Source organism: Aquarana catesbeiana, linkage group LG05, assembly GCF_042186555.1.
Source record: "Aquarana catesbeiana isolate 2022-GZ linkage group LG05, ASM4218655v1, whole genome shotgun sequence".
NCBI classification, from domain to species: Eukaryota; Metazoa; Chordata; class Amphibia; order Anura; family Ranidae; genus Aquarana; species Aquarana catesbeiana.
Window position 1 is genome coordinate 9,942,449 of NC_133328.1, and position 72,089 is coordinate 10,014,537.

At 44.3% G+C, this 72,089-nt stretch overlaps 1 protein-coding gene across 1 annotated transcript; it reads right to left on the reverse strand.

Annotated features, from left to right (window-relative positions):
* Window positions 1-5,848: 5,848 nt before the first annotated feature.
* LOC141144071 (lymphocyte antigen 6E-like) lies at window positions 5,849-32,943 on the reverse strand. The gene is made up of 3 exons (XM_073629430.1): window positions 32,862-32,943; window positions 12,748-12,867; window positions 5,849-6,115 (listed from the first exon to the last, which is right to left on the reverse strand). The coding sequence occupies exons 1-3, from the start codon at window positions 32,911-32,913 to the stop codon at window positions 5,907-5,909; spliced, it is 381 nt and encodes a 126-aa protein (XP_073485531.1). The 5' UTR covers window positions 32,914-32,943; the 3' UTR covers window positions 5,849-5,906.
* Window positions 32,944-72,089: the final 39,146 nt, after the last annotated feature.

Consider the following 72,089-nt stretch of genomic DNA (forward strand, 5'->3'; position numbering starts at 1 on the left):
GGACAGGTAGTTGTCAAATTGGGTGGAACTCTGCTTTAACACTTTCAAAGTAAAAAAATACACACAGCAGAGTTATAAAATGAGGGTCAGAGACTGCTAGCACTGTACATAAAAGGATCTAGAACCACATACCTTCTTTTGGGCAAACAGATGCTCACAGCAAAGAAGTTCTCTACGCAGGGCACCGTCAAATCTTTTGGATCGCACTAGCCTTGAAACCAGTGGCGTCACTAGGGGGGGCTAGAGGGGGCCATGGCCCCCCCCCCAACATTATACTGTGCCCCCCTATGTGCCCCCCCAATTAAAAAAAATGGACACTGGGAATGCAGGGGACAGGTATAGACTGAGCCGCTGTATTGCTGGTTCCGGCTCCTCCTCCACTGAGTCTACTCCCAGCCACTGGTTACTAGAGCCGCCTCGCATCTAGCAACCAGTGACGTCAGAGTCGGCATTGACAGTTCTCTCTCCCCTCCTTCCTCTCTCGCACGGAATAATGAGAGAGGAGACACACAGCCGATCTGCTCCTTCTCCCCTCTCCTGTATGTGCTTCCAGGGAAGTCAAGTGTGAAGCCAATGAGCTCACACTTCCCACGGTACACACACAGGAGAGGGGAGAAGGAGCAGATCAGCTGTGTCTCCTCTCTCATTATTCCGTGTGAGAGAGGAAGGAGGGGAGAGAGAACTGTCAATGCCGGCTCCGGGGGCTCTGAGCTGTTGGGAACACTGATACAGGGGTGGTGCCAGGTGGGTGCTTTAACTCCCCCATAATTTCACATATAGCACCCCCATCAGCAGCTGCCTCGGGAAGAGATTTACTGTAGCCTGGGTGTGCTGCTACCAGTGACACTCCCCGCCCCTCAGCCCGCCCCTCAGCCCGCCCCTGTGTGTATGGAGATGGCAAACAGCATGTTAGTTGCAGGGCTAAAGTATCTCATTCCTGTGCCCTGTGCAGCATAAGGAGGGAGGGATCGTTTTAAGCACATGATCAGTATTATCCAATCAGGCTGTGCCTGTGCTACAACCCCTCCCACTTCCCCTGCCGCCGTGTTTTGATTTCAGGCAGCTCCAGAGGAAGCCACACCCCTCAGTTCTGTACCTCCCATGTGAGCCTCTTTTTATGTATTCTTCATGGAGGGGAGAAGGATGTGCAGCAACTTGCAGAGTGATAGGTGTGAGGTTTAGTGCAGGCAGTGTTCTCCATAGAGGGACATGACAAGGGGAAAACATACTCTTATAAATTATATATGTTGTAATTATCAGGCTGTTAGATCCTCAGCGTCAGAAGACACAACACACAGACCTCATACATTGATTTATATCAGCAAAAATAATGTTTATTACAGAGACTTCTGTGACAGGGAGAAAGGAATCCATGAGGTCTGTGTGTTCTGTCCCTTTCCTGTCTCTGCTAGCTCCATCTTTAACCCTTTTGGCTCATGCACACTAGTTTTGCCCTCTGAAGAGCAATCAACATTTAGCAATCAACAAAACGCACACTGTTAGACAGGATCATTTGATTGGTTGCAGGCTGGTCTGTAAGTTGATCTGGGAATGTCTTTGGTTTTGTTTTGCATGCGTTGCCCTTCCATGTGCTCCTTGCTACAAAGGCCAGTTATAGGTGAGGGCAATGGCCATTTGTTTGTACTGAAATTTGAAAGTGCAATACTTGCACTTTCAAATAAATAATCTTTGAAAGGGTTTATTGCACTATGGTAGATTTTATTTTTCATGCATATATTATGACTGCAGCTACCATGTGATGATGTCAGTTGGCAAGCCTTTGAAAATTGCAATGCAGGTTATTCATTTGGAGCCGGTCAGAGTGGGATTGTGCTGCCGGATTACAATGAAGTGTGTTTGGGCCTATGTATTGTGGCTGGAGCCTCTGGTAGCGCCCTGTATGCTCACAGTAGTGGCGGTGGCGCTGCACCAAAGTGGGTGTAAAGATCTCAAATATCCAGATGAACTTTTGTTTTATTGCACATCACTTTATGTTTGGTGGAAGAACAATGAAATGGTGGCTAATAGCCATCAGGAGATCCGCTTTTGTTCGTAATGCATAAATGAATTTAATCTGATGGCTTCAACTTTATTCACTTATTCTAGTTACAGTATGTATCACTTGGTTTGCACTCAGCACTTTAATTCATTTTGCACGGCATGAAATCGGCATGAATTAGCACATCTATTTAATATTTAGGTATTTCTCTAAGTGTTTGTTTATTCACACTGCAGTGTGCTGTTTTCTCCATGTTATAGTTTTTTAAAATATTTTAGTGAATTACCACTAAGCACTTTAGTTTCTATGCACATTTATCAGATTCTATTTAACCTATTTCTCTTAGGCCACTCCCAGTGTTGGGTGTTCTCTGCATGCCCTAATGGGCACTGATAGGAGGCACTAATGGGCACTGATAGGAGGCACTAATGGGCACTGATAGGAGGCACTAATGGGCACTGATAGGAGGCAATAGAGGGAATCTGATAGGAGGCACTGATAGGTGGGATTGATGAGCACTGATAGGCAGCACTGATGAGGAGGCACTGATAGGTGGCATTGATAAGCACTGATATGCTGCACTAATAGGCACTGATAGGCTGCTTTGATGAGCACAGATAGGTGGCACTGATGAGCACTGATCACTAATAGGCAGCATCAATGGGCACTGATAAGCTGCACTGGTAGGCGGCATTGATGAGCATGTATGTTAGCCCAACATTAAAAGAACAATTACACACTTTAAATCTTTAAAAGTGGCCGCCTGCAGCTGCAATCTTCGGCTAACGTCTCTCTTTCTAACAAGACCTCTGAAGTGCATTCTATTCTTGGGGAAAAAATAAAATATATATTGCGTTTTATAGTTGGCCCCCCTACTTTTGTCCCTGTCCCCCCATGTGCCCCCCCTAAATATGAAAGCTGGAGACGCCACTGGGTGGGATTAGTCTAATTTATTTATTGAATTATGCAGTAAGTACTATTAGAAGTGTATCTTATTTTATTTTATTTTTTACTGCTACCGTTTCTGTGGAAATTTTATGAGAATATTAGAAGCATATATATTTTTTTATCCTTTACTTATATGGGAATATGAAGATAATATTAGCGCAACTGACCATTTTTATTATTTATTAGCCATCAGGATTACCCACCATTGATTGGGAAGAGGAAGTGAGAGCAAAGAGTTTGTGGGGAGATCCGCATATGAGTTTTGACTCCTCTGGGAGATGAGCGCGCATTTTTACTGGTGGTGGTGTGCACTCCTATTGAGGACGAAGAATCACTGTGGTGGAATTGTGTGGATACACTGATCACAAGAAGAAATTTTCACGTTTTATTTCTTCATTTTTTCATTTTATGGACTATTCATTTATATGTAGGATTTATTTATTTTAGAGATTTGCACTTTACATTTATAATTTTACACACAGCGCTACATTTATTTATTTACTATCCATTTTGAAATTAGTGTGGTGTACCACTTGGAATGTTTAGCAGCTTTGCACGTTTATTATTAGGTTATCTTATTTAAACATCACAATGTTTTTTACTTGTGGCGCTGATTGTTTCATCTTATAATTTACATACTGTACATGATTCAGGGCAGTGGGACCACCTGGTCGCAGTAGAAAGGCTGTGGGTGATCCTTAAAGTGGTTGTAAACCCATTTTAAAAAATCCTAAAAAAAAACCTGCAAGACAAAGGCATAATGAGCTAGTATGCATAGCATACTAGCTCGTTATGAATTACTTACCTGAGATCAAAGCCCCCGCAGCGGTCCTCGTTCACCTCTCCGGCGGCCGAAATTCCCCCGAAATTCTGGGTATAGCGGCTCCAGGGCTGTGATTGTCAGGAGCTGTGATGACGTCACTCCCAAGCATGCGTGCCTGCCGTTGCTTCAGTTTGCTTAAATGCGCATGTGCCCATGACGTCGGCACATGCAAATACAGGGGATATCTCCTAAGCCGTGCAGGTTTAGGAGATATCCAGTGTAGCTACAGGTAAGCCTTATTATAGGCTTGCCTGTAGTGCAAAGTGGTTGTAAAGGTTTTAGAACAACTTTAAGTGGTTATAGAGCTCCAGCCATAATGACTCTTCACCATCACAACTCACTTTCAGATCACTCTACATTTACTTATGTACCCCTCCACCTCTTCTGCCAATCCTGTCCCTCCGAAATACAGTGTAACCCTTCATGTTTGCAGTTGTGTGAGCTGTCCAATCAGGTTATTCACACAAAGTCAAAGTGCTCCTGGAATAACTGACCTTCTAGTTCAGGGGTCTCTAAACTTTCTAAACAAAGGGTCAGTTTACGGTCCTTCAAAATTTAGGGGGCCACGCTGTGGCCAGTAGGAAAAAAGAATGTCCTGGCATCAGTTGGAGTAAACAAAGCTCCGTGATTGGTATTAGGTGGAGGAATAGTGCCCCATCATTGGTGTCAATGGGAAGATTAGTGCGCCATCATTGGTGTCAATGGGAAGATTAGTGCGCCATCATTGGTGTTAGTGGGAGGAAAAGTGCCCCATCATTGGTGTCAATGGGAGGATTAGTGCCCCATCATTGGTGTCAGTGAGATTAATCCTGCCTCATCATTGGTATCAGTGAGAGGAATAATGCCCCCATCATTGGTATCAGTGGGAGGAATAGTGCCCCATCATTGGTATCATTGGTATCAGTGGGAGGAATAGTGCCCCATCATTGGTATCAGTGGGAGGAATAGTGCCCCATCATTGGTATCAGTGGGAGGAATAGTGCCCCATCATTGGTATCAGTGGGAGGAATAGCGCCCCATCATTGGTATCAGTGGGAGGAATAGTGTCCCATTGTTGGTGTCTGTGGCAGAAATTACCAGCAACATTGGGGGGGAATAATGCCTCAAGGGCCAGATAAAAGCAAGCAAAGGGCCGCATCCGGCCCCCGGGCCACAGTTTGGAGATATCACTGTTCTAGTTCATTGATTTTGTTTGCTAGGCTTTCTGCATTAGTGAACATACCTTTTCAATTTTGAAATAAGTTTTAATATTCTATCATTACTTATTTTTCGAGGAATACCTTGATGCCACTACTCTTTCTGCATTGGATTTTGGTGATGTCATTTTCACCTAGTTTGAGCCCCGCTCCCCCCATTATTTTGGTGTAAAAGATCTCTTAAACTCCAAATATGTTTATTAATCAGAATGCCCAAAACAGTCTAGTGCATTGGGTATTCAAAAGGACCCCCTTCATCGGGGTTTAAAATGTTATCCCACTGGGTTCCACTTACTGTATGTATCACTTTTGGGTGGACTGACCATGTTGTGTTACACTATGTGATTTATTATTGTTCTGTGTCTTTAAGATTTGTTCCCTCTGTCTATCTGAACTCTCTCTCTCACCGTAGTTCTGTATATTCCCCTCCCCTTCCTCTCTCTGGTTCATTGCTCAGTATACCATCATTGCTGTAACATCTTTACATGTGGCTTACAACACCAATGTTTCTCTACCTATGAAAATCCATCATTAAACAGAACATTCGAAAGGATCATCGTCTGTCTCCATACAGTGAGTTTATTCATTGAGTTAAGCTGTCTGAATTGATGCAAGGGATAAATAGATTACCAGGTCGTGTAAGCTCTATGTGAAGCTAAAGATAAAGTTATTGCCTTGTAGTTGAGTCAGAGCAGACCATTTAAGTATAATGCTTCTTGTTGGATTTCAGATAATAGTATTAAAAAAGTCATTGGAAGGAAGAAATGGACCCATGGGTATTTTTGCATAAGGCATCATGTAATATCAGATGGGCTCCATATGGAGATGTTCTGATATCCAATATTGTAGACACGGCAAGATACAGACACACAACGCCAAAAGTTTTGTTACAACATTTTTATTGATGTGGGTTGGACAATCTGTTACCTCACATCATATATTAGAGAAGGGAGTCACTGAAGAACATCAGGATGATTCCCATCACCAGGACAATGGCGGCATAGCTGGACTTGATGCTGATGGCTCCGCTGACGTTGCACAGGTCAGTGGTGCAGCAGGACACGGTGCCTACAGCCCCACTAACGGTGACAGTGGCAGGTGAGCAGCTGGTTTCACACGTCTTGGTAATCACAGTTGCAGTTATTCCACCTACAGAGAGAAAACATATGGAACATTCTTTAAACTCTAATATAATATTTTCCCTGGATGAAACCTGGAACCAGGACTATGTAACCTCTTATCACTGAGAGACTTTGTACCTCTTAAAGTGTGCATGTCACAAACCAGGCCAATCCAATCTAAGCATATGATGAGGAAACCTTTGGTGAAATCCATATGTTCCAATCATCAATAGATCCAGCACCTGAATGTATGTTCAATCTTGACTTTTACTGTGTAAGTCCAGCTAGCCCCCCTACCATCTAAGACTCGCTATAGGTTCCTGAACTGTGTCAAAGAGCTTCCATGGGTAAATGTAGGACGCTTTCGACATCAGTTTGAGATGCTTCTGAGATCATTTAGAATTCACTGACATGTGCATTAGACCTGCAGTTAAGAAGGAGGAGCTACGTCCTGACGACACCGCCACACATCTAGTCCCGGAAGTTACGGGCTGTTCTGGAGCCGGCCGGCTTTTCCTTTTGCTGATTTATATCTGCCGATTTGTAAGTGTACATTTGGCTTTCTTTTATTCAATAAATGTTAAAGGTTTTATGCTATGTGGAGCATCTTGTGTTTTTTACTGTAATATACCATCCTGCTGTGGCCTATGGAGAGGGTTCCTTTGGACGTGACGCCATCCAGTGCCTGTCTCTAAGATCCCTGGCTGAGGTTACAGCCGTCCGCTCAGTGAGGTCCCCTATAACAAGGGACCAACATCCTCTGGTAAGTAGCAGAATTTTTTGAAGGTGGAGGTTTCATCTACGCACCCCATTCACTTCAACAAGATTTTTTTCACCTGTCACTTGGGGATAATTTTTCTTGGTTTTGCTTAATACACTTTTCAATATATGGACTATTTTTTGGGAATATTACGTTTATATTTTTCCTTTTATACTGTGCACTGATTGTATGGACATTTCTTTGCGCTCACAAATTTGGTTTATGGTTATTTATTATCACTCTTTTGCTTTGAGTTTTATTTTTAATAAGATTTATTTGAGGCATTCATTTTGCTGCTCTTATCACATTACTAGCGCGACTTTTTTACTATTTTATCTGATTGTGCTGTATAACACTGTAGTCGCTGCTTTTGTACACTTTGATTGTTAGCGCAGTATTTTATTTTTCATTTATCACCTGCAGTTAACCTTCTGATTTGCTTCAGCTGCATTTGCATTTTCATAGGCTTGTATAGGGCAGCATTGGTGTATAGGGCGGTACATAGACATGTGCACTGACAAAAAAAAATTTCATTTTCGTTTTTTTGCTTTTTTTCGGAAATTCGTTAAAACGAAAATTCCGATTTTCAAATCTCTGAATTTTGAATTTTAATGATTTTCAAAAATTTGAAAATCAGAAAAAAGAAGTACAATTCGAAATAATAACTAACTATTAAATGATAGGTATTGGAATTTCCTTTCAAATTTGGCTGTTCGGCATTCGTTAATTTCAGATAATTCGTAACTTCAGATAAATTCGTACTCGTTACGTTTACTAACAGCCAAATTTGAAAGGAAATTCCAATACCTATCATTTAATATTTATTATTATTATTTCAGATTTTTGAGTTTTCAAATTTTCAGATTTTCATTCTTTTGAATTTTCAGATTTTCATTCTTATTCTTGGATTTTCAAAATGTCCAAATTTTTGAATTTTAAAATTTATGAAATTTCGAATATTCGAATTTCCAAATTCAGAAATTTCGGAAAATTGAAAAATTAAAAAAAAAATAGCGGTACAGCAGGTGCTGTGGTGTACCTAACAAATCACCTCTAATGTAATGTCCCGTACACACGGTCGGACTTTCCGACGGAATATGTGCGATCAGAGCTTGTTGTCGGAAATTCCGACCGTGTGTGGGCTCCATCAGACTTTTTCCATCGGAATTTCCGACACACAAAGTTTAAGAGCAGGCTATAAAATTTTCCGACAACAAAATCTGATCCTTTAAATTCCGATCGTGTGTAGACAAATCCGACGGACAAAGTGCCACGCATGCTCAGAATAAATTAAGAGACGAAAGCTATTGGCTATTGCCCCTTCTATAGTCCCGACGTACATGTTTTACGTCACCGCGTTCAGGAACAATCGGATTTTCCGACAACTTTGTGTGACCGTGTGTATGCAAGACAAGTTTGAGCCAACATCCGTCGGAGAAAATCCTAGGATTTTGTTGTCAGAATGTTCGATCAATGTCCGACCGTGTGTACGGGGCATTAGGTGTCCTATATGTGTAGATGCTGCTACTTAAAACTATTAGTTACATTTTTTTTTACAATGGGGTGCCTTCAGAGTGTGCAGAATTTTAAGGCCCCGTTCACACTAAAAAGTGCTACAGGATGCCCACATTTCTTTTCCTGCACCACGTTCAAAATGCACAGCAGTTGCCATCTGCAGCAATGTTAAGTCAACGACACCCCAGATGTAGGTCACAAGCGCAGTGTGTTTGCCTCCACCGGATCACAAATTACAGAAGTACCAGCCAATCCAATGGCAGTGCGTTTCCAAAAGTAGCTCAAGTAGTGCAGTAGTGTGTGGTCCAGTGCGATTTGAGCCTATTCGAAATGAAGGGGCTCAAATTGCACCACATTGAGCCACAAGTGAATCGCGCAGGAACACGCAGGCCATTCCTGTGTGATTCCTAGTGTGAACTGGCCCTCAAAGAGGAAGTAAACCCCAATGGGTTTTACTTCCTCTTTTGCTCCCCGCAAAGCCTGCAAATTAAAAGCATAATGGGCTAGTATGCATTGCATACTAGCCCATTATATCACACTTACCTGCAAACGAAGCCCTTGCTGTCCCCTGTACTGGCTGTGTCCATCTTTGCCCCTCTTCCTTCCGGGGCCGCGGACTCTTTGACTGGCCGGAGTCACATGACGTCACTCCTGCGCATGCACGCGGGAGCCGTCAGTCACGGCACACGCTGGGGGAAGAGAAGGCACAGTGGTCCGTTTCTTCACAGCTCATGCGCCAATGAGGACATCGGCGCACTACAAGTGAAAGGCTTACCTATAGGTAGAGGAAATATCTCCTAAACGTGCGCCGTTTAGGAGATGTTCCTCTACCTATAAGTAAGCCTTATTCTTGGCTTACCTATAGGTAAAAGTCACTTAAAAGGGTTTATAACCACTTTAAGGGACTGACTTGATTTGACCTCAAGGTCAGCTCTATGCAATACATTGCTACGAGGGGAGCCCAATAAGTTCTTGTTTTTGTAGGTCGTGGTGAATTATAGTTAGAGTCAAGAGAAATGGAGTAGGTGTCATGAAAGAGAAATTGAATACCGAGCCGTGATTAATGGATGAATGTTGCACCTTAGCCTTTTTGGTAGGGGTGATGAAGCATGTGTAGCGGGTGCTGCAGCCCAAGACTTACATTACCACAAATAAGCTGACCAGAAAAAGTTCAGAGTGTCTGCAGCTATGAGGAGTTTCTTTCCCCCCTCCCTCTCCTCGCTGACTCACACAGAGCTGTTCACTCTGCAGCCTCCCCTGTGTCCCTATTGGCAGGAAAAGGAGAGTTAATTGTAGGAGAAATGACAGGAGCCAATCAGAGGGACTTTAACAAGTTGCAGGAAGCAGCTGGAAAGGACTCTGGAATATGAAGTTCCAGCACAGAGCCTTGTATAGTGACAGGAACTACCGAGACCAGCATTCTCTGTGGGAAGGAAAGTAAAGACTCCATTTTAATTCCTGAGGAAGTTCTCAGTCAGCACGAGGCAGGGAAAGAGATCAGACCTGAAGGAGAGTAGCTGTCTCTCAGGTGATCTCCCCGCATGATTCAGACCTCCGCCACCTGTTGGGACATCCAGCCTGAGAGAGGGGGATCACAGGTGCATATCCAGGCACACCTGCACCGACGGTGAAGCGTTCCAGCATACCTCCCAAAATTTTGAGATGAGAATGAGGGACACCTACTAACAAATGTATGAAGGCATAGGACACGCCCTCTGCCACACCCCCTTAGAGGAAAATTAACCAAAAAATGGTTCATTAAATCCAGAAGGACTTTTTTTTTTTTACTACTACTATTCCTTTATATTGGCTCTTAAAATGTACAAATGCAGCAATTTAGAAATTGGATGAAAGGTTTAGTACTGGGAAACACTTTTTGAAAGATAAAAAGTACATTCTATATACAACTATGAGGATCAGACCAAAATGAGGGACAAATGAGGAGGAAAGAGGGACAAAGGGACATTGCTCCAAATCAGGGACAGTCCCTCGAAATCAGTGACAGTTGGTAGCTATGGTTCCAGTCTGAGGTGACCAGTCGGGTCGCCAGGAGGAGCCTGCCTGTTTCAGAGCGTTCGTATGGGCCTTGATCGCAGAATGTGGTGAGAGGGCTTTTTGCCCATTTGCAGAAAACAGGGACACTGCGCCACAGAAGGAGTTAAATGGACACTGTATATAGACATCATTGCTGGTCGTCATCTTGCTGGCACTTGTAGTGCCACAGGGATAAAGGATAAGGCTATCCATTTCTGGGACACTGTATACAGACATAATTGTCCTCTCACCTTGCTGAGAAAGATCCTGCCTGCTTCACTTAATCCGGGCAAGTTATGTTGTTTGGCCCTGCTATCCAGGAGTTTAAGTGCACCAACGAAACTGGCTAGCTGAAGACAAAGTTTTATCTTTGATATGCATTGGGTGTGTGGGACAGTTTATCTAGGAAGTTAAGTCGTTACTTGTTGATTTGAATAAAGTGTTTAAAGTTGGGCCTGTGGTGTCAGGAGACAGAAGAGAGAGACCTGACACAAAGAAAGTCATTCTTCTGCTCTCCTCCTGCCTGGACTCGTAGAGCCAACCTGAGTAAAGGTAAGCGATCTGATTTTAAAGTGTTATATTGTGCTTCATTTGCCATTTAAGTGTGCCTCTGCTCTCTGGGACATTCTCAGGTTTGGAATCCCCTGAGAGCAGCTTGAATATAGGATTGGGAGCTATATTGCTCTTAATCTCAGTTATTGCTCTCCAGTTGATGACTTGAATATATACTGTTATTGTCTGTTATTCTTTCACAGAAATATTGCAGTAAAGAAAATTTCTGTGTTTTATTATAACGTGTGTTTCTCATTGGTCATTGCACTTACACTATTGCCAAGTGTGCCAGAGGGGGCTGAGGCTGTTATTGGGGTTGTGAGACAGAGTAAGGGACTGAACATACAAAAAGCAGCTGCTTCAGGGGTATTGCTACACATTAGACATGTGCACTGCCGAAAAAGTCTTTCGTTTTAGTTTTTTTGCTTTTTTCGGAAAACCGAAAATTCTGATTTTCGAATTTCCGAATATCGAATTTTCGGATTTCTGAATTTCGAACTTTCGGAAATTCGAAAATCCGAAAATTCGAAAATCTGAGAAAAAGAAAGAAAATCAGTACAATTCGAAATAATAACTAACTATTAAATTATAGGTATTGGAATTTCCTTTCAAATTTGGCTGTTAGTGAACGTAACAAATACAAATTTGTCTGAAGTTACGAATTATCCGAAATAACGAATGCTGCATCTAAACAAATGGAATGGAACAAATTAATAACACATAATAATAATAAAAAGGTTTTATTATTATTATTATTATTGTTATTTATTATTATTATTAGATCGTTACGTTCCATTTGTTTCGATTTAACATTCGTTATTTCAGATAATTCGTAACTTCGGATAAATTTGTACTCGTTATGTTCACTAACGGCCAAATTTGAAAGGAAATTCCAATACCTATAATTTAATATCTATTATTAGTTAGTTATTATTTCATATTTTCGGGTTTTCAAATTTTCAGATTTTCATTCTTATTCTTGGATTTCCAAATTTCAAAATTTTAGAATTTTTAAATTTATGAAATTTCTAATTTCCGAAATTTCTAATTTCCGAATTCCAATTTCCAAAATGTTCCAATTTCCGAAATGTTCCAATTTCCAACAATTTAAATTTCCGACATTTCGAAATGTCGAAATTCCGAAATGTCGAAATTCCGAAATGTCAAAATTTCCGAAATTCCGAAATGTCAAAATTCCGAAATGTCAAAATTTGTTATAAAACGAATTCGGAAACTAAACGAATTACTCATGTCTACTACACATGTATCCATGTTTTACTCATTTCTTTAGTCTCAGCATCATATAGATATACCCAGCTTTCATCCATACACAGCTGACATCTCTTCATGGATTTTTTGGGCAGACTTCCCTTGAAGATGGAGGAACCTAATCAAGGCTCGGTATTCAACTTTGTCCAGCATGACACCTACTCCTACAAAAACAAAAACTGGCATGCATATTACTAAGATATCCATCTATAAACCTGCAAAATGTCAGAGCCCTAGCACATCTAGATCATGGTGAGGGATCTTATTGTCCTCCACATGTAGTAGGCAGGATTCAGAATGACCATGGTGTACAATCCATGAAATATTTGGACCAAGATCCCTGCTCTTCACATAATTCCAGATAAAATTAGGTGCGGGGGGGGAGTATGGTGTGTGAAACTGTGAAAACCAAGATCCTGGATGGCTTTTACCATCTAACCATTGGAGATTCACAAGGTGGTTGGCTGAAGTAGATATGTAGATAAAGTCTTTAATGGCCGGATGAGTAATGTTTTGTTAAGAAGTCTTACCTGCTGAAGCAGTTCCTACAGCCGTCTGGCAGTAGCCATTTCCGGAGGGGCAGGTCGTCGCTGTCTTGCAGTTGCTGTTGCTGGTTTGTTGAGTGCATGTGTAACATTGCAGGGAATAGGCTGGAAAAGAACAATTTAAGGTGTGACTCCATCTTTAAATAAAAGCAGATAAAACTTCTACATTTATACTAATAAAAGCCGATGAGTACACCACTGCTTTCATCAATATAATGGTTTTCCTTCCTTTTCTCATATTTCTCTTTCTTCGATAGAATAACTCAATGATATATTATGTCTAGAACAAAAAAAAAATCTTACAGATAACACTTAGTGGAGGTCTGGATGGATCCGCCACTATGTATGTGGTGTTGGGGTGGGTTATTTAGGCTTTTTAGATTAGCCTTTCTGAACCACTACCGAGCACTTTCACCCCCTTCCTGCCCAGGCAAATTCTCAGCTTTCAGCGCTGTTGCACTTTGAATAAAAATTGTGCGGTCATGCAACACTGTATCCATATGAAGTTTTTATAATTTGTTTCCCACAAATAGAGCTTTCTTTTGGTGTTATTTAATCACCGCTGGGTTTTTTATTTTTTGCTAAATAAATAAAAAAAAAAAAAAACATTTTGAGAGAAAATAAAAAACTTTTTTCTTAGTTTGTTATAAAATTTAGCAAACAGGTAATTTTTCTCCTTCACTGATAAGCACTGATTGGCAGCACTGATGGGCACTAAAAGGCGACACTTATGGGCACTGATAGGCTGCACTGATTGGGAATTGATAGGCTGCACTGGTTGACAGCACTGATAGGCTGCACTGATGGGCACTGATAGGCTGCACTGATGGGCACTGATTGACAGCACTGATAGCCTGCACTGATGGGCACTGATTGACAGCACTGATGGGCACTGATAGGCTGCACTGATGGGCACTGATTGACAGCACTGATGGGCACTGATAGGCAGCACTGATGGGCACCGATAGGCTGCATTGATGGGCACTGATGAGGTGGCACTGATGAGCACTGATTAGCAGCACTGATGGGCAATGTTGGGGCTGCACTGATCATCAGGACCCTGATCAGTGCCCTGATGATCAGTGCAGATGTCCCCTTTCACACTTGCTGGTTACCGGCTCTCCTCTCCCCGCACTGTGAAAGTGCAAGGAAAGGAATGTCAATAACCATCAAGTATGTTTACATTGTGATCAGCTGTGATTGGACACAGCTGATCACGCGGTTAAAGGGCCTCTGTGATTGGCCCCAATCTGTGATTAGGTGAGTCCAAAGGACACATCGATCACAAAGTGCGCCAGCTGCGTGCTGCAGTGAACTGAAGAATATAGTATAATAGTGTGTAATATGTCATGGTCAGGGCTTTTTTTCCCAGTAAATAGGTGGATGAACTCAGCCACGACCCCCCCAAAACCACAACCCCCCGCCCACCCACACACACCCTCCAAACTGCATCAAATACTGGGTGTGGTCACGTTTCTATGACAGTAGGATGGTCTTAAAGAGGAATTAAATAACAGGCGTGCATTACATGTCGAGTGTAAAGTTTGGGGGGGGGGGTTACATGCAGAGTTTGGGGTGCACTGCATACAGAGAGCAGAGTTCAGCATTCTTCCACAGCTGCTTACCTCTGCATTCCCCATCCACATCTCACTTTCACCCCTCTTTAGCTCTGACCTTTGCATGCAGCCCCCACTTACACTGCCCCCATCTTCTCCCTCTCCCTCCTTTAAAAGCTCGACGATATCCCACATGTCTTTTCTTTGTCACATTGTGTCGCGGTGTTGTGACGTCATTGTGCATGCGTGCATGGTGAAGTCATCATGTAGGTGACATTTTGGCACCAAAACATCTAGATAAAGTGTGTGGGGGGGAATATAAAAATGGTATGCCCTCTATGTGGCATCAGGCTGGAGGAAGGCAGAATATTTTGTTGGCGGTGAGGACTCACAAAACGGGATAATGGGGTAAGTTCCTTTACTTGGGACTATTTATATTGTTATATAGATAGTAATCTTAATTATATGGATCCTATTTTGCTGTTCAGTCTCAGTTTGTTGGCTAATTCATTACTGGGATATCTATATTACTCTTTATGTGACATCCCTATCAGAAAGTAACCAACCAAACAGATTGTGTTAAGTCTGGTAACAATTTGTTCCAAGTATGTCTTTAATTATGTACGATCTTCACTAATATGCAACCAAATGAAGTTTGTTAAGCTTTTTTTATATCACATAGATTTGGAATTGATGCCACATTACTATTAATATCTTTAAGAGTATAAAGAAAAAAAAATAAAGAAAAAATATATCTATATCTATATACAGTATCTCACAAAAGTGAGTACACCCCTCAAATTTTTGTAAATCTTTTATTCTATCTTTTCATGTGACAACACTGAAGAAATGACACTTTGCTACAATGTAAAGTAGTGAGTGTACAGCTTGTATAACAGTGTAAATTTGCTGTCCCCTCAAAATAACTCAAAACATAGCCATTAATGTCTAAACCGCTGGCAACAAAAGTCAGTACACCCCTAAGTGAAAATGTCCAAATTGGGCCCATAATGCACTGTGAGATTGCAGTGCATCGAGGGCTGCTGATTGGCCAAAGCATGCACCTGACCTGTATGCTTTGGCCAATCACAGTGCGGTGTACAGTGAGAGCCATGATTGGCCAAAGGCAGGGTGCCTTTGGCCAATCATGGCTTAGAGGCTAAGTCCACGCCCCACACTATATAAGGCTGCCTGTACGGCATCAGAAGGTGGCCTTGTCTATATAAGAGCTGTCAAAGTAAAGAGAGAGCAGTCAGCAGAGAAGAGGCCCTTGACCCTATCAACATGGTGCTTTGGGGTGGGGGGGCGCATAGCACCCACCCCCTCATATTGAGGGTATGTGGCCTTGTATGGTTCAGGAGGGGGACGCTCGCTCGTCCCTCCCTTTTCCTGACCTGCCAGGCTGCATGCTCAGATAAGGGTCTGGTATGGATTTGGGGGGGACCCCACGCCGTTTTTTTTGTTTTTTGGCATGAGGTTCTCCTTAAAATCCATATTAGACCCGAAGGGCTTGATATGGACTGGAGGGGGGACTCCATGACTTTTTTTTTTCATTTTTTTAATCTGTTTTGCCGGGAGCTGGCAATACATTACAGCTGCGAGCAAGTTAAAAAGACATTTCTTTTCCTTTCGAAATGTCATTTCTGCTGCAACATGTTCTATACATCGCACAGATGCGCCACTTTACAGGCAGACTGAGGGAACCCCCCAGACATGATATTTAAAAGGAATATTTCATTTTTATTGTTTCACTTTAGGCATCATTAAAATAACTGCTCCTTTAAAAACGATTGTAGCCCATTATGTGTCACTTACCTGACAAGGGAGCCTGCGATGTCACCGCTGTCCCCACTGCTACGAAGCGTCCATCTTCCTTCCGGGTATCGCGACTCCGGTGCTGTGATTGGCCGGAGCCGTGATGACGTCACTCCCGCGCATGAGCATGAACGGCATGAACGCCGTTAGAGATGGCACGCTCAGTGCGCCTGTCTTTTGGAAATATCTCCTAAACCATCTAGGCTTAGGAGATATTTCTTGCATCCACAGGTAAACCTTAATCTAGGCTTACCTGTAGGTAAAAGTGGTCTGTAAGGGTTTACAACCACTTTAAAGGGAACACTTTTGATTTTTCATGTTCGTGTCCCCTAGACTTTGTTGTGGGGTTTGCATGTTCGCTAGAACTTTTTGCCTGTTTGCATGTTCTGGTGCGAACTGAACTGGGGGGGGGGGGGCGGCCCATCCCCAATGGTATTTAATAATCCACTATGATAGAAATGTATTCCGTTGTAGTGGGGGTGCATTTCAATCAGAGCTATCTGCCTGTTTCCTAAATTAATATTGCCCCCCCCCCCTCCCCACACTCCCTTAGACCATGGAAGGGTTTAATGCTGAACTCCTGGATCCAACTACCTCTGGTGATGTTTTCTCTGTCTTTCTTTTATATGGTGGTAGTATATGTGAACATGTTGCTTTTGTTACAGGTAGGTTGTGTGATCACAACTTAGGTATTGTTGTATTCATGATGTAATATTGGGAAATAGCTTATGTTATAGATAGGGGGAAATTCTTTTTTCCTTTCTTTCCTGAAGAAGAGGAAGTTGACCTGTGAAACACGATGGATGTGGATACCTCATTTCTCCTTCTTTATTTACAATAAAATAGTTAAATGGTGCATGTACACTATGTTCTGACATGTACATATGTATAGTGTGCTATGTAACTCTGGAAAACCATGTTTGATGAATTTTATTGTCAAATTTTAATAGGCATAATAAAAAAAATATTTTAATGTTTCATATTTAATTTGAAAAATATTGTCACCTTTAAAGTCCTAATTAGTTTTTTTTTCTGGAGAGATCTTGTTATTGTTCCTGAAAAATATAGATTTGCTAAACAATTGCACAAATATTGTGTAACAATATAAAAATGATATTTTCCATCTTTTTATTCTATGGGTCCTCTGTGTTCCCAAAATATATAATGTTGTGAGGATTTTACGTAACTTTTTACTTGCCAAAGGTGCAGAGTTCTGTTTATGGGTTGTAATTTTTTTTTTTCTAACTTTATTCTTTATTGCCGACCAGCCGACGCAGTTGTACTGCGGCAACATGACTCGGCTGCGCGAATCGCCGTCATGCTACGTCGCTTCCTGATTTGGCCACTAGGGGTCCCAAAAATGTGTCAAAATTGTCCGACGTGTCCGCCATAATGTCGCAGTTCCGATAAAAATCGCTGATCGCCGTCATTACTAGTAAAAAAAAAAAAATTAATAACAAAAATGCCATAAAACTATCCCCTATTTTGTAGACGCTATAACTTTTGTGCAAACCAATCAATATACGCTTATTGCGATTTTTTTTTTTTCTACCAAAAACATGTAGAAGATTACATATCGGCCTAAACTGAGGGAAAAAATTGTTTTTTTATATATTTTTGGGTGATATTTATTAATGCAAAAAGTCAAAATATTGTTGTGTTTTTTTTCAAAATTGTCGGTCTTTTTTTGTTTATAGCGCAAAAAAAAAAACAAAAAAAACGCAGAGGTGATCAGAAAGCTCTATTTGTGGGAATAAAAGGACATCAATTTTGTTTGGGTGCAAAGTCGCACGACCGCGCAATTGTCAGTTAAAGCGTCCTAGTGCCGAATCGCAAAAAGTGCTCTGGTCAGGAAGGGGGTAAAATCTTCCAGGGCTGAAGCGGTTAATAGAGATATAATATCACTATATACTATTACTATATACAGATCTGATATAAAATGTATTGTGAGTGCTTTTGAATTTGTATCAATGAAAAAAGCACCAAAACAACAGAAAAAAAGTTTTGTAAACGTAGCCCTATATGTTATAACATGTTAAATATAATAAATTGTTTTATAATCCATCTTTTTATTATTTTTCTTCTTATTTTTTATTTATACATTGTAGAAGCAGCACAGTGGTCAGGTAAATCCCAAGGATGAGTATATCAGGACCAGTAAAAATTCCAATATAAAATCAGGCATGGTACATTTAATAATCATTGTAGAATTTCGTTCATAATAGAAAGTATAAAAATCTCTCATCTGACCCATTTGATGATCCCTTCATGGGATTGATTCATTTCTAATGGCTTTTCATTCAAGTTCCATGTCAATGTCTCCATTATCATAGAAGGAAAGTTCTACTTCCGAAATAAACTTTGACAAGTGCATGCACCTAACATTTTTTTTCTTGTTCAAAAGTTTTAGTAAAGAGGAAAGTAAGCATACAAAGGTAGAGGACAAGTAAGAATTATCCCCGAAAGAAAAGGGGACAAAACAGGATGCAGCCCATACAAGTATGGGGTAAGTGGAGAGGTACACACATTAGAACTGTTAAACAGCACAGTACATATAATTGAGAAAGAAACAGCATAATATAACTGCATATTAGTAAAGTGTCAGAACCATTGAAAAATACCCTATGGCATAGGCGTGCGCACAGGGTGTGCCTGGGCACGACCTAATCACCCTGTGCGTTGCCGATTTCCCCTGATTCTTGGCACCCCCCCGTCTCCCCGTCCTCTCCTCTCCTGCTGGCTGCTGCAGGGGATGTTTCAGGATGAATGCGTTCGCTCCTGTGTTCATTCTTAACTGAAGCATAGCACACTATGTTTACTATGTTTTCAGTTTGTGAATGAACAGGAAGCCGCTCAGCAAAGAGCAGTTCCCCTTCAAGTGCAGCTGAGGCTGCAGAGAAACGAACTGGGGAAGCTCTGTCTTCCTTTGTCCCATTCTCTCTGTTTAGACCCCTGATATTTCACCACAGCCCCCAATGGGACTCCTGAAAAAACTAAATTAACAGAATTAAATTGTAAAAAATATTTTTAAATAATAAAAATAAAAACAACTGACACCATGCACTGCCCTACTGACACCAATCTCTGCTCTACTGCAATACTATATGTGTGTTTGTGCTCTGGGGTGCGCACCCTAATGCTATAGGCTGTGCACACCAATGCCCTATGCAGGATCATCTTTTTTTTTTTTTTTTTTTTTTTTTAAACCACTTCAGCGTAAGTCAGTAGAGGGCTGAATCAGATTAACGTTCATTTGTCTGACGCCTTCACCAGTTCACATCATTGTGGTATACACTTTCCCCTTCTGATTTTGTATTTTTCTTAGTTAATTTTAGTGTACAATGTACAAGCCCGAGACATACCGTTTTACAAAAATTATTTAAATTGATAACAAATAAGCACCCTCATGACTAAGTGAAGAAAAAACCCCAGTTGCATTAGTTTTTCGCCCTTTTTTCACTCCCCCCTCTATTCCCCCACCCTCCCCGCCCCTATCGTCCACCTTTCTCCCTCCCACCCATGACCCAATCGGAGTTACCCTCCCCCCTCCTCCCCCAAATAATAAGAATACCCAGGGTATCTTAGATCCAACTAGTATTTTTCCTATTCTATTACCACATTCACATCAGTGCAGTTTATCATTTAGCTTCCTCTAAATTTTTAAGGGGGAACACCAAGCCACTCTAGCCATGGGCTCCATATCTTTACGAATTTGCCAAGGCTGCCCCTTCTAATATATGTTGTCCTTTCTGCCCACACCAATTTATTCATTGCTTCAACCCAGTCTACCGGAGTTGGGGGTATAGCAGAGAGCCAGGACTGAGCTATCCTCTTCCTAGCTTGGTAGAGGCATCTCCACACGGCGATATTAGTACTGGTAGACCCTATGTTTTCACTTATCAGGCCAAGGATACATACCCTGGCCTCCAATACTAGTTTGATTTTCCACCTAGTTTCTATGATCTTGATTATCTCTCTCCAATACCTTGCTAGTTTTGGGCATCTCCACATCATATGGATAAGATCTCCTGTATCCAAGCACCTGGGGCATTTATCATCTAGCCTGCTACCAAATTTATGTAGTCTTTTTGGGGTGTAGTAGGCTCTATGCAACAAAAAAAGGTGCGAGGCCTGTTGCGATGGAGAAACAGACACCAACGGGCAATACTCCAATAGCTTCGCCCACTGGTAATCTGTAATCTCCCCCACATCTGTCTCCCACCCTGCCCTAACTCTCATAGACGACTGTGGAGTAAGTAGCTTTTCAACCAGCTGTCCGTATGTCTTTGCTATCAGACCCTTGGCGCTATTTGTTTTGGCGATGCTTTCAAGGAGAGAAACCTTGCACCACACGGGTAGGCAATTCCTGAATTGGCTGTCCAAGGCGTGCCTAACCTGTAGGTAATAGTAAAATGTTTTTTGGGGAATCCCATACTCGGTCCTGAGCTCAATAAAGGACTTTAACATGTTATTGTCTCCATATAGTTGAGACAACCTACTAATTCCTTTAAGTTCCCAGAACCTATTTTTCCCCAGGGTCATCAGTTCCTGCAAAAATTTATTTTGCCATATGGGTGAGAATTCGGTGAACCCTCTATAGTCCATAATCTGCTTAGTCGACTGCCAGACTTTGTTTACTAGTCTACTTGTTGGAGGCCCGTCCTGCAGTGACCCGGCCTCCAGTGCCTCCATCAGAGTCTTATGTGGGCAATTTTGTAGCATGATTTCTCCGCTAGTGTCTTTCCAACCCCTGGTCTCGCATCCCCTTATATGTTGCAACTGGGCAGCCAGGAAGTAGTTGTATGGTTGGGGGACTGCCAGTCCTCCCTCCCTGGTAGGACGCTGTAGTGTCTGCAAGCTGATCCTTGCCTGCCCTTTCCTCCAGATTAGTTCTCTGAACAAGGTATTGATTTTTAAAAACCATTTCTTCCCGATCCAGACTGGGGAATTATAGAGTACATGCAGAAGCTGTGGCAACCATATCATTTTAATTAGGTTGATTCTACCTGCCACAGATAGGGGTAGTTTTCCCCAGATATCGCTTTTTCTTTTGAATTTTTCCAGCAGGGGGGCCAAGTTATCATCAATGTAATGGTGGGGGTCACTAGATACCATTATTCCCAGATACCTCATTTTCTCGGCCATTTTTAGCCGAGGCGTACAGCCAATTGGGACACTAACAGATGAGTTTATGGGTAGGAGCGTGGACTTACCCCAATTTACTACCAGTCCTGATAGGTTACCAAACCTTTCCACCAGCTGCATCGCTTTTTCTAATGATGGACCAGTGTCTCCCAAAAATAGTAGCACGTCATCTGCAAACAACGCTATCCTATCCTCCCCATTACTTCTCTTAAACCCCTGCAGTCCAGTTGCTGTTCTAATTACTTCCGCTAACGGTTCCATAGCCAGGGCAAACAACAGGGGTGACAATGGACACCCCTGTCTTGTCCCTCTCTCAAGAGGCATCCATTCAGAAAATTCGTTGTTTATCTTTACTCTAGCTCTTGGGTGAGAGTATAGAGTTTTCACCCATCTTATGAACGTAGGGCCGAACCCAAATCTCTCCAATACCCACCAGAGGTAGTCCCACTCCATACTATCGAACGCCTTGGCAATATCCAAGGATAGTACTGCCCTAGAGGCGTTTTCCTCTGTTGGAGATTGGAGACATAAGTACATCCGTCTAATGTTTATGCTGACAGACCTATTCGGAATAAATCCCGACTGGTCTGGGTGTACCAAACCCGAGATACATTTATTTAGTCTAGTTGCCATTATTTTGGCTAGGATTTTTACGTCGGAACAGAGCAATGAAATTGGCCTATATGATGATACATCGAGGTGGTCTTTCCCCTCTTTCGGTATCAGTACTATGTTGGCCTCTAGCATCGAGGAGGGCAGCCTTCCCTCTATAATTGCCCAATTCAATGTTTTCAAAAGAGATGGGAGCAGTGCTGCCCCAAAGTGTTTATAAATTTCCAAAGGCAATCCATCCGGGCCTGGAGATTTTTGGTTAGGCATGTCTGCTACTGCTTGTTTTAATTCTTCAAGGGTTATAGGGGATTCTAGGCCAGCCCTATCTGGTTCCGAGAGAGTCAGCAATTTAGCATTCACTAGGAAGCTTTCCGCTACCTTTTGTTCTAGCCTACCCTGTGACTTATATAAATCCTTATAGTAGTTAAAAAATGCTTCCTTGACTTCCTGAGGGTCAAATGAGTTTTTTCCATTAGGAGTCCTAATCGTAGGTAGTGATGGTGAGGAGGTGTTGGTGTTGACCAACATTGCCAACGTTCGGCCCACTCTCTCCCCCTCTCCAAAGTGCCTCTGTTTCTGAAGCAGTCTTTTGTTCTCGGCCTTCCTAATTGTGTCCATCCTATATTCCTGTTGCTTTTTTAGCCATTGCGCCTGGTTCTCCGGGTTTGGGTCCTTAATATACTGCCTCTCCAGATTTGACGCCTCGTCTCTAATTTGCTCGCTATTCGCTTTTGATTGTTTCTTGGCCCGTGCTACCTGTTGTATAAGCACCCCCCTCAAGAATGCTTTTAGGGAGTCCCAGACCACCCCCTCCGACGCTGTACCCTGGTTTTTTTCAATGAACTCCTCTATTTTCCCAGAGATATCTTCTGTTCTGCCCATAATCTCCAGCCAAGCCGGATTTAGCGCCCAAGCCCTGTGGGTGTATCTAGCGTGTAGCTTTATTTTCAGCGTTAGAGGTGAGTGGTCTGAGATCCCCCTCTGCTGATATTCTATCTTGGTCACGAGGGACTGCGCCTCCCCGTTACCGATCGCTAAGTCAATCCTAGAGAGTGTGTGGTGTGACTCTGAGAAGCAAGAATACCTCCGGGCCCCTGGGTTCCGGGCTCTCCAAAGGTCACACCACCCAACCTCCTCCAGAAACTGGGCCAACCGCCCCCCAGACACTCCTATCGACCTGGGCCTAGGCGGAAACCTATCCAGGCAACCGTCGAGGACCATATTGAAGTCTCCCACTATTATAATCGGGACATCAGCTTTATCCTCCACATACTCCAATAAATGATATAGGATTTCCAATTTGGAAGGCAGAGGAATATACAAATTAGCTATGATAAATGGGTAGCCCTCTATGAGGCAGTACAGAAACACATAACAGCCTAGTGTGTCAATCTTAACATCTTTACAAAAAAACGTTATACCTTTTTTGATCGAAATACTAACCCCCCTTGAATAGGACGAGTATACTGAGTGGAACTGGGCCTGGAGTTTCCTATTCCTGACTAGTGGTATGGTCTCACTAGTCAGGTGGGTCTCCTGGAGGCACACCAGCCCCGAGCCATGAGACTCCAACTCAGCAAATATCATTGCTCTCTTAACAGGGTCGCCCATACCCCTAACGTTCCATGAACTAACACCTACGATGTTAAATGACATTTAAAGGAAATACAGCCCCTGCTAAAATAAAAAAGAAAGTGTTCCTAACCCCTCTATCCTGTTCACCCTCTCTAAAGTGTCTATTTTTTGTGCACTCGTTCCTATATCACTAGTTCCCTCCTCTAACTCCGTTATTTGGTGTAACCAAACTATATTTGTGTATCTCAACATACTATAAACCTTATTAATTTTTTTACTCCCCAACTTTGGGTCCTGTGTAATGTGGATTTTCTTTTTAATTATTTTGATTTTAACCCCTTGTGTTCCCTTGCCCTTGTGTACTCCCACCCTCCCCCCCCCCAACCTATCTTGGTACGCCCTGGGGGCTTGTTTTGTGACCGTATTAACCCCAACTCTGCAACCAAACCATCCTTCCCTCCCTCTACCCAGATGTACTTCACCCCCCATCCCTCCCACAACCCCCTCCCGAATTTCGTGCCTCAGTGATCTCAAATAAGAGACGTCCACAACACACCATTCCTTCATCTCACCCTTCCATCAAACCCCCCCCCCCCCCCTCCACCCTTGCTGCAAAAAAAAAAAAAAAACGTGGGGCAAAAGGGGTATCTGCCCAGGGCCCTGACATTGTTGGGGGTCCTGGGCCTGCGCTACCTGCCTCCTTCAGCCCTGCACTGCCCGCTGGAGTTCTGCTCTTTTTAATTATACACTTCTTATGTAGTGTGACCCTCAATCCTGCACTCTGTAGATAGAACACCCCTCAATGTGAGTGCAGTTTGGCCACACTCACAACTTGATGCAGAAGTAATGATGTACAATAACCTCTAGCAACCAGTGAGAAATAATAATTTGCAGTAATTTCTAGAAACCAATCAGTGAGCAGTAATGATCTGTAACCTCTAGCAACCAATCAATGAGTGGTAAGGATGTGCAGTAACCTCTAGCAATCAATTAGCAAGCAGAAATGATGTGCTGTAACCTCTAGCAACTAATCAGTGAGCGGTGATGATGTGCTTTAACCTCTAGCAACCAGTCAGCGAGTGGTAATGATATGCTGTAACCTCTAGCAACCAGTCAGTGAGTGGTAATGATATGCTGTAACCTCTGGCAACCAATTGCAATCGCTGCCTGGTCTGCTGCAGTAAACTCATTATGAGTCTAGCTGCTAATTACTGTATGTCTCAGAGCGGGGGTCCAAGAAAATATTTGCCCGGGGTCCAATCAATATTAAAGATGGCCCTGGCCCTATGGCATGAGACTCAAAGGAGAACAGATCTAGTGCAAAGCAAAAAAAAATTGGGCACTAGGGACCCTAAAAATAAAAAGGAACAGGAAAAGGAGAGCAGCTACCGTGTGTAAGTAGAACCCTTCGCTCTTGTGGGACAGATGTGGTTGGCATCCTGTCAAGTCAGTCCCTACCGGCAGGCCTATAGTAATAGGATTTCGTATCTTCATCAGGGGGTGACCCTGATACGAAATACCCCTTGTATCGAACACGCGTAGGGGAAGGGGACAGGACGGAACGTTATACATACAACCTGTTGGGACAGATTAGCACGCCACACCATACCGGCCGCTGTTGCCCGTTCGTCTCTGCTGTTTTAGTGTGGTGCCCTTAAGCGCCTTGTTACTGTGAGCACCCATTGCGGAATTTGTTTATGATTTTAATAAATTTAGTACATACTGCACCATGAAGTCCTTTTTATGTTGATATATTGAGGTACAAACTGGACTGCTGTGAGGAACAGAGGCATCAGTGCAAATCTATCCAGGACCCTGCATATAACATCGAACCCAGAGAGGTTCTAAGGCGCATTCTGACCAAGCTTAATTGCAAGGTCGCACGCCCTAAGGTGAGTGGCTATCACCTAGGGGTGGAGCACTTGTATGAGCGCACAGCACTTTAGTTTGTGTTCACCATAACACATGAATGGATTGTGGAAGATCTGTGGACTGTTAATTTGATCATTGCACAGCAACACAGCACTGAATTGCATAGAATCACATGGATGCAACACCAAATCGCATGGATGCGTTTTTTCGTATTTTTTAACTTTTTATTGTTTGAACATTGCACTAATACCATATTGCATAGATGCAGCACTGAAATGCATGGATGCAAAACTAAATCGGACTGTTAATTTAATCATTGCACAGCAACACAGCACTGAATTGAATAGAATCACATGGATGTAGCACCAAATCGCATGGATGCGTTTTTTTGTATTTCTTAACTTTTTATTGTTCGAGCATTGCACTGACACCATATTGCATAGATGCAGTACTGATATGCTTGGATGCAACACTAAATCGCATGGATGTTTGTGTTGAATTATCTATTAATGTTTTAAAATTGCACAAGCTTTGTGGAATATTTGAAATGCATAGGCTTATTGGAGCACTTTTACCTATTTATTCATTCATTGAAATTTATTGCACATTAACATATAGTATATAGTATATTAATAGTTATAGATTTCGTACAGTATATGTTAGGCACAATATCACTTTATTAATATTTTAATATTTTAGTGGAAATTTCTTATTTTTTATTTTGATAAGAGCAGCGTGTGTACAATTTGGTTGAACTATTTTGCATGGTTATGAGACATGCGTAACGTTAGCAGCTGATCATTTGCAAAGATATACTATTTTGGAGACCAGATTTGGTCAATTACCTGGAGGCTCACAGGACTACAAATTAGCATTCTGAGTAAACAATTAGAAATGTGTTCCCATTAGATTCTACAAAGATTTTCCATCCTTGCCCTTTAATTTGTTTTGCTTGCTTGGTCAAAACCAATTGTCGAATCGTCCCTCTCTAACTGAGCAAACGTTCTAAATAGGACTATTTTCTAACAAAATTCAACAGGTGTAAGGCCATTTTTAGCACAAAAGACAACCAGCTGCAAGTGTGAAGGTGGGGTGTGGGGGAAAATCATATTCCATATTCATATTCAGTTCCAACTAAGTAGGAGAGGGGCAAGTTGGGGTAGGTAGAGCTATAGAGGGGTCCAGAGCGGATGGAAAGGAAAAGGGCATAGAGGTGGTAGGCTTGGAGGAGATGCTGAGAGGCAATGGGATGTAACCAGGCCCGGACTGGCCATAGGGCACACCGGGCGTTTGCCCGGTGGGCCGCTGTCCCTGGGCCGCGTTTTTTAGGAGCAGCTTCTTGATGACTGGGCCGCACGGCGGGAGGTAAGCGACGACCGTGGTCCTGACAGGGTTAACACAGACTGCGGCCGCCGCTCACCTCCTGCTATACAGGCTTTCCTACAGCAGGGCCGGGCACCAGCACACTTACGAGGTGCAGAAGGAGGTGGGAGAGAAGGCTCCTGTGACATGCAGGAAGCACCTGCACTGGACAGACACCTCGTGGACTGGGCACACTGGAGCTATGGCTGCACTCGAGGAGACTGTTGTAATATGTTGGCCAATTTATGTATAATATTGTATTGGAGTGCCATGCTGACCAGAAATCCAGTTGCATTGTCCAACTGAATTTTAACATATCAAGGGGACAGCTGAAAACCCTTTGATGCGTTAGTCTCATGCAAGTCTACCTAGGTATGTGAGGTATGGGCTGTTAACCTAATTGAACATTTCAAAGGGTACGTTGTTTAAAGGACCATAGAAGAAATATTTATTGATGGTAATTAGACCTGAGGGGGTAACAATGGGATCAGGGAGTGTTTTGGGTTGGCCTAGCGGAGGCTCCCTCCTGTGGGGCTAATTTATCAGGGGGGCTTGTTGATATGCAGGAATGTAGGTATTCCAAAAGGTATTCAAAAGGGTGTTCAGGTGGTATACACATATTTAAAGGGGTCTTGTTGATGTTGATATGCGGGAGTGCAAATTGGGGTGGTTCACGGCTGTTCACGGCTGGGGGTTGTTGTCTGTTTGAAAGACTCAAAGTCCTAAATTGAAAGGCCAATCAAATTGCTCAGCCATTCAACATTTAGTGTATATAACACAGCATTCAGTCTATAGGTTTGGGTGAGTGAGGCTTGTCTTTGTATGAGAGTGAGGCTCGTCTGTGTATGAGTGAGGCTTGCCTGTGTATGCACACTCGGACCTAAGACATGGGGTTCTGAATTATATCTCCTCTGTCAGATTTCTTTGTCATCTGTGGACTTTGGACTTTGTTCTGTGTTGGAAGTCAATAAAGTGCATCTCTCTGGAAGAATTGGGTTGCTGCGGAAGAGTACTTATTAATTATCTATACACCCAATATTAATACATATATTCGATCAATACACTGGTGCCGTTCATGTGACCAGAAGAGCATTTTCGGACTTAGTAACAGAAGTCGGTGGTGACAACAATCCTGTGAGTTGGACAGAAGTCTGATGAAGAACCAAGAGCTGTGCTGTGACTCTAATGTCTGGTTGTGACATAAGAGAGTCTGATCTACAAATTTAAACAAGTTGGGAACCCCAGAATTATTCTTTGGAGACTGGAAATAACAACAAAAAAGGACTGTGCCGTGTACCAGAAGACCTGAACTGGAAGCTGAAGGAGTAACTAATGCGGTGAGTAAAATATTTCCTCTTTTTTAAATTTTTAGTAATATAGTCAAAATGCTTACTCAGTGTGAAGCTAGTGTCAGTTCTGATAAAGTTAACAGATGGGTATTAAAATGTATTAAGCGCCATGGCGGTCCTTATGAAATTCCAGAAAAATGTAAGCAGACGTGGACAATGATGAAGGAATTTTTAGAGAAAAATGTTTTTGATAGCAAAATGTCAGAAAGTAAAAGAAAAGGTTGTATTATACAGGGCTTGTTATCTTGCTGTCTAACAATGGAAAGTTCTTTGAATTATAAGGTTGAGGAAATTACCCAGTTACAGAAGGCAGTTGATAATAGCAACAATGTTTGTGAGAGGTTACAAAACCAATCAGACACCGAGACAGTAAATTTAAAATTGCATGCGGTTACCATTGGAGAAGCTTTACTTGAGAAATCTAAACGTTGTGATGAATTATCAGAGGAAAATGAGAGATTAAAATTAAGAATTATGGAATTAGAGAAGAGATCTCAGGAATGCAGATATGCATCAAATCTTGGATTCAGCAATCTGCAGCAAACAGAACCTCATATTAAATCTGATAATTCATTACCAGCTGCACCCACTGTGACCACCACAGTTTATAACAATAATAATAATACAGGTGAAGTTCAGCTTGTAATGAAGCCATTGAAACCAAAATTATTAGACGCAATTCTTAAAGAAATAGGAATAGTTCCATACCATGATTTAAACAGATTTTTAAAATGGTTTTGTGACGTGCAGCAAGTCAGAGATATGTACAATCACAACCCATCTGACTTAGAAAGAGTTTTGCAACATTCTTTAGGAAGTGGTCTTTGGATGAGAATTAAACAAATCTGTATTCAGCCTCTGAGGACAAGGGACATATTACTGGAATTATTATGTGTTTTGTATGGTGTACGTTCTGATGTTACTATTCATGGGAAGATCCAACAAATGCAAAATGAATCTCCCTATGAATTGTCACACAGGATAGCAACTATTATGGAATTATTGGTCGGTAATAATCTTGCATTTGAGCGTGGGGGCTTGATACATATGAGTATGTTTCTAGATGCGTTGCATGAAGATATCAAACAAAATGTTTTATTAGTTACCCCAAATCCTCATGATTTAAAAGACATATTGTTGAGAGCAGACCATTTATGGAGAAAGTCAAATGAGCAGGCTGTCAAAGTTGATTTAGCCACATTGTTTAGGACAAATACTGAACATAAAGATCAGAAGATAATATCCTATGATGACACCCAGAGAGGACACACCGGGTCAAACATAGGTGATATTAATATGAAAAACAGAGCTGACCAAAATAATAATAAGAAAAGGTCAAAGACTTGGATACCGTTTTCTCAGTTAAAACACAAATATGACCAGCTGAAAATTGAGTATGACAAGATGAGAGGGGAACGTGATACATTATTAGAGCAGTTGAAGGGGATACAGGGTGTCATGAATGTACAAGATGTATATTCTCCAGATCTGTTTTTGAATGCAAATGACACTTCTCTAGCAGTGGGGGTGAATTAGCTCCAAACTGTAAACGTGTAAATAGTGTTTTGTTTTAACTTCAAACAATGTTTAAGGACCTTGCTAATTAGTTTTGTTGGAGAGTTTTGTTTTTCAGGGACGTCTGAAGATGCTTGCATGTGAATAGCAGAAGTCTGAAATTGAATAGTGTGGAAGAATTATGGGAGAAATGCTGAATAGACAACAAGGAATTATAAAGCATTCATGGACTCTCTCGAAATTCATCAAGCAATGGACCTTTTTTTTCTTTTTTCTTCAACGCCCTAATTTTTAATTTTTCTCCCTTTTCCTGATATATTTTGCTTTTAATTTTTTATTTTTGTTTGTTTTATTTCTTGAACTTTATCTTAAAACCAAAAAGAGGCATTTTAACCTAAAATAATTTTCATAACATCTGTACATATTACATAATGCGTATTGATCAATATATTTGACATCTAAGGTGAGATGCTGCACAATGGCTTGGCATAGCATAAATTATAGTATGTTGGGTGGTTTTCCTAAATTTATAAGAGGGGTGAGTGAAATTCATCACTCTAGTCATGATTTGAAACTTTGTTGATTCAGTTGTTTATAATATGCTAAAGGCTATGACATATATGGATGAAAAAGACCTTTCCTTTTCCAGTCATGGTCTAAAAGTTATATTATCTAATAACTGTTTCATGGGGATATTTTAGAGGCTGGCGAAGAGAGATGTAACCAGTTTCAACTTCATATTTTATATGAGCCATTGTAAAGCATCCAGTACCTTAAATCGTAATGATATTTTTTGTTGTTTGATTTATGGGTCAGTTCTAGTAGATAGAACCGACCCAAGTGGGGGTATATGTTGTAATATGTTGGCCAATTTATGTATAATATTGTATTGGAGTGCCATGCTGACCAGAAATCCAGTTGCATTGTCCAACTGAATTTTAACATATCAAGGGGACAGCTGAAAACCCTTTGATGCGTTAGTCTCATGCAAGTCTACCTAGGTATGTGAGGTATGGGCTGTTAACCTAATTGAACATTTCAAAGGGTACGTTGTTTAAAGGACCATAGAAGAAATATTTATTGATGGTAATTAGACCTGAGGGGGTAACAATGGGATCAGGGAGTGTTTTGGGTTGGCCTAGCGGAGGCTCCCTCCTGTGGGGCTAATTTATCAGGGGGGCTTGTTGATATGCAGGAATGTAGGTATTCCAAAAGGTATTCAAAAGGGTGTTCAGGTGGTATACACATATCTAAAGGGGACTTGTTGATGTTGATATGCGGGAGTGCAAATTGGGGTGGTTCACGGCTGTTCACGGCTGGGGGTTGTTGTCTGTTTGAAAGACTCAAAGTCCTAAATTGAAAGGCCAATCAAATTGCTCAGCCATTCAACATTTAGTGTATATAACACAGCATTCAGTCTATAGGTTTGGGTGAGTGAGGCTTGTCTTTGTATGAGAGTGAGGCTCGTCTGTGTATGAGTGAGGCTTGCCTGTGTATGCACACTCGGACCTAAGACATGGGGTTCTGAATTATATCTCCTCTGTCAGATTTCTTTGTCATCTGTGGACTTTGGACTTTGTTCTGTGTTGGAAGTCAATAAAGTGCATCTCTCTGGAAGAATTGGGTTGCTGCGGAAGAGTACTTATTAATTATCTATACACCCAATATTAATACATATATTCGATCACTACAGAGACGGCGACAGCCTCTCTCCTAACACCGGCAGGGACACTGATGGCTGCACAGGGAGGAAGGTGAGCACACTGAAAAAAAAACATGTTCCAGTTTGTTACATCCCGCTCTGTAGAGGCGGGGAAAGGGAGTGGATTGGGGCTTTCTACCTTACTGGTCTGGGGCTGTGTACTGGTCTGGGGCTGTGTACTGGTCTGGGGCTGTCTATTACTGGTCTGGGGCTGTGTACTGGTTTGGGGCTGTCTATTACTTGTCTGGGGCTGTGTACTGGTCTGGGGCTGTCTATTACTGGTCTGGGACTGTGTACTGGTCTGGGGCTGTCTATTACTGGTCTGGGACTGTGTACTGGTCTGGGGCTGTCTATTACTGGTCTGGGGCTTATACTGGTCTGGGGCTGTCTATTACTGGTCTGGGACTGTGTACTGGTCTGGGGCTGGCTATTACTGGTCTGGGGCTGTCTATTACTGGTCTGGGGCTGCCCGTGTACTGGTCTGGGACTGCCCATGTACTGGTCTGGGACTGTGTACTGGTCTGGGGCTGTCTATTACTGGTCTGGGACTGTGTACTGTTCTGGAACTGTGTACTGGTCTGGGACTGTGTACTGGTCTGGGACTGTGTACTGGTCTGGGACTGTGTACTGGTCTGGGACTGTCTATTACTTGTCTGGGACTGTGTACTGGTCTGGGGCTGTCTATTACTGGTTTGGGGCTGTCTATCACTGGTTTGGGGCTGTGTACTGGTCTGGAGCTGTCCGTGTACAAGTGAATGAAATGATCACATAAGTGAATAAATAATTAAACCCAATAATTATAGATCATTGATTAGGGTGCAAAAAACCTAGTTTTATGTCACATTTAGTTTTTTGAATTATTTATCATTCACTATATTAATTAATTCATTTTTGATACACATAGGTTTTTTGCACCCTAATCAATGAATTATAATTATTGGGTTTAATTATTTATTCACTTATGTGATCATTTCATTCACTTGTTGGTCACTGGTCACGTAATTAGTTTTAGTTTTTGCGCATCTTTTTTGTGTATATGTATTGTTTATGGATTAAGAATTTAATTCTTTAAGATTGCTGCATTTATATAATTAATATAATTTTTTATATTTTAGTTTACATGGTAGGGTTTAATTAGCTATCCGGGTAAGCACAGAATTTACCAGACTACACACCTCTCAGAATGAATATCTGGTCACCAACCACCCCGCGAACGCCCGCCCCACATCTCCGCCCTACTTCCCCCGGGGATTGGGCTGCCCAAATTAAAATGCCCGGGCCTATTTTTTGTCCCAGTCCGGGCCTGGATGTAACTGGGGGATGTTGGTAATGCCTGGGGGTAGAGGCAAAAGAAATAAATGGAGGAGGACCTAAGGGCTCTCTCTTCCAACCCCAGACTACAGCATGCTTGCAGCCATTGAGAAGGATACCAATGCAATGGTACTGCACTGCAGTCATCTCAAAGGGCATTGCAAGTATCTTGTTTCTATAAATTGCTTGTTGCTAAAAAAAGTTTATTTTTTATTATTTAATGTATTAAAAATTGGAAAAATTCCCCAGAAAAAAAATAATCATAATATTAATGATGTCCCTTACCTGATCCTACACAGAGAGCTGCCAGCAGTAGGATGCTTAAGTGTGGTGCCATTGTAAGCTGGAGGAGACTTGTGAATGTGGCGTTCCAAGACCTATGCCTTAAATATATATATTCTGCCCACCCCTCCCTCATATCGGCAGACCAATAGGCCATGCCCTTGTGACCCCTTGGTATGCTGGCCTAAAGGAAGCAGAGAAAGAAAATTCTAATTATTTCTATTATTGTATCTATTTTAGCCTAAGGCACTCCTCAAAAAAAGTTGCATCACCCTTGTCGGTAACAAAGGTTACATATGGTAGTCATGTAGTTAGTCTCACTAAAAAAAAAAAAGACACAAATCCATCTTGTTCAATCAATAGAAAAAAAGTGTAGCGTACAAATAGATAACCTCCTTATATACAATTCTTTACCCCAATTGATCCAGAGGAAGGCTTAAAAAAAAAAAAACAATAAAGCTTGATCAAATTTGTGCTAACAGCGGAGAATTTATTTTTTCCTGATCCCCCCTGAAAGTAACCGGATATTCTCTGGATCTACTACCCCTGAATTTTTCACCTATAAGCGCCAGTATCCAGTTATTTTTTGTGCATTCAGAAATGCATCCATCTCTTTTTTTAACCGCTTCAGCCCCTGAAGATTTGGCTGCTGAATGACCAGGCCTTTTTTTGCGGTTCGGCACTGCGTCGCTTTATAATTGTGCGGTCGTGCGATCTTGTACCTAAACAAAATTGACGTCCTTTTTTTCTGCACAAATAGAGCTTTCTTTTGGTGGTATTTGATCATCTCTGCGGTTTTTATTTTTTGCGCTATAAACAAAAAAAGAGCGACAATTTTGAAAAAAAACACAATATTTTGTACTTTGTGCTATAATAAATATCCCCATTTTTTTTTTTTTTAAAGAAAGCTAATTTTTTCCTCAGTTTAGGCCGATGCATATTCTTCTACATATTTTTGGTAATAAAAATCACAATAAGTGTATATTGATTGGTTTGCACAAAAGTTATAGCATCTACAAAATAGGAGATGATAGATTTATAGCATTTTTATTATTTATTTATTTGTTTTCATCGAGACCGCCGGGCACTCGCATCGGCTCCAGGGGCCGATGCGCCCCTAATGGCCACAGGGCGAAGCGTCGTTACATAACGTCGCTTCGCCCAGCCGTGCCATTCTGCCGCAATAAAACTGTGGTGGCTGATCGGCAAGTGGTTAAAACAATCTACTGAGCGGGCCAGAACTTGTTCTTGAGGGAGTCTATTCCACATTTTCACAGCTCTTACTGTGAAGAAGCCTTTCCATATGTGGAAGTTCAGTCTCTTTTATCACCAGGTGTAAAGAGTACCCGCTTGTCCCCTGTAATGACCTGTAAGTGAATAACTCAACACCAAGTTTACTATATGGACCACTTATGTATTTATACATGGTGATCATATCCCCTCTTATGTATTAATAATGGTGATTATGGATGAGCCGAACACCCCCCGGTTTGGTACGTACCAGAACCTGCGAACGGACCGAAAGTTCGCACGAACTTTAGAACCCCATTAAAGTCTATGGGACTCGAATGTTCGAAATCAAAAGTGCTAATTTTAAAGGCTAATATGCAAATTATTGTCCTAAAAAGGGTTTGGGGACCCGGGTCCTGCCCCAGGGGACATGTATCAATGCAAAAAAAGTTTTAAAAAACGGCCGTTTTTTCGGGAGCAGTGATTTTAATGATGCTTAAAGTGAAAATAAAGTGAAATATTCCTTTAAATATCGTACCTGGGGGGTGTCTATAGTATTCCTGTAAAGTGGCGCATGTTTCCCGTGTTTAGAACAGTCCCTGCACAAAATGACATTTGTAAAGGAATAAAAGTCATTTAAAACTGCTTGCGCCTTTAATGTAATGTCGGGTCCCGGCAAAATGGATGAAAATCAGTGAGACAAACAGCATGGGTACCCCCCAGTCCATTACCAGGCCCTTTGGGTCTTGTATGGATATTAAGGGGAACCCCGCACCCAATTTAAAAAAAGGAAAGGCGTGGGGCCCCCAGGCCCATATACTCTGAACAGCAGTATACAGGAGGTGCAAACAAGACAGGGACTGTAGGTTTGTTGTTAAGTAGAATCTGTTTGTAATTTTGAACTGGTACATTTTTAACGTGTTTAGCTCCAGCCAAAAAATCTATTTTTAAGCTTTTTGGAAAATATAGGGAAGGGTTATCACCCCTGTAAAATTTGTTTTGCTGTCTGTGCACCTCTTCAGAAGATTTCACCTCACTTTCTGTCCCAATGACAAATGTTTTTTGAAATTTTGGGGTATTTAGTAAAACAAGGATTGGTGATAAAGCATCAGTGGAGAGGAGACACGTTTTCCCCATATTAACTCTTACAGGAGAGAATTTCCCTTCCTAAGGGTAGATTTCATCTCACTTCTGGTTTTCTCCTTCTGTTTGCAAGTAGGAGTCGTTTGTAAGTTGGATGTTTGAAAGTAGGGGCCTGCCCTATATACTCAGCAGAAATTGGGGCCTTAGGTGTTGGTGTTGCCACAACACTGTAAGCCCTCACAGTTACACTTGGTGGGTGCAGGAACGGGCCCTGCTGTGAAATATTAGATCAAGAATTGTAATTACATGCACCTGTTGAACAGGGGCAGAAAAATTGGGCCTTTGGTGGTGGTGGTGTTGCCACAACACTGTAAGCCCTCCCAGTTACTCTTGGTGGGCGCAGGAATGGGCCCTGCTGTGAAATATTAGATCAAGAATTGTAATTACATGTCCCTGTTGAACAGGGGCAGAAAAATTGGGCCTTGGGCACTGGTGCCACAACACTGCAACCCCTCACAGATGCTCTAGTTGGAGTGCAGGAATGAGCCCTGCTGCAAAGTATTGCATCAAAAATAGTAATTATACGCCCCTGTTTAACAGGGGCAGAAAAGTTGGGCCTTAGGCGGTGGTGGTGGTGGCACAACACTGTAAAGCCTCACAGATACTCTTGTTGACCGCAGGAATGAGCCCTGCTGCAAAGTATTGCATCAAAAATTGTAATTGTAAGCCCCTGTTAAACAGGGGCTGAAAAATTGGGCCTTAGGCACTGGCGGTGGCGCCCAGAACCAAAAATGTTCTTACAAGCTATCAGCATGAAAATTGAGGAGGAAGAGGATTGTCACTCAACATAACAGGTTAGTCACTCAGCATCAGCATAGGCAGTCTTGAAGGGATCTCACATTAAAAAAAAAATATTCGGTTACATCAGCATCAGGTACTTGGTAGCTGGTAACCCAAGACTGATTCATTTTTATGAAGGTCAGCCGATCGACCGATTCGGTGGACAGGCGCACCCTGTGCTCGGTTACAAGCACTGAATGTGCGTTCAGAAAGAACGCTGGATGCAGGACAGGCCAGCAGCTCAATTGCATACTGTGCAAGCTCTGGCCAGTGATCCATCCTCAAGACCCAGTAACCCAGAGGATTTTCGGTGGGTAAGGTGTCCAAGTCAGATCTTGCCCCTAGGTATTTCTGCACCATGTAAAACAGACGCTGGCGATGGTTGCTGGAACCGATCATACCTTGGGGCTGCGGACAAAAAAATTGTCTGAACGCATCGGTCAGACGGCCACCTTCTCCACCGCTCCTTCTTTGACTGATCGAAGCCTCAGCAACACGTTGTCCAGAAACAGGAGTTTGTAACCTCCCAGTCTCTGGGAACGCGTTGCACAGACCTTTCTGCAAGGCCTCCCGAAGATGTTTCATCCTCTGCTCCCTCTGCGATGGCAAGATAAGGTCTGCAAGCTTACCCTTGTAACATGGATCAAGGAAGGTTGCCAGCCAGTATTGGTCCTTCACCTTGATACCACGAATACGAGGATCCTTACGCAGGCTTTGCAGGATCAGGGAGGCCATGCAGCGTAGGTTTGCTGAGGCATTCGGTCCGGAGTCCTCTGGGTCACTAAGGACGACAGCCACCTCCTCCCAGCCACGTACAAGTCCATGGGTTTCTTGGGACTGATCCCTTAAAGAGTGCTGCTGATTCTGAGTGCCAGGCTCCACCGCCATACTGACACAATCTTCCTCCTCCTCCTCCTCTTCCTGTGTGATCGGCGGGCACGCAGGAACACTGTCTGGATAAAGGGGGCCTTGAAAGCTAAGGAAGTCCTCCTCTTCCTGCCTCTGTTCTGCCTCAAGTGCCCTGTCCATTATTCCACGCAGCGTGTGCTCCAACAGGTGGACAAGGGGGATGGTGTCACTGATGCATGCACTGTCACTGCTCACCATCCTCGTGGCCTCCTCAAATGGTGACAGGACAGTGCATGCATCCCTGATCATGGCCCACTGGCGTGGGGAAAAAAAATCAAGCTCCCCTGACCCTGTCCTGGTGCCATAGTCGCACAGGTACTCATTGATGGCCCTCTGCTGCGTGTGCAGCCACTGCAGCATGGCCAATGTTGAGTTCCACCTGGTGGGCATGTCACAGATTAGGCGGTTCTTGGGCAGGTTAAACTCCTTTTGGAGGTCCGCCAGCCGAGCACTGGCATTATATGACCGGCAGAAATGCACACAGACTTTCCTGGCCTGCCTCAGGACATCCTGTAAGCCCGGGTACCTGCCCAAGAACCGCTGCACCACCAAGTTAAGGACGTGAGCCAAACAGGGCACATGGGTCATTTGTCCCTGTCGGAGGGCAGAGAGGAGGTTGGTGCCATTGTCGCAAACCACCATTCCTGCCTTAAGTTGGCATGTCGTCAACCACCTCTGAACCTGCCCCTGCAGAGCTGACAGAACCTCTGCCCCAGTGTGGCTCCTGTCCCCCAAGCACACCAGCTCAAGCACTGCATGCCATCTTTTGGCCTGCGTACTTGCATAGCCCCTTGAACGGCTACGGAGCACCGCTGGTTCCGAGGAAAAAGCACAGGAAGAGGCCATGGAGGAAGAAGAAGAGGAGGGGGTGGAGGAGAGAGGTGTTTCACAATCATTTTGGAGGCGTGGTGGCGGAACAACCTCCAACACTACTACACCTTGTTCTGCATCCTTCCCAGCTGCCAGCAGAGTCACCCAATGCGCCGTGAAACTTAGGTAACGTCCCTGTCCATGCCTGCTGGACCATGAGTCAGCGGTAATATGCACCTTACCACTGACCGCCCTGTCCAGCGAGGCATGGACATTGCCTTCCACATGCCGGTAGAGAGCCAGAATCGCCTTCCGTGAGAAAAAGTGGCGTTTGGGTACCTTCCACTGAGGAACCGCACATTCCACAAACTCACGGAAGGGGGCAGAGTCTACCAACTAAAAAGGCAGCAGTTGAAGTGCTAGCAATTTTGCCAAGCTAGCATTCAACCGCTGGGCATGTGGATGGCTGGGAGCAAACTTCTTTCGGCGGTGCAGCAGCTGGGGCAGGGAAATTTCCCTGGTACAATCTGACGTCAGTGTACCAAATGCAGATTGCCCACAAGTACTTGGCTGTGACACACCTAATTCTACACCTTCATTCCTCTCAGTGCAGGTCTCAGAGAGGACTGAAGGTATAGTGGAGTTGGAGATCTCAGCTGATGAGGAGCAAGGAGAGGTCCTCTTTGTTCTTTGGTGTGGATCTTTTAGATACGCTTGCCAACGAACTGCATGGCAGGTCAACATATGTCTGGTCAAGCATGTGGTACCCAAGCGGGAGATGTTTTGGCCACGTGAGATACGCTTGAGACATATGTTGCAAATAGCAGCGGTGCGATCTGATGCACTCATCTCAAAAAAGGCCCACACCAAAGAACTTTTTGAATAACGTGCAGAGACTGCAGGGCCCTGCACATGTGGAGATTTGGGGTGTGATGCAGTCAGTGTGCTGCCCTTAGGCTGGCCCCTGGAGGGCATCCTGCCTCATTGGTGATGTGCCGCCTCCTCCTCCTCTCTCCTATCAGGCACCCACGTTGAGTCAGTGACCTCATCATCCCCTCCCTCCTCATCACTGGAGCAAACCTGGCAGTATGCTGCAGCAGGGGGAGCATGACTGCCAGATTGTTGTCCTTCTTGGGCACCCCCTCTGTCCGTGCTCATGTTACCGCCTTCATCAAGCTCAGTATCATCATCAGAGCCTTCCAAACGCTGGGCATCCTCCTGGAGCATGTACCCAACACTGTGGTCAAACAGTTCGAGGGATTCCTCAGGAGTACATGGTCGGGCTAGGGAAGGAGTCACTGATGACATTGAGCCGAGGGAAGAGGCCGCTGCTTTGCCAGACAAAGTACCCTGAGAATGGGTGAGAGAGGATGAGGAGGATGAGGACTGCTTGGTCATCCACTTGACCAAGTCTTCCGCATGTTGCGGCTCAACACGGCCAGCTGCCGAAAAAAAGGCCAAGTGTGTTCCACGGCCACGTGCTGATGAGGATGCACCGTCTCCATGACCAGCACTAAACACAGAGCCTGCTTGGCCTGTAGCTGCACTAAGCTGGGATATATATATATATATATATATATATATATATATATATATATATATACTGATACTGCAGCTGGCAAAATCAACTGCCTGCCTGTAGTATGAGAACACCACCAACCTTCTACAGGTAGCTTTAGCTGAACACTGTGCAGAGCTCGCAAAAAAATAACTTGTAGGTTTAGCTGAACACTGTGAGGAGGACGCACCACACTAACTTGTAGTTTTAGCTGAACACTGTGAGCAGGACGCACTGCACTAACTTGTAGCTTTAGATGAACACTGTGCAGAGGTCTCACTACACTAACTTGTAGTTTTAGCTGAACACTGTGAGCAGGACGCACTGCACTAACTTGTAGCTTTAGATGAACACTGTGCAGAGGTCTCACTACACTAACTTGTAGTTTTAGCTGAACACTGTGAGCAGGACGCACTGCACTAACTTGTAGCTTTAGATGAACACTGTGCAGAGGTCTCACTACACTAACTTGTAGGTTTAGCTGAACACTGTGAGGAGGACGCACCACACTAACTTGTAGTTTTAGCTGAACACTGTGAGCAGGACGCACTGCACTAACTTGTAGCTTTAGATGAACACTGTGTAGAGGTCTCACTACACTAACTTGTAGTTTTAGCTGAACACTGTGAGCAGGACGCACTGCACTAACTTGTAGCTTTAGATGAACACTGTGCAGAGGTCTCACTACACTAACTTGTAGTTTTAGCTGAACACTGTGAGCAGGACACACTGCACTAACTTGTAGCTTTAGATGAACACTGTGCAGAGGTCTCACTACACTAACTTGTAGGTTTAGCTGAACACTGTGAGGAGGACGCACCACACTAACTTGTAGTTTTAGCTGAACACTGTGAGCAGGACGCACTGCACTAACTTGTAGCTTTAGATGAACACTGTGCAGAGGTCTCACTACACTAACTTGTTTTTTTAGCTGAACACTGTGAGCAGGACGCACTGCACTAACTGTAAATAGTCTAGCTGCCTGACTGTGGTACTAATAGGATCAAAAGAACACCAGCAATTTTCTTCAGGTAGCTGTAAATACTGTAACAAGACAAGCCTGCCTGTCAGTAAGAAGATAACAGGAACGGATCTAGCTAAACTGAATACAGTGTGTATATATATATATATATATATATATATATATATATATATATATGCAACACCTGGGATGCATATATATACACAATACACTGTAAGTGCAGCTAACTCACTGATTGTCCTGCCTAATCTAACTCATATTAAATGACACTGTCTCTCTGTCTATCTATCTCTTTTCAACGCCGGAACACACACTACACAGGGCCGCCGTGTAGGCGGCCTTATATAGTGTGGGGCCTGTTCTAAACCCCCTGAGCCAAAATTGGCCAAAGCCACCCTGGCTTTGGCCAATTACAGCTCTCTCTACCGACGGCGCTGTGATTGGCCAAGCATGCGGGTCATAGTGCATGCTTGGCCAATCATCAGCCAGCAATGCACTGCGATGCCGCAGTGAATTATGGGCCTTGACGCGCCACACGAATTTGGCGCGAACGGCCAATAACGTTCGGAATTCGGCGAACGGGCGAACAGACGATGTTCGAGTCGAACATGGGTTCGACTCAAACATGAAGCTCATCCCTACAGAACAGTAAATAACAAGTACAATTTTTAACAAAGAGAACTATGTTGCAATTCAACCTACTCCTTCAGAGAGTCGTTGGTGAATTATAACTCTATGAGGGATTTACTAAAACATTTAATGTGAAAATGGCTTAATGTAGCTTAACGTGTAATAAAGTGCCTAAACCTCAATCAATTGCTCTGAAATTTTGTACAGCCTAAGATCTCAAATTCCTAAACCTATCCTATAAGTTTTATGCAATGCAGTGTTCCACAAGGCAAACTAGGGACATTAAGCTTGTTTTTTGGGGAGCTTAATGTGGCTTAACGTACAAAAAAGACCTTAAATGTTAACCAATTTCCCCCAAACTTCACACAATAGAAGACTCTATCCATGTGAACATTTTCTGAAAATTTCAGCTCATTTAGTAAATCACACCAAACGTTATTCACATTAAGCTATATTTTACAATGCTAAAACATTTAATATAAAGAGCTTAATGTACCATAATATGCCTTAACCTCAATCAGTTGTCTTGAAACTTTGCACAGCCTATGTTCTCAACTTCCTAAAGGTATCCAAGAAGTTTCATGCGATTCGGTATACCACAAGGCAAACTATGGACATTAAGCTTGTTTTTTGGAGCGCTTAATGTGGCTTAACGTACAAAAAAGACCTTAAATGTCAACTGATTTCCCCCAAACTTCACACAATAGAAGACGCTATCCATGCCAACATACTCTGAGAATTTCAGCTCATTTGGTAAATCACACCAAAAGTTATTCACATTAAGCTATATTTTACAATGCTAAAACATTTAATGTGAAAATGGCTTAATGTAGCTTAATGTATAATAAAGTGCCTAAACCTCAATCAATTGCCTTGAAACTTTGCACAGCCTATGATCTCAACTTCCCAAACCTATCCAGGAAGTTTCATGCGATTCGGTGTTCCACAAGGCAAACTAGGGACATTAAGCTTGTTTTTTGGGGAGCTTAATGTGGCTTAACGTACAAAAAAGACCTTGCATTGCGGTCGGCTTGTAAGTTGGAGACATCCTGTAAGGACGTTATTCCACTGCATAGCTTGGTGTCATCTGCAAAGACTGAAATGGTACTTTTAATCCCAGACCCAATATCATTTATAAAGGTATTAAAAAGTAAGGGTCCCAACACTGAACCTTGGGGTACACCACTGATAACCTTAGACTATTCAGAGTAAGAATTATTAACCACTACTCGCTGAATTCGTTTTCTTTAGCCAGTTTTCGATCCATTTACAAACTGATCCTCTCAAGCCTGTAGACTTTACCTTACACATGAGCCATGTGTGGGGAATTGTGTTAAGTGCATTTGCAAAATCCAAGTATACCACGTCCACAACCACCCCACTGTCCAAGTATACAATGTCCACAGCCACCCGTCTGTCCAAGTATACCATGTCCACAGCCACCCCTCTGTCCACGTATACCACATCCACAGTCACCCCTCTGTCCAAGTATACCACGTCCACAGCCACCCCTTTGTCCAAATATACCATGTCCACAGTCACCCCTCTGTCCAAGTATACCATGTCCACAGTCATCCCTCTGTCCAAGAATGCCACGTCCACAGCCAAACCTGTGTCGAAGTATACCACATCCACAGCCACCCCTCTGTCCAAGTATACCACGTCCAGTCACCCCCCTGTTTAAGTATGTGGTCTTTTATTAGTTCTCCAGTATCTTACCAACTACAGAAGTTGAACTAACGGGTCTATAGTTGCTTGGTAAAGACTTTGATCCCTTTTTAAATATGGGCACCACATTGGCCTTACACCAATCATTGAAGTCATTGAAGAGTCCTTAAAAATTAGAAACAATGGCTTTGAAATGACAGAGCTCAATTCTTTAAGGATCTGTGGGTGGATACCATCTGGTCCAGGTGCTTTATTCACCTTTATTCTGTCTAAATATTTCTGGACCATACCAATTTTGAGCCATTGTGGATCATTTGGGGCTGTGTCACTACCACCCCCATTATAGACATGAGCTCCCCATGCTCCTTTGTATACACAGAGCTGAAGAAGGTATTTAACCCCTTCAGTTCCAGGCACTTTCACCTCCTTCCTGCCCAGGCCAATTTTCATCTTTTAGCGCTGTCACACTTTGAATGACAATTGTGCGGTCATGTAACACTGCACCCAAACTAAATTTTGTATATTTTTTTCACAAAAATAGAGCTTTCTTTAGGTGGTATTTAACCGCTTGCCACCCACCCACCATCAAATGACAAGGGAGCGGTGCGGCTCTCGTCCTGTGTGGACGTCATATGACGGCGCCTCAGAAAGGGCCACTCTCGCGATCATCGCAGCGCCATGTTCCTAGGACATTACAAAATATTTTACAGCGCACACATACAAGAATGACATTTCCTGCAGGGCTAGTTAAAAACACCTGAACACCTGAACATATTCAAAAAATACGGGGGTTTGGTCACACTATATGGTCATATAGTGCTAAGCCCACTTACTGCGACAAAGTACCCCGAATTAGTGGGTCCTACACTAGTAATAGAATGGAAGATCCTCTGTCTCAACCATGGGAGCTGAACTCCTCTATGTGGGAGAACTGAAAGGGATACATCGAGGAGTTCAGCTCCCATGGTTGAGACAGAGGATCTTCCATTCTATTACTAGTGTAGGACCCACTAATTCGGGGTACTTTGTCGCAGTAAGTGGGCTTAGCACTATATGACCATATAGTGTGACCAAACCCCCGTATTTTTTGAATATGTTCAGGTGTTTTTAACTAGCCCTGCAGGAAATGTCATTCTTGTATGTGTGCGCTGTAAAATATTTTGTACTGTTTATAGGTCTTACAGCAGCACCATCTTGAATTTAAATGCATTGTATGGTGTGCCCCCCAAATATGTTCTTGTATGTTCCTAGGACATGGCGCGACCCTGATCTCTGTAGGAAGCACATGACACGGCTCTTTAACCATGTGATCGGCTGTGTCCAATCACAGCCGGTCACATGTAAATGCGGAAGTGCCATGAATCGGCTCAGAGTGACTGACAGAGTGTGTGGCGAGGTGTGACTTCAAGTGGTATTTCCTCGCAGGGGAGACCAGGGCAGGTAATCAGGGCACTGATTATCAGTGCCCTGCTTACAGGAAAGCCCCAGCAGTGCCCAATAGTGCCACCAATCAATGCCCATCAGTGCCACCAATCAGTGCCCATCAGTGACACCAATCAGTTCCCATTAGTGATGTCAGTCAATGCAGCCCATCAGTGCCTGCTCATCAGTGCTGCCCTTCAATGCCCATCAGTGCCCATCAATGCCGTCCATCAGTGCCCATCAGTGCTGCATATCTGTGCCGTCTATCAGTGCCCACGAGTGCCGCCCATCAGTGCCCACCAGTGCCGCCTATCAGTGCCCACCAATGCCACCTATCAGTGCCCATCAGTGCTGCCTCTCGGTGCTCATCAGTGCCACCTATCAGTGCTCATCAGTGTGGCATATTAGTGCCTCCTCATCAGTGCCAACTAATCAGTGCCCATAAGTGCTGCCTAATTAGTGCCCATAAGTGCAGCCTGTCAGTGCCCATCAGTGAAACTTCAGCAGCGCACATCAGTTAAAGAGAAAAATGATTTACAAAATTTACTGACAGAAACCAAGAAAAACTATTTTTTTCAGTCTTTTTTCTTTTTTTTGTAAAAAATAAAAAAAACAGTGGTATTAATAAGACCAAAAAGTAATATTTGTGTGAATAAAATTATTAAAAATTCATATGGGTACAATGTTACATGACCGCGCAATTGTCATTCAAAGTGCGACAGCGCTGAAAGCTGGAAAATAGCCTGGGCAAGAAGGGGTGAAATTGCCCGGTATTGAAGTGGTTAATCTTTTTTAATTTTTTTCTAAACAAATGAAAAAAGACCAACATTTTTTGAAAAGAAAAACATTTTTTCTTAGTATCTGTTTCAAAATTTTGAAAGTAATTTTTCTTCCTCGCTGATGTGCGCTGATGAGGCGGCACTGATGGGCACTGATGAGGAGGCACTAATATGCAGCACTGGTAGATGGCACTGATAAGCAACACTGATGGGTGGCACTGATGGGCACTGATAGGTAGCACTGATGAGGCAGCACTGATTGGAATCACTGGTGGACACAGCTGGGAATCACCGGTGGGCAGTGGGCATAACTGGGGGGCACTGCCAGGCATCGCTGGTGGGGCTGCACTGATAATCAATGTGAGGATTATCAGCGCAGACCCCCCCCCCCCCTGCTGTCAGGAGAGGCACTTATCGGCTCTCCTCCACTCACGCCCTGTCAGCCTGAGTAGAGGATTGCCGATAACTGGCACTTCCTACTTACACTGTGATCAGATGTGATTGGACACAGCTGATTACGCGGTAAAGAGCCTACGACATGCAGCACCACCAATCGCCGTGCTGTGCGCCCCGGGGCACGCGGCTTGTTCTGTTGAAGGTCATATGACGTCCAATCAGGACAATTGAACCCCCCCTGCCATCATTCTGCTATAGGCCGGGCGGAAAGGTGTTCGCCTTCTCTTTGTCCGCAGTCCTCCACCTAGAATATTTTGTAAAGGGCCTACATGCTCAGACCTGGCCTTTTTACTATTATTATATTTGAAGAATTTTGGGGGGTTGTCCTACTTTCTTTTGCAATCTGTCGTTTAGAATTTTTGTGGACTAGATTTCCTTTTTACATATTCTCTTTTATTCTTTGTAACATTTAAATGATGATAGTTTTCCTTAATTTTTATATTTTTTAAAAAGCTCTATTATATATCCTGTTCACGATGGAACTTGCATTTTTCCAACTTGAAATACAGGTTTATACTTTAAAAAAGCTCTATTCTTTTATATATATATATATTAGGGTTGTCCCGATACCACTTTTTTAAGACTGAGTACAAGTACCGATATGTTTTTCAAGTACTCGCCGATACCGATTACCAATACTTTTTTATAATGTCATGTGACAGAGGCACTGATAGGTGTCACTGACTGATGAACACTGATAGATGTCACTGACTAATGAGCACTGATAGGTGTCACTGACTGATGAGCACTAGGGATGAGCCGAACACCCCCTGGTTCGCTTAGCACCAGAACCTGCGAACGGACCGAAAAATCACGCAAACTTTAGAACCCCGTTAATGTCTATGGGACTTAAACGTTCGAAATCAAAAGAAATCAAAAGTGCTAATTTTAAAGGCTAATATGCAAATTATTGTCCTAAAAAGGGTTTGGGGACCCGGGTCCTGCACCAGGGGACATGTGTCAATGCAAAAAAAAGGCTGTTTTTTCGGGAGCAGTGATTTTAATGATGCTTAAAGTGAAAAAAAAGTGAAATATTCCTTTAAATATTGTACCTGGGGGGTGTCTATAGTATGCCTGTAAAGTGGCGCGTGTTTCTCGTCCTTAGAACAGTCTCTGCACAAAACGACATTTTTAAAGGAATAAAAGTAATTTAAAACTGCTTGCGGCTTTAATGTAATGTCGGGTCCCGGCAATATGGATAAAAATCAGTGAGACAAACGGCATGGGTACCCCCCCCCCCCCAGTCCATTACCAGGCCCTTTGGGTCTTGTATGGATATTATGGAAAACCCTGCACCCAAATTTAAAAAAGGAAAGGCGTGGGGCCCCCAGGCCCTATATACTCTGAACAGCAGTATACAGGAGGTACAAACAAGACAGGGACTGTAGGTTTCTTGTTAAGTAGAATCTGTTTGTAATTTTGAACTGGTACATTTTTAAAGTGTAGCTCCAGCCAAAAAATCTATGTTTAAGCTTTTTGGAAAACATAGGGAAGGGTTATCACCCCTGTAACATTTGTTTTGCTGTCTGTGCACCTCTTCAGAAGATTTCACCTCACTTTCTGCCCCAGTGACAAATGTTTTTTGGAAAATTTGGGGGTTTTAGTGAAACAAGGATTGTTGATAAAGCATCAGTGGAAAGGAAAAACCTTTTTCCCATATTAACTCTTACAGGAGGGAATTTCCCTTCCTAGGGGTAGATTTCATCTCGTATCCTGTTGTCTCCTTCCGTTTGCAAGTAGGAGTCGTTTGTAAGTTGAATGTTTGAAAGTAGGGGCCTGCCCTATATACGCTGCAGAAATTGGGGCCTTGGGTGTTGGTGTTGCCACAACACTGTAAGCCCTCACAGTTACTCTTGGTGGGCGCAGGAACAGGCCCTGCTGTGAAATATTAGATCAAGAATTGTACTTACATGCCATTGTTGAACAGTGGTAGAAAAATTGGGCCTTTGGTGGTGGTGGTGGTGCTGCTGGTGCCACAACACTGTAAGTCCTCACAGTTACTCTTGGTGGGCGCTGGAACGGGCCCTGCTGTGAAATATTATATCAAGAATTGTAATTACATGCACCTGTTGAGCAGGGGCAGAAAAATTGGGCCTTTGATGGTGGTGGTGGTGTTGCCCCAACACTGTAAGCCCTCACAGTTACTCTTGGTGGGTTCAGGAATGGGCCCTGCTGTGAAATATTAGATCAAGAATTGTAATTACATGTCCCTGTTGAACAGGGGCAGAAAAATTAGGCCTTAGGCACTGGTGCCACAACACTGCAACCCCTCACAGATACTCTAGTTGGAGCGCAGGAATGAGCCCTGCTGCAAAGTATTGCATCCAAAAATGTAATTACACGCCCCTGTTAAAGAGGGGCTAAAAAATTGGGCCTTAGGCACTGGTGATGGTGCCACAACACTGCAACCCCTCACATCTACTCTAGTTAGAGTGCAGGAATGAGCCCTGCTGCAAAGTATTGCATCAACAATTCTAATTACACGCCCCCTGGTGGCGGCGCCCAGAACCAAAAATGTTCTTACAAGCTATCAGCATGATCATTGAGGAGGAAGAGGATAGTCACTCAGCATAACAGGATAGTCACTCAGCATCAGCATAGGCAGTATTGAAGGGTTCTGACATTTCAAAAAAAATTATTCGGTTACATCAGCATAAGGTGCTTGGTAGCTGGTGGTGATCCAAGACTGATTCATTTCTATGAAGGTCAGTCGATCGTCCGAGTCGGTGGACTGGCGCACCCTGTGATCGGTTTCAAAGCCTCCAGCAGCACTGAATGTGCGTTCCGAAAGAATGCTGGATGCAGGACAGGCCAGTAGCTCAATTGCATACTGTGCAAGCTCTGGCCAGTGATCCATCCTCAAGACCCAGTAACCCAGAGGATTTTCGGTGGAAAAGGTGTCCAAGCCAGATCTTACCCCTAGGTATTCCTGCACCATGTAAAACAGACGCTGGCGATGGTTGCTGGAACTGATCATACCTTGGGGCTGCGGACTAAAAAATTGTCTGAACGCATCAGTCAGACGGCCACCTTCTCCACCGCTCCTTCTTTGACCAACCGAAGCCTCAGCAACACGTTGTCCAGGAAAAAATTGTCTGAACGCATCAGTCAGACGGCCACCTTCTCCACCGCTCCTTCTTTGACCAACCGAAGCCTCAGCAACACTTTGTCCAGGAACAGGAGTTTGCAACCTCCCAGTCTCTGGGAACGCGTTGCACAAACCTTTCTGCAAGGTCTCCCGAAGATGTTTCATCCTCTGCTCCCTCTGCGATGGCAAGATAAGGTCTGCAACCTTACCCTTGTAACGTGGATCAAGGAGGGTTGCTAGCCAGAAATGATCCCTCTCCTTGATACCACGAATACGAGGATCCTTCCGCAGGTTTTGAAGGATCAGGGAGGCCATGTAGTGTAGGTTTGCTGAGGCATTCGATCCGAAGTCCTCTGGGTCACTAAGGATGACATGATCCGCAGCCACCTCCTCCCAGCCACATACAAGTCCATGGGTTTCTTGGGGCTGTAAATGATCCCTTGAAGACTGCTGCTGATGCTGAGTGCTAGGCTCCGCCTCCATGCTGACACAATCCTCCTCCTCCTCCTTGTCCTCTTCCTGTGTGATCGGTGGGCATACAGGAACACTGTCTGGATAAAGGGGGCCTTGAGAGGTAAGGAAGTCCTCCTCTTCCTGCCTCTGTTCTGCCTCAAGTGCCCTGTCCATTATTCCACACAGCGTGTGCTCCAACAGGTAGACAAGAGGGACAGTGTCACTGATGCATGCACTGTCACTGCTCACCATCCTTGTGGCCTCCTCAAATGGTGACAGGACAGTGCATGCATCCCTGATCAAGGCCCACTGGCGTGGGGAAAAAAAACAAGATCCCCTGACCCTGTCCTGGTGCCATAGTCGCACAAGTACTCATTGATGGCCCTCTGCTGCGTGTGCAGCCGCTGCAGCATGGCCAACGTTGAGTTCCACCTGGTGGGCATGTCACAGATTAGGTGGTTCTTGGGCAGGTTAAATTCCTTTTGGAGGTCAGCCAGCCGAGCACTGGCATTATATGACCAGCGGAAATGCACACAGACTTTTCTGGCCTGCCTCAGGACATCCTGTAAGCCCAGGTACCTGCCCAAGGACCGCTGCACCATCAAGTTAAGGACATGAGCCAACAGGGCACATGGGTCAGTTGTCCCTGTCGGAGGGCGGAGAGGAGGTTGGTGCCATTGTCGCAAACCACCATTCGTGGCTTAAGCTGGCATGATGTCAAGCACCTCTGAACCTGCCCCTGCAGAGCTGACAGAATCTCTGCCCCAGTGTGGCTCCAGTCCCCCAAGCACACAAGCTCAAGAACCGCATGGCATCTTACTTGTGTAGCCCCTTGAATGGCTACGGAGCACCGCTGGTTCCGAGGACAAAGCACAGGAAGAGGCCATGGAGGAAGAAGAAGAGGAGGGGGTGGAGGAGAGAGGTGTGTCAGAATCACCAGTAGTAGCATTTTGGAGGCGTGATGGCAGAACAACCTCCAACACTACTGCACCTTGTCCTGCATCCTTCCCAGCTGCCAGCAGAATCACCCAATGCGCAGTGAAAGATAGGTAACGTCTCTGTCCATGCCTGCTGGACCATGAGTCAGCGGTAATATGAACCTTACCACTGACCGCCCTGTCCAGCGAGGCCAAGACATTGCTTTCCACATGTCGGTAGAGAGCCAGAATCACCTTCCATGAGAAAAAGTGGCGTTTGGGAACCTGTCACTGAGGAACCGCACATTCCACAAACTCATGGAAGGGGGCAGAGTCTACCAACTGAAAAGGCAGCAGTTTAAGTGCTAGCAATTTAGCCAAGCTAGCATTCAACCACTGGGAATGTGGATGGCTGGGAGCAAACTTCTTTCAGCGGTGGAGCAGCTGGGGCAGGGAAATTTACCTGGTACAATCTGACGTCGGTGTACCGATAGCAGATTGCCCGCAAGTACTTGGCTGTGACACACCTAATTCTATACCTTCATTCCTCTCAGAGCAAGTTTCAGAGAGGACTGAAGGTATAGTGGGGTTGGAGATCCCAGCTGATGAGGAGCAAGGAGAGGTCCGCTTTGTTCTTTGGTGTGGGTCATTTAGGTAGGCTTGCCAACGAACTGCATGGCAGGTCGGCATGTGGTGCCCAAGCGGGTGATTTTTTTGTTACACGGGATACGCTTGAGACATATGTTGCAAATAGCAGCAGTGCGATCTGATACACTCATCTCAAAGAAAGCCCACACCAAAGAACTTTTGGAATAATGCACAGAGACAACAGTGCCCTGCACATGCGGAGCTCTGCGGTGTGATGCAGTCTGTGTACTGCCCTTCAGCTGGCTCCTGGAGGGCATCCTACCTCATTGGAGATGTGCCTCCTCCACCTCCCTTCTATCTGGCACCCACGTGGAGTCAGTGACCTCATCATCCCCTCCCTCCTTATCACTGGAGCAAACCTGGCAGTATGCTGCAGCTGGGGGAACATGACTGCCAGATTGCTGTCCTTCTTGGGCACTCCCTATTTCTGGGCTTACTGCCTTCCTCTAGCTGGGTACCATCATCGGAGCCTTCAAAACGCTGGGCATCCTCCTGGAGCATGTACCCAACACTGTGGTCAAACAGTTCGGGGGACTCCTCAGGAGGACATGGTGGGGCTAGGGAAGGAGTGACTGATGCCATTGATCCGAGGGAAGAGGCCGCGTTGGCAGCTGCTTTGCCAGACAAAGTACCCTGAGCCTGGGTGAGAGAGGATTAGGAAGGCTTGGTCATCCACTCTACCAAGTCTTCCACTTGTTGCGGCTCAACAAGGCCAGCTGCCGAAAAAAAAGGCAAGCGTGTCCCACAGCGAAGTGCTGTTGAGGATGCACCGTCTCCACGACCAGCACTGTTGCCTCTAGACACAGAGCCTGATTTCCCTCTTATTGGCTTGTGACTGTCTGCCTCTCCTTGTTGGCCTTTCAGACATACTAATGGCCTGCAGTGAGATGTAGTTGCACAAAGCTGGGATGTATATATATATACTGATTATACTGCAGCTAGCAGAATCAACTGCCTGCCTGTAGTATTATTAGTATGAGAACACCAGCAATTGTCTTCAGGTAGCTTTAGTTGCACACTGTGCAGGGGACACAGTACACTAGCTGTAAATACTGCAGCTGCCTGCCTGTGGTATTAATAGGATCAGAAGATCCCCAGCAATTGTCTTCAGGTAACTTTAGGTGCACACTGTGCAGAGGACACAGAACACTAACTGTAAATACTGCAGCTGCCTGCCTGTGGTATTAATAGGATCAGAAGAACACCAGCAATTGTCTTCAGGTAGCTTTAGGTGCACACTGTGCAAAGGACACAGTACACTAACTGTAAATACTGCAGCTGCCTGCCTGTGGTATTAATGGGATCAGAACACCAGCAATTGTCTTCAGGTAGCTTTAGGTGCACACTGTGCAGAGGACACAGTACACTAACTGTAAATACTGTAAATACTGCAAAAACACCTGCCTGTCAGTATATTAGGAAGAGAATAACAGGAATGGATCTAGCTAAACTGAATACAGTGTGTGTATATATATATATATATATATATATATATATGTATATATATATATACACACACACACACAACACCTAGGATGCATATATATACACAATACACTGTAAGTGCAGCTAACTGACTCGCCTGCGCCTACTCTATCTAACTTAAATCAAATGACACTGCCTCTCTGTCTATCTCTCTCCGCCGCCTCAACACACTACAAAAGGCCGCCACGCAGGCCTTATATAGTGTGGGGCGTGTACTAAACCCCCTGAGCCATAATTGGCCAAAGCCACCCTGGCTTTGGCCAATTACGGCTCGCTGTGATTGGCCAAGCATGCGGGTCATAGTGGTCACATGCTTGAAAAAAGCTTACAACAGGGCATGTAAAAAGACCCGGCAAGACCTACTGTACAATCCATCATCCAAGACTCAAAAAGAGAACCCCATATCAATTATTACAGGTTTCTCCAACCAACATAAAAAAATCAAAGCCATTGTAAAAAAATACTGGCATGTCTTGAAGATGGATCCAAATGTAGGCCCCTTTGTGCCCAATATCCCTTCTTTTACTTTCAGAAGGGCAAGATCACTACGGGACCAATTGGTGGCCAGCGAGTTCAAAGAAGGGGGCCGTAAGGATCCATGTAAACTTTTTGGCTCTTTTACATGTGGGGGCTGTGGCTATTGACGCTTCATGAACACCTCGAGGAATTTATTACTCCCTAATGGTGAAAAATACTCACCAAGACATTTTGCGAATACATCCGGTGTAGTTTACCTTCTTTTATGTGCGTGTGGGTGCTTTTATGTTGGCAAAACCACTCAAGAATTTTGGCGACGTGCGTATCGCCATCCTGCATCCATGCGGACCTGTAATCCTAGTCTCCCCCTGGGACGACACGTCACAAATGTCCATGATGGCATCTTTCCTAAGGTCTTTTTTGTGATTCTCGACCGTGTCCATCCCGGGATGCGAGGTGGTGATTGGAATAAAACCCTGCTACATCAAGAGCAGAGGTGGATTTTTCAGTTTAAACGCCACCTCGTCACCCGGCTTAAACGGGTCAATCTCCTATAGGCCTTTTCTGGAGGGTTTCTCCTCTGGAGGGTCAGAATGAGAACCACCAGACTAAACTTGAACAATTCACAATCCCTTGGCTTACTATTACTGTACGTTGTTAACACTCTGGTTGTTGGTTTCATTGTTCTCACCAAACATCTCAGTGTCCCTTCCATCATTAATGTCTTCTCTTCTCTCCATTGAAACATCTTATGCCCCGTACACACGGTCGGACTTTGTTCGGACATTCCGACAACAAAATCCTAGGATTTTTTCCGACGGATGTTGGCTCAAACTTGTTTTGTCTACACACGGTCGCACAAAGTTGTCGGAATTTCCGATCGCCAACCACGCGGTCACGTACACCACGTACGATGAGACTAGAAAAGGCCAGTTCAGAACCAAGCGTGGCACCCTTTGGGCTCCTTTTGCTAATCTTGTGTTAGTAAAAGTTTGGTGAGAGATGATTCACGCTTTTTCAGACTCGTGGCTTTCAGATCGTTTTCTGCCGTTCAGTTTGTGCTTGTGGGTTTGTATCTGCTCTTCAGTGCGTGCAGCAAGTTCCGCGTGACTTTAGGTAGTCATTGTATTCTTGTTCGTTCGTTACTGTTTTTTAGGTCGCTCTTCACAGGCCTTGCTGTTCTTCAGTGCGTTCTGTTACTTCGTTCTGAGCAGCCGACTGTTTTCTAGCCATGTTGCGTATGCGTACTCCTCGTAGAGTTCGTGCTGTGCGGGGGCTTGGTGTTGGGGTCCTGACCTTGACACAAGTCCAGTCCATGAACAGGGTGGGGAGGAGTTCATGGACCAAGAATTGGTTGCTTCAGCATGACCAGTTCTCTCATATGCCTTTGCTCCGTGAGATCCGTGAGAATAATCCTGATGATTTCAGGAACTTTCTCAGGATGACGGACCCCGTGTTTCACCGTCTGTTGGCTTCGCTGACCCCTTATATTAGCAGGCAGGATACCTGTATGAGGCAAGCCATAACTACGGAGCAGAGGTTGGTCGCTACCCTGCGGTATTTGGCGACAGGGAGAAGTCTGCAGGACTTAAAGTTCTCAACAGGAATCTCCCCCCAGGCTCTGGGGATCATTATCCCAGAGACCTGTTCTGCCATCATCCAGGTCCTGCATAAGGAGTATATGAAGGTAAGACTCATTCCCTAATTACCATGATTGTAATATGCTGTGAATGTCCCCTTTGTTCTCATGCATGCTGGATTTTTATGTAATTATTATTTTAGGTCCTTCATACATATTTGCCCTTCAATAACCTCCCCAGCATGGTGTCTCCTGGCCTATATTCACCTCATGTAGTCACTTAACAATGTATTTTTTCTGCTCCATAGTAGTGTTTTACCCCAAACACCCCCTAAAATGTATTGAAATGTTATTTTTGCTTTAAATTCTGGCAGAGTGCCAGAAGCTTTTTTTTGGTGGTGTCCCCAAATAATTTTTAGTAACCCTCCCTCCCCCAACTGCTAAGTCAGCTGATCCCAATTCTCTATCCTCAATCATCTATCTGCTGACTTTGCCAAACCCATACATACTATACCCATCTCTTTAGTGCTCAGATTTATGGATGGATTCCCCAAAGCATGTAGTGCAAGGGCCTGCCTGTATACTTTCAAATGGTACTGTTTAAAGTTTTTGTATCCAATTATTATCTTGATAGGTAATAGCAGAATGTCCAAATGTCCTCAAATGTGTACAATGTGTATTTATATCTTTGTATTATGACACTTCTTACCTGTCCAGTGGGCTGCCAATAGTGTAACTAAGGAGGGGCTGTTCCAAGTAATACCCATTATTTAGGCATTCATCTCTCAATGAAGTGAAGAGGGTTACCTGTCCAAGATTTCCACACACCCCCTATAATGTTAGAAATGGCCCATGAGAGGGGGGGAGGGGGAATATGATAGGTGTACCTTATACTTTGGTGTTGTTAAATTCCCCTTAATAAATGCTATCTGGAGGTTGCCCCATAATGTTTGTGCCTAATCTGCTTGCCATGTTTCTGAGCAAAAATAGTAATGTTTTATTTTTTCCCTCAACAGTTTCCTTCCACTCCACAGGAATGGCAGACTGTGGCTTCCCACTTTGCCCAGCGGTGGGACTTTCCTAACTGCGGAGGGGCAATTGATGGGAAACACGTCCACATCGTCCCACCACCCAACTCGGGGTCGTACTATTTCAACTATAAGGGGTTCAATAGTATAGTGATGTTGGCGGTGGTGTCGGCTACTTACGACTTCCTGTATGTGGACGTGGGGAAGAATGGCCGGATGTCCGATGGTGGAGTCATCGCCCAGACGGAGTTCTACAGGCGTCTGCAGAATGGCAGCTTGGACTTGCCAGCTCCAGAGGACAATGTGGAAGGACTCCCATTCGTGTTCGTTGCTGATGAAGCGTTTGCGCTGGGGGACCACCTGATGCGGCCATTCCCGATGAGGACCCTCACCCCGGAACAGAGGGTTTTTAAATACTGGCTGGCCAGAGCCCAAAGAGTGGTGGAGAACACATTTGGAATCCTGACCAGCTGGTTCCGCCTATTTATGACACCCATCCATATGGCGGAGTATAAACTGAAATATATTATACTGGCGTGCTGTATTCTCCATAACTTTTTAAGGAAACATTCGGCCAACTATGCTGGCTCAGTTGGGCCTGAGGCCGGAGTGATACCTGAAACACTGACGGCGCTTGAAAGCGGCCGTCCTGGCTTGCCCTCCCTGAGTGCCCGTGATGTCCGGTTACGCTACCTGGAGTTCTTTGCGGGTAGGGGGGCCATCAATATGCCAGCAAATATGTGAAGCCTTTTTCTATTAAAAAAAAAAAAAAAAATTCTTTGTGGACATTTACTGCTTGTGTTTGTTTTAGCTGACCCTGACAGAAATGTGTTGAGTGCAGAAAATGGCGTGATTGTGTAACCTTATACAAAGCACTGTTGGCTGTTATTTACTAAATGCAAAAACACATTTCACTACAAGTGCAGTTGCAACTGCACTGAAACTGCACTTGTAGTGCCAAGAGGATTTGCCCTTAGTAAATAACCCCCATTTTCTCTGAAAACACCAATGACATCACCCCAAAAGTGTTGTAGCGTTGAGACAGTAATCCACACATTGTTGATTAACCAACTTTTTTATACCTGCACAATCACATGTGCATTTACCAAAGGTTTTCAAAACAAACCAACATGTTTGTTGTATAACAATTTTTGGGGTGGCATTATCAAAAATAGAAATGTCCATTTACGATAAAACAGGCCTGTGGAAAACCAACAAGAAAGACAAAAAACTTGAACTTACAAAGTTCACATATGGTAAAACCTGAATGCTATATCAGACATCAGTATTTAGGAACTGTGTTTGATATAGCGTTCAGATAGGGGGAAAACACTCCTGGAAAAGCCAAATTTGGAAGATGCACACCAATTTACGAATGTCAACATGTGCTATCTGCCATCACGGGGGATCAAGGGACGTGTTTTGGGGGAGCAAGCCCTTCCTCACCGCTACTTTATAATTGAGGAAGGGGTTGCACCCCCAAAACGCGTCCATTGATCTCCCATGATGGCAGATAGTACATGTTGGCACACTGTGTGCATCCTCGAAATTCGGCTTTTCAAAACATTGCAAAAAGATTTAAAACATTGGACCACAATCAAAAAAGTGATTTTGTGGGGTTTTAAATTCGCCCCAAAACATCAATGATGTTATTATTTTTTTGAATCACATCATTTTTTTTTTTCTGGATGTTTTGCAATTCTACATTACACCCCATGATCTCCCCGATCAGGATCTGGGCACTTTCAGATGTGAAAGGATCTCGATCCCTAACATCACAATCACCTAAAAAGAGAGAAACCAAACAAAAACAGGTATCAAAAATCTGCCACCATCCATCTCTTACCTGAGTCTGTGGTCGCAGACACTCACCTGTTGTGGTGCCAATTTCCACCACATCTTCTTCTTCCTCCTGCTCTTCTTGGGTTGGGGGTATTTCACCTTCTTCCATAGGTGGGGGGTCTGTGGTCTCCTAGGATGAGGGGTGTCCTCCGAGTCTTTTCTCCCCTATGTAAAACAAAAATGCTATAATTAGCACACAGATATTTGATGGCAGAACTAGAAATAGGAAACATTGCTTGGAAGTGGGGTACAATTGTCAATTTTAGCCGAGTTCCAAGATGTCTTTTTTTTATTGCCCTTTGTCGAGCTGCAATACTTTACCTGTTTAGTACAAGCTTCACAGATGTAGCCCCCCCTATAGTATACACTGGAGCACCTGTGTGGCCCCCCTAATAAAATTGTGTTCTTGTGTTACACACTAGTACTCCAGTGTCCAGATGTGAAAACAGCGGCTCAGTGTCCTCTCCTTACACACAATCTAGTTTGTATTGCATTCTAGTAACAAAGCCATCTACACAAACAAATATTTGGCATCCAAGTAGGCCCTAAAAAATGTGGGAAAATGCATATGGCCTAAACAATGGTGTTTTAGAGGCCGAAAGAAAAATGTTTGATACGAACTAATAATGGGCCCATGAACATTAAAGTTGCCCTTTTAAACTGTACAATTAAGAAAAGCATATGGAGCAGCACGAACGTAATAAAGACAAAAAGAATAGGAACACAGCACAACTACTTACTTTTTTGCAGCACTCTCCGGATCTTTCTGTACTGCTCTGGCTCTCTTAATTTCAGTTCCGACCACCGCTTCCTGAGCTGATCTTTCGATCGTCGTACCCCGAAATTCCTGTGAAGACTTTTGACAATTTTCGCAATGATCTTGGACTTTCTGATATTGGGGTTGGGGTAAGGCCCATACTTTCCGTCATAGTTGGCCTTCAGGATGTCGACCATCTCCAACATCTCCCCAAAGGACATGGCCGGGTCCGGGCTTTCCTCCTCCTCGTTCCTGTAATTATCACGCACCTGCTGTGACTTCGCCATGTGCTCTTCCCCCACTGCGCCGAACGAAAAGGGGCGGGGAATAGAATAGAAAGAACGTCAGGGGTGGGCGGAGTTACACGCATGCGCAGTGTATATAAAGCGTAACATACATGCGTATTACGTACGATCTGTGAGCGGAGGAAGGAGCATTGGACGCGCCGATCGTAAGAACGAAGGTAAGAGACAAACTTGTGCCTATACTGCTTCTACATTGAGGCCTATATTGTAACAAGATTAGGAGAGTTTTGTCTGACATTAGGCTTTGTCTTGTGTTGTGTCTTGCAGTGAACATGGATATGCTAGTGAAAGACAATGACTTCATGTCACTATTCATAGATATGTTAAGGGAGCTGCCATGTCTGTGGGAGATTAAACACCCACATTACAAGAACCAAGCAAAGAGGAAGGCAGCACTGGAGCAATTGTGTGAAATTGTGAAGCAGGTGATCCCCACGGCAGACATCACCTATTTAAAGATCTTAATTGGTTGCCTGAGGAGTACATATCTGAGGGAGCGCAAGAAAGTCCAGGATTCACAGAGATCCAGAGCAGCAGATTACATCTATGTCCCCAGGATGTGGTACTACGACAGGCTGCATTTTCTGGCAGGCCAGACTGAACCCAGGCCATCCCTCTCCAGTCTTCCTTCCACGCTTCCTTCCCCCCCGGCTGAGGCTTCTGATGCCCAACCTGGGCCTTCCAGGCCGCATGTGGAGGAGCCCAGATTAAGCCAGGTATAGCATTCCTCTAAATATTTCTGCTTGTCCAATCAATGATGTTAACTAGATGTTAGTTGGGAGTACTAATTCAGGATTGTGATTGATGAAGCAAAAACTAAAACCATGTCCCTTTTTCATACACAGGGAAGTCTCAGCCAGGAGGTGGCCGGGCCGAGCCGGCTGCCTGATCTGCAGGTCCCTCCACCCCCCCTGGAAAGAGAAAGTGGCAGTAGGAGGAGTGCCCTAGAGGAGGCTGGCAGAGGACTCTTTTTGGAGGGCTACAGAGGTCCTGGGAGCACCACACACCGTGGAGGAGGACATTGCTGCCACAATTGCCTATAAAATGCAGAGGATGGAGGAGGGACAACAAGTCATGTGTGAGTCGCTCATATTGGAGGCTCTTAACAAAGGTATGAGGGGCCAAATTACAGCTCAGACACACCTTTGCGATGGTCCTCCTCCTCCTCCTGCAGGTCCTCCTCCTCCTTCTCCTCCAGGTCCTCCCAGTCCTCCTCCAGGTCCCCCCAGTCCTCCTCCTCCTCCAGGTCCTACTCCTCCTCCTGCCACATCTCCAACTGCACAGCCACAGCTGGGAAGGAAGCGTGGAAGTAAGACCAGAAAGTGAGGACCCTGGATCCAGTCTGGTCGGCCAAAAAATGCAGCCTCTTGTGGTACCACAGCCTGGGGACACAGATGTCATCTGCTGCTTTCCGGATCTCTGCAAATTCTGGACCAGACTGCCCTCCCTTACATATGGACTCCTCAGGCCACCAATTTTGATGTTCAAGAATTGATGTCTGCCGTGGGGGTCCCAGGCTTCGCTAATTTCTCCTGTTGATCCAGTGTTGCCTTCCTCTTTGTTTGGTTCTGAGCCCTTAATAAAGGATTTTTGGTTTGAATTATACTTGCCTATGTGTGTTTTACTTCAAAAAGGACAGTTGGTTTGTGAGGATTCAGGTACATTTCAAATATACAATGTGAAATGAACAAGGGACACCAACAACAAACAATCTCCTGGAGATTAAATAATAAAAGATATCAATGGTGTTGTGGTAACTTGACACACAAAACACACACAAAAATATTCTGGGGTAAAAATAAAAATAACATTGAACAAAGATCAGCCTTGGAAAAAATACAAACATTAAATCTAAAAAAAAAAAAAAAAGGCTTAAAATTAAAAAAAAACATTCTGTCAGATGTGACAACTAATAACAATATATTCAGGGAATCCCAATAAAAAAACAAAAAAAACTTTGTGAGAAGTGTGTGTAAATATGAGCAGCAAAACTACTTAATTCTTCGCACATTATAAAGAAGAAGAGAGTGCGCTGTATTAAACCATTTTTGACATTGCAGCGTGACGAAAGTGCTGTATCCATTGCGAACGCTAAGTTTACCAGAACGAGCTGTTCCGTGCCGGAATTTCTTCTGAGCATGCGTGGCACTTTGTGCGTCGGAACAGGCCACACACGGTCGGAATTGACGCGATCGGATTTTGTTGTCGGAAAATTTTATCTCCCGCTCTCCAACTTTGTGTGTCGGAAAATCCAAGGGAAAATGTCCGATGGAGCCCACACACGGTCGGAATTTCCGACAACACGCTCCGATCGGACATTTTCCATCGGAAAATCCGACCGTGTGTACGGGGCATTAGTGTCTTCCCCATCACTATTGTTTTCTTTTCCCCTCATTTAAAAATTTAAGAATTTAAAAACTTCTAAAAAATTCAAAAATCTCAACATACTGGTCGACAAATGTGAACAATCTGCACATCAAATAGTTTCAGGTCATTAAAACCTCCACCCACTATGTTTTTCTATGGTCTTTACCTCCTACAACCTTAAATGCTTGCTTGTGTTATGTTCAGCATTGTTGTCAATGCAAATGCCTACATTATGATACATATTGTATTCTAAATCTAATGTATTGCTAGCAATGTAAATCTTTATACCATGATACTAATTCTACTTTGGTTTTATGCACTGTTTAGAATAACATATACTTACTGTATTTTTGGGCTTTGACGTACATTTAAAATAATGTTAACTGTACTACTGCAATGCAAATTATTATTATTATCATTTTTCATTTATTTATTGCTGTAGTGAACATAGATGCATGGCTGGGGTCTATCAGATGTGCTGCTCCTTCTTTCACCTTTGAGGCTTATCTATATAATGTTGTCCCTCATTTAAATGTGCCATCTGATTGGCTTGTGTGTGGCCCCATGCGCGGCGGGGTGCTTGTGCAGCGGCACTTCAGGTCCACGGTAATTTGAGTCCCACACTCGGCGCACGGGGGGCGCCCGATGCCTTGGCATGGGTGGCCTCCCTCTGTTGACATGATTTCGCCTGCCCCTCACCAGGGTTGTGCGCTCCATGTCGTGTGCGCCGCGGGAGGACGACGCATGGCGGCACAGCGGGCTCACCAGGCTTCCCCTATCATATAGGGGATTCCAGGGCATGACGTCACTGCATCTCCCTGGAGCAGTGCGTCACTTACGACACGCCCCCTGGTGTTGCTTAGAGGCGCCGTCTGCGCGCCGCCATCTCGGGGGACGCCCCGGCTAGCCCAGCCCCTCCGAGTATATGCATGTAGTGATTGGCTCACTGCCAATCACTCATGCTGTTTTAAACCCCTCCACCCTCCGGCTGCTACTGGTCTGCTGTGAGGGTGAACACTGCACAGGATCACTTTCACTGAGCTCCTGCATCCATCGGGTTAGACGTCTTGCTTTTTTGTTTCTTTCTTTTTGGATCCTTCTTATATGCACTACGACCATACCAGGGAGGCACTCAGGCTTTATGCCTTATGCGCTCCTATGGCTAACCCCAATGGCTGACGCCCTTTAATGCAATGTCTTTCTTTTACTATCATAGCTCACCCCCCTGGGCTTTACTGCTGGTCTGTTGACTCATGGACTTGTAGAGCTGCATATAAATAGATCACTGTCTCTTTGTGTTCATTTGTCTTAATTGCAGACGTTTATAGGTTCTGCGACAAAATCGCATACACCCCTGATGAAGAAATAGCATTTTCGAAACTCGTTGGGTCTTGTCTGTTATGTTCATCTTCAACATACCAGATCCTTGCGATTATCAGCTAGCTGTCCTTTCTGAACTGCCACTGTCTGAATAGTCTTGTCCAGTACCCAATTATGATTTTTTGATATGTGTAGTGTATATATGTGCTTACTATTTTAAACTTATGTTTTCCAATAAAATCTTACATATTTTTTATATTACTCTCATACCTCATTGTGTTATCTATCCCTTTCCAAAAGTCCCACTCAGAGGAAACTCAATTCTTTCAATATAGTGCATGCTTGGCCAATCATCAGCCAGCAATGCACTGCGATGCCGCAGTGAATTATGGGCCATGACACGCCACTCGAATTTGGCGCGAACGGCCCATAACTTTCGAAATTTGAGGAACAACCGAACAGGCGATGTTCGAGTTGAACATGGGTTCGACTCGAACTCGAAGCTCATCCCTAATGAGCACTGATAGGTGATAGGTGTCACTGACTGATGAGCACTGATAGGTGTCACTGACTTAAGGCTGGCACTGATGGCTGGCACTGATAGATGGCACTGATGGGCGGCACTTATGGGCACTGATAGGTGGCACTTATGGGGACTAATGGGCAGGCACTGAAATGCAGTACTGATTGGCAATTGCTGGCCTGGCATAATAAATGACATAAATGATATATATAACCTGTTCATGATGGAACTCACACTTTTCCAACTTGGGATATAGGTTACTATCTCTCAGCCTCTGTAGCACATGGGAGACATCTGTGCGGTGGCTCTCTAGGGAATTAGAATATATGAGAATGTAGTCAAGATAAACCACCACACATTGCTGCAACATATCTTGGAGGACATCGTTGATGAAGTCCTAAAAAACTGCAGGAGCGTTGCAAAGACCAAACGGCATTACGAGGTATTCATAATGCCCTGTCCTAGTATTAACCACTTACCAACCGGCCCATAGCCGAATGACGGCTGCAGGGCGGTTGGATAACTCTGGGAGGGCGTACTATGACGTCCTCCCGGAGAAACGGTCCCGCGCGCCCCCCTGGGCGCACACACGGGAACATCCGTGTTCGCCGGGTCCACGGGACCCGGCGCAACACGGATCGCGGTAAAGGGCCAATGACAGCGGCCCTTTACCATGTGATCGCTCCGTCCAATGACGGAGCGATCACAAATGTCAACAAAGGCTGTGCTGCAGGGTCAGCACAAGTTGATCGCTCTCCTCTCCTCACACCGATGCAGCGTGAGAGGAGAGGAGAGCTTCATAGTGCCGAACAGTGGGTTTTTCTATTACCAGTGCCCAGCAGTGCCACAGCAGTGCCCCAACAGTGCCACAACAGTGTCATCTGTGCCACAAGTGCCATCTGTGCCACCTGTGCCACATCTGTGCCATCTGTACCACCTGTGCCACCTCTGTACCACCTCTGTGCCACCAGAGCCACACCAGTACCACCAGTGCACACCAGTGCCACACCAGTGCCACACGTGCACATCAGTGCCACCTGTGCCCATCAGTGCCACCTGTGCCCATCAGTGCCACTTGTGCTTATCTGCGCCACTGCAGTACCACATCAGTGCCGCCAGTGCCCACCAGTGCCCACCAGTGCCGCCTGTGCCCACCAGTGCCGCCTGTGCCCACCAGTGCCACCTGAGCCCACCAGTGCCACCTCTGTGCCACCAGAGCCACACCAGTGCAACCAGAGCCACACCAGTGCAACCAGAGCCACACCAGTGCCACTACGGTGCACATAAGTGCCACTACAGTGCACACCAGTGCCACCTGTGCCCAACCAGTGCCACCTGTGCCCAACCAGTACCACCTGTGCCCATCAGTGCCACCTGTGCCCATCAGTGCCGCCTGTGCCCACCAGTGCCACCTGTGCCCACCAGAGCCACCTCTCTGCCCACCAGAGCAACACCAGTGCAGCCAGAGCCACACCAGTGCAGCCAGAGCGACACCAGTGCCACCTGTGCCCATTAGTGCCACCTGTGCCCATCAGAGCCACCTCTGTGCCCACCAGAGCCACCTCTGTTCCCACCAGAGCAACACCAGTGCAGCCAGAGCCACACCAGTGCCACCTGTGCCCATCAGTGCTCATCTGCGCCACATCAACCTCACCAGCTACCAGTATGGCAAAACAATTATTTACAGCCGAGGAGGCCTACCAGCGTCTCAGCATGACCGATGAGAGCAGCGGGGAGCTCTCTGAGTCTCTGTCCGATTCGGATTCGGCCTATGAACCTGTGACAAGCAGCGGGTCCGATACAGAATCAGAAGAGGAACGTGTGCCCGTGAAAAGAAGGCATTCTGGCGTGGAGCAGCAGCCTACTACCACCTCGAGAGTAGTGTCGTCCACCTCCAGGGCAGTGCCATCCACCTCCAGGGCAGTGCCGTCCACCTCCAGGGCAGTGCCGTCCACCTCAAGCGCAGTGCCGTCCACCTCAAGCGAAGAGCCACTGCAACAAAGGCCAGGCACCAGTAGGGTGTCATCTCAGCCCCAAAGGGATAGAGGCCATGCCAGCCTACCCTATGCCCTTCAAAACCCCCTGTGGCTTCCCCCTAATTCTGGAGCAGCAAATATCCCCCCTTTTACCGCCCAGCCAGGTGTCCAGGTGAACACCGATAATTTTGTCATGCTTGATTTTTTTTATTTGATTTTCACCGAAGACTTTCTATCATCCATTGTGGCCCAGTGCAACCTTTACTCACAGCAGTACATCGTAAGCAACCCTGGCTCTAGTTATGCCCATCCCTTTGAGTGGAGAGAGCTTACCATAGCAGAATTTAAAATTTTCTTAGGCCTAACTTTTACAATGGGTCTCACAAAAAAAAACGAAATGTACTCATATTGGTCAACTAACCCCGTCCACCACATGCCACTCTTCTCTTCAAAAATGCCAAGATCAAGATACCTTATGATTTTGCACTTCCTTCACTATAATGACAACACCCAGTGCCCTCCCCGAAATGACCCAGCATTTGACAAATTATTCAAACTTCGGCCACTCCTAAATTATTTCTCTGAAAAATTTCCCCAGCTATATACCCCCGACCAGAATATTTCTGTTGATGAGTCCCTTGTAAAATTTACAGGCAGGCTTGGCATCAAACAGTTTATCCCCAGCAAAAGGGCCCGATATGGGGTTAAAATGTATAAACTTTGCGACCGAGCCACGGGGTACATTTACGCCTTCCGGGTGTACGAAGGGAAGGACACCCAACTGCATCCCCCTGAATGTCCAGAATATATTGGAACCAGCGGCAAAGTTGTCTGGGAGCTCATTTATCCACTGCTTGGAAAGGGGTACCACCTTTATGTGGATAATTTTTATACTAGCTTGCCCCTCTTCCGCAATCTTCACCGGAGGGACACCCCAGCATGTGGTACTGTAAGAACCAATAGAAAAGGCTTCCCGCAAAAATTGGTCAATGAAAGGCTACGCCGAGGGGATACGGTGGCTTTGTGGAACCAGGAGCTATTGGCTGTCAAGTGGAGGGACAGACGAAACGTCCACATGCTGACGACAATCCATAATGACACCTACGTGGAAGTCCCAAGAAGAAACGGGCCAGTCCAGAAACCTGCTTGTATTTATGATTACAATTTATTTATGGGGGGAGTGGACTTCAACGATCAGATGATTGAACCCTACCTTCCCACAAGAAAATCCCGTCATTGGTATAAAAAAGTGTCCATTTATTTTTTCAGTTTGGCCATGTATAACACTTACGTAATTTACCAAAAATCTACTGAGACCCCCGTATCCTATCTGCAATACCAGGAACAAGTAATCTCCTCCCTTTTGTACCCTGAAAGCCCACCAGAAAATATTCGCTCTGATTCCGTGAGCAGACTCCACGAACGCCACTTTCTTGACAAAATCCCCCCCCGTGAAACAGGCCACAGACGTCAGAAGAAATGCCGGGTGTGCTCCAGAAGAGGAATTAGAAGAGAAACCACGTATTATTGTCCCGATTGTCCTTCCCAACCAGGCCTCTGTATAAGTGAATGTTTCTGCCGTTACCATACTTCTCTACAATATTAGGGAAGTATGGTAAACGTAATTCTCATTTCCTGTAATTTTCCTCCACACCCCTTATGCCACTGCACTGAACCTGATTTACCTCAGCCTTCTCGACCCTGGCCTGTTATACGACCAAGCTTCTGCCTAACACTAAAACTGTACCTACCTCTGCCTTCTCCGGAACTGACCCTGGCCTGTTATACAACCAAGCTTCTGCCTAACGATAAACATACCTCTGCCTTCTCCGGAACTGACCCTGGCCTGTTATACGACCAAGCTTATGCCTAACGCTGATTTGTACCTACCTCTGCCTGCTCTGGAACTGACCCTGGACTGTTTGACCACGTTTTTTGCCTGCCTCTTGGACTGATCATTTACCCTGCTATCCACGGGGAACACAGGGGTCTCACATATGTGAGGGGCTCCAGAAATGTTTTTCTGGATGAAGAAATCTAATTTTTTAGTTTTCTCATTCCCAGATTTAGGGTCTGGAGACTCGGAGGCTTCAAAGAGATTTGGGTGGGAGAAGCCTCTACCCCTGTCCCCATTCTTTCCTGGTCTGCTACTTGGACCATGTTCCTGCTTACTACCAGGACCAATATTTTGGCACTGCTGGCAATGTCTCTACTTGCACTGACCCTGGACTGTACAAGGACATTATCCCTGCCTGTACTATGGACAATATTCCTGGCCGCTGCCTGGACAATTCCATTCACTGTGGCTGACCACGTCCCTGCCTGCTGCCTGGATCAGGGCTCTCCTCCTGTGGACAACTGCACTACTAAAACCACAGGTAATCTTTTGTTTACCCTTTGCTCAGCAGAATGTATTTTAGGGTGTAATTCTTGGTATGTTCATGCTATGTGTTAGAAATATGAAGGGCCTTCAAAAATGTGATAGATTGTAAGGAAATTAGATGTATAATTTATGCTCCTAGAACGCCTGAATGTGCTACTTCAATGTTGGGCCTCTGTATGTGGCCAGATTGTGTAAAAGTCTCACACATGTGGTATCGCCATACTCGGAAGGAGTAGCAGAATATATTTTGGGGTGTCATTTTTACTATGTACATGCTATGTGTCGGAAATATCTTAGAAATGGACAACTTTGTGTAAAAAAAATGCGTTTTCATTTTTTTTCCACATTTTCCACAAACTTCTGGAAAAAAATGAACCATTCAAAAGACTCATTATGCCTCATAGATTATACGTTGGGGTGTTTGCTTTCCAAAATGGGGTCACTTTGTGGGCGTTTCCATTGTCTTGGTGCTCCAGGGCCTTCAAAAGTGTAATAGGTGGTTGAGAGATTAGATGTGTAATTTATGCTCCTAGAACGCCTGAATGTGCTACTTCAATGTTGCGCCTCTTTATGTGGCCAGGTTGTGTAAAAGTCTCACACATGTGGTATCCCCATACTCAGGAGGAGTAGCAGAATATATTTTGGGGTGTCATTTGTGTAATGTACATGCCATGTGAGAGAAATAACCTGTTATGATGACAATTTGGTGTGAAAAAAAATAAAAATAAAAAAAATCTTCATTTTGCAAAGAATTGTGGGAAAAAATAACAACTTCAAAAAACTCACCATGCCTCTTACTAAAAACCTTGGAATGTCTACTTTCCAAAAAGGGGTAATTTTGTGGGTATTTGTACTTTCCTGGCTTGTTAGGGTCTCAAGAAATGAGATAGGCCTCAGTACATCAGGTGTGATCAGATGTGATCAATTTTCAGTGATTGGCACCATAGCTTGTAGACTCTATAAGAGCCCATTCACACAGGGGCAACATGACTTCCAGCGCGACTTTGGGAGGCAACTTGGACACGACTTGAGTATGAATCACAGCACGACTTGGGGCAACTTACAACACAACTTGAAGTCGCCTCCAGGACAGGGAACTTTACAAGTGGCCAATCAGAGCTTATCAGCTGTGTGTGAGAAGGAGGGGGCTGGCTGTTTAGTGGAGGAAATTACTTTCTGTTTCCTTTCTGCTTCCTGTAAAGTTGCCTCAGTATGAACAGTGATCAGACTTGGAGGCAACTTCTATTGAAATCAATGGGTACAAGTTGCCTTCAAGTCGGATTGAAGTAGTACAGGAACCTTTTCTGAAGTCGGAGCGACTGCAGTAGTGTGCATTAAGACAGATCCATTCATTTACATTGATTTTTTCATGTAGCGCGACTTGAGGCAACTAGGGGCGACTTGGGGCGACTTGAAGTCGGATCCAAAGTTGCCCCTGTGTGAATGGGCTCTAACTTTCACACAGACTAAATAATATCCACTAATTTGGGTTATTTTTACCAAAGATATGTAGCAGTATAAATTTTGGCCCAAATTTATGAAGAAAAATTACTTATTTGCAAAATTTTATAATACAGATGAAGAAAAATGCATTTTTTTACAAAATTTTCGGTCTTTTTTCATTTATAGCACAGAAAATAAAAAACCCAGAGGTGATCAAATACCACCAAAAGAAAGCTCTATTTGTGTGAAAAAAAGGACGAAAATTTCATATGGGTACAGTGTTGCATGACTGAGTAATTGTCATTCAAAATGTGAGAGCACCAAAAGCTGAAAATTGGTCTGGTTAGGAAGGGGGTTTAAGTGCCCAGTTGTCAAGTGGTAAACACAGTTTTCCATTCATTGCCCTCTTTGATCCTCACAAGATTGTATGCCACTCTCAGATCAAGCTTTGTGAAAACCGATGCAGAGTTCAAAGGTCAGTAGTGAGTGATGCAGAGTTCAGAGGTCGGTAGGTAGTCATGCAGAATTCAGGGTTAATAGTAAGTAAGTTACTAGTAAGTGACTTAGAGGTCAGTAGTAAGTGATGCAGAGTTTAGAGGTTAGTAGTACTGTAAGTGAGGCAGCGTTCAGGGGTCAGTAGTAGGTGACGCTGAGTTCAGAGGTCAGTTGTAGGTGACAGGAGTTCAGGGGTCAGTAGTAGGTGATGCAGAGTTCAGGGGTCAGTAGTAAGTGACACAGAGTTCAGGGGTCAGTAGTAGGTGACAGGAGTTCAGGGATCAGTAGTAGGTGATGCAGAGTTCAGGGGTCAATAGTAGGTGATGCAGAGTTCAGGGGTCAACAGTAGGTGATGTAGAGTTCAGCGGTCAGTAGTAGGTGATGCAGAGTTCAGGGGTCAGTAGTAGATGATGCAGAGTTCAGGGGTCAGTAGTAGGTGATGCAGAGTTCAGGGGTCAGTAGTAGTTGATGCAGAGTTCAGGGGTCAGTAGTAGGTGAAGCTGAGTTCAGAGGTCAGTTGTAGGTGACAGGAGTTCAGGGGTCAGTAGTAGATGATGCAGAGTTCAGGGGTCAGTAGTGGGCGATTCAGAGTTCAGGGGTCAGTAGTAGGTGATGCAGAGTTCAGGGGTCAGTAGTAGGTGATGCAGAGTTCAGGGGTCAGTAGTAAGTGAGGCAGAATTCAGGGGTCAGTAGAAAATGAGGTAGAGTTCAGGGGTCAGTAGTAAATGAGGTAGAATTTAGAGGTCAATAGTAAGTGAAGCAGAATTCAGGGGTCACTAGTAAGTGAGTCAGAGTTAATGGTTCAGTAGTAAGCGATGCTTAGTTCAGGGGTCAGTAGTAAGTGGAGCAGAGTTCAGAGGACATTAGAAATGTATAGTTCATTGGCCAGCAATAAGTGATCCAGAGCTCAGGGGTCAGTAGTAAGTAATGCAGGGTTCAGAGGTCAATAGTAAGTGATAAAGAGTTCAGGGTTCAGTAATGAGGCGGAGTTTGGAGACCTTTAGTAAGTGAAGCTGAGTTCGGGGGTCAGTAGTAAGTGAGGCGGAGCTCACGGGTCAGTAGAAAGTCACAATGAGCTAATGATTGGCACACTGTATCCTAAGGCAGTTCAGAGCAGCTCTCAATATTGTTTTACACAGTAACGTTACTGGAAGACGGCTCTGCTGGAGGGGTGGTGGTCTGTTGTAAATAGCACTAACCCACAGAAAGGAATCCTAGAGATGTTCTTCAAGATCAAACAGTGTCCCTCGCACTTTCCCTACGCATCATAGTTACATAGTTACATAGTTAGTAAGGTTGAATAAAGACACCAGTCCATCCAGTTCTACCTGAGTGAGTGTGGGTGCGTGTCTACAATTGTCCCCATTCCTGTACATTGTGTCTTTTTAAGATGCTTATCTATTATTATTATTTATTTAAGTTAACCATATAATGAATTTACGCAGCACTCCACACATACATCGCACACTCACATAGGTTCCTACACTCAAGGAGCCCACAATCCAAGGTCCCCAACTCACACCCATATACCAGGGCCAATTTTGGACAGAAGCCAGTTAACCTACCAGCACCAGGAACATTTTCTTTCACTAAGGACTGTCTATCCAGCGGGTTAATTTCCCTGACGCTCAGAGAATGCCCAAATTATGTGGGATTCCCTATTTAAAGGCTTCCCTGTTAAAATGGATGCTCCTCACCTGAAGTCATGTGAGAATTCAGTATCCAATCAGTTACCTACCTTCCCTGAGAGGACTGACTGTGTCTCTCTCTGAGGCCTAGGGTAACAATTTTACTTAAACAACTCCCCTTCCTCATTAGCATCAGCCCAGTGCCACCTACAGGACAGAAGGATGCCTGCACCTGCCTACAGGGGAGTTTAGGAGTCAGTTGTAAGTGAAGCGGAGTTCACAGGTCAGTAATAAGTGTCTCTCTCAATCCCAAAATACAGACACACAACCCACTTCTGCACAGCTTACCCCCTGGACTGTCCAGCAGCTCATTTTCTCTTGCCATTTAGCATTGACTCTTTTCCTGCCTCTGTCCACAGCCCCAGATCCTGTACGCGGGTTAGAAGGACTGTGATTGACTTCATCAGTGGCCAATCACAGTTCTCCTCCCCCTGGAAACAAGGACTCTTCTCCTGGATGTGCTCAGGTATAATTCGACACAAGTCAAAACTTACCCAGGCTATCCCTCCAGGAAGCTGTCAAAATCGACATCCAATCATAGGCATTCCCTTCCTAGCAGATGGTTGGGGACGGGTGGATGCTGTTGGATGGGGAACGCCTCTGCTGCCTATGATTGGCTGTCAGGTTTGACAGCTTCCCAATCTTTGCTGCAGCTGTGAGTGAAAATTGGAGCTGCAGGAAAGACACAGAATGGCATTTCCCTATTGTTGTGCAATTTGTGAGGGCACAGTGGGCCCCCCCAACCTTGGGGCCTGTGTGTGCACCGCGCACAATGCACCTATTGAGAGTACACTGGTTCTGACTGGGTACACTTTACGAGTAACTTGTTGAATGGTGGTAAGAAATATGGATTTAGCCTCCAATGGTTTCCACAAGGAAAAGCTTGAAATAATCATAAGATAACATTTCATTTTTAATAAACTATAAACTAGAGATGTCAAATAAAAAATCAGTTACGACTTCCGTCAGAGTTAACTATTAGATTTAAAAGGAAAAAGTATTTTAGAGCTAAAAGCTACGAGACATTTTGGAATGAATTCTATTTTCACATTGTTCTAAGAATAAAAAGGAATTTGCCTATGGTCATAAACTGTTGTTTCTACATCAATCACACCCGTGACCTGAACACAAAGGTCAGAGAACACGCAAAACCAGTTATGACGGGAACTGGCAATATATTTTTTTTATAAAAGCACCTAAATTATTCTGCCCTTTTTCTGCTTTTGATTCTGCCCCATTCTGTCAGAGCAGCTCTTTAGATTGCTGCAAACTTTCCAATATGTTTCTCCTAGTTGTTGAAACACAACAAAAGGTAGCCTCTATGTCTCCCTCCTTCTATATCCTCAAAAAGCAGTGATTGTATATATGGTTCTGTACTCTGCCTCTCAACCCCAAGAACAGCCCCTCTGGCACACCTGGCAATAATATTGGTGAGACCAGGGCCGGAGCACACCCAGCCTCTCCTCTCTGGCACACCTAGCATAGTCTATGGCTCAGTCTGTGGCCAGCCACACTCAACACTGTGCCCTCCCCTCTCTGCCTCTGGGCCGCCCCCTAATCTCCATGTGCCCGGCCCCTAATCTACATGCAGGGTGCCAGGCGCATGGATTTCTATGGGGTTTTTTTGTTTTTGTTTTTTTTTTAGAAGCACATGATTAGAGCCTGAGGGTCTAATTAGCTTCAAAAAGTGTGGCAGCCCACCCACTTGTGTGACATTAGCAAATTAATACTCGCTTTTATCTTCCTGCTTCACCTCCCGGCCAATCAGAAAGCGGGTCTTAAGACCCAATTAGCCGGAAGGAGAAGCATCTGGATTGGCCGGTAGGAGAAGCAATGGGAAGCCGCCGAGGAGGAGAAGCAGTGGGGAAGCCGCCGGGAAGCCACCAAGGAGGAGAAGCAGTGGGGAAGCTGCCAAAGCCGCATGGGGTAAGTAGCACAGAACCGATCGGGGGGGTCCAGAGGAGGGTCCACTAAATAAGGGGAAAGGATATGCAGATGTTCATCCACCTCCCTTGCATCTCCCTTGCACACTATTGTATAATTATAAAGTCTGTTTCCAGGAAGTTGTTGGTCCTTAGTGGGAACAGTCT

What these genes read in the sequence shown, in the direction of transcription:
- LOC141144071 (XM_073629430.1), bottom strand. Translation starts at nt 32,913, where the DNA reads ATGGCACCACACTTAAGCATCCTACTGCTGGCAGCTCTCTGTGTAGGA. An exon ending in AGCTCTCTGTGTAGGATCAG is followed by an intron (nt 12,868 to 32,861) that starts GTAAGGGACATC and finishes GTTCTTTTCCAG; the next exon opens with CCTATTCCCTGCAATGTTAC. An exon ending in TGTAGGAACTGCTTCAGCAG is followed by an intron (nt 6,116 to 12,747) that starts GTAAGACTTCTT and finishes TTCTCTCTGTAG; the next exon opens with GTGGAATAACTGCAACTGTG.